Raw genomic sequence first — 72,089 nt, 5'->3', positions numbered from 1 at the left:
TAATGACTTGATGCTGCCAGGACGCTCTTGAAAAATAGATTTAAATCTCAATGAGCCCTTCCTGTTTAAATAAAGGTTAAATAAAATAAAAAATTGTAATGTGAATAGTCTAATACAGTTGCTATATCAGATATGAAAATAATACAGTGGTATAATACATTGGCCTGTCTAAGGAAATGTTATAAAAGTCCACTCTGGCTAGATCTAAAGGTACAGGTGTAAAATTAGGCCTCCACATTACACCTTTCCATACACTGCTCTTCTGCTGCAACTCAATACATTTGTAGTTCAGTTAGAATTCTGGAATGCTAGTAGCTATATCAGTCTATCAACCCTCGATGGGTGAATCAAATCATATTTTATTGATCGTATACATATATTTACCAGATGTTAGTGCAGGTGTAGCAAAATGCTTGTGTTCCTAGCTCCAACAGTGCAGTAATATACAACAATACACAACAATACACACAAATCTAAAGGTAAAATAATGGAATTAAGAAATATCGAAATATTAGGACGAGCAATGTCAGAGTCCGGAGTATAAATAAATAAATCTATATATTTTTATGTCCTGGAGGGCAGGCAGTGTGCCCTCTGTGATGCATTGTGCAGACCGCACCACCCTCTGGAGAGCCCTGCGATTATGGACGGTGCAGTTGCCGTACCAGGCAGTGATATTCAATGCTCTCAATGGTGAATCTGTAAACATCTGTGAGGGTCTTAGGGGCGAAGCTGAATTTCTTCAGCCCCTTGAGGTTGAAAAGGCACTGTTGCGCCTTCTTCACCACACTGTCTGTGTGGGTGCACCATTTCAGATTGTCAGTGATGCGTAAGGCGAGGAACATAAAGCTTTTCACCTTTTCCATTGTGGCCCCGTCGATGTGGATGGGGGTGTGCTCCCTCTACTGTCTCCTGAAGTCCTCGATCAGCACCTTCATCTTGTTGACATTGAGGGACAGTTTACTTTCCTGGCACCACTACACCAGGGCCCTCATCTCCTCCCTGTAGGCTGTCTCGTCGTTGTTGGTAATCAGGCCTACCAGTGTTGTGTTGTCTGGAAAACTTAATGATTAAGTTGGAGGCGTGAGTGGCCACGCAGTCATGGGTAAACGAGTGCAAGAAGGGGATGAAGACGCACTCTTGTGGGGCCCCTGTGTTGAGGATCAGCAATGTGGAGGTGTTGTTGCCTACCTTCACCAACTGGGAGCAGCTCATCAGGAACTACAGGACCCAGTTGCACAGGGTTGGATTCAGACTCAGGGCTTAATGTTGAGTTACTACGTTGTTGAAGACTGAGATGTGGTCAATGAACAGCATTCTTACGTATTCCTCTTGTCCAGATGGGATAGGGCAGTGTGCAGTGCGTTTGGGGATTGCATCATCTGTGGATCTATTGGGGCGCTATACAAATTGCAATGGGTCTAGGGTGTTGGGTAAGGTGGAGGCGATATGATCCATAACTAGCCTCTCAAAGCACTTCATGATGACAGTGAGTGCTACGGGATAATAGCCAGTTAGTTCAGTTACCTTCGCTTTCTTCAGTACAGAAACAATGTTGGACATCTTTAAGCAAGTGGGGACAGCAAACTGGGATAAGGAGAGATTGAATATGTCCGTAAACACTCTACTCTAACACTCGCATGTCACATTTGTTTATTTTGTTAAAACTGTTTAAGCCTTTACTTAATAAGAATCTGACCCCTGTAATATAATTAAATCCTCTTTGAATGTATTATGTTATATTATATTTTGTGAATCTTTGAGCATTTCCCAGACAAATCGCTAGCAATAAAGTGCAGAAGATGTCCAAACTGATATGTAATGGGTAGTTTTCTGTTAGCATGAACGAGGCCACTGTCCAATATAATGTACAATACTTTTATGTGGCATCTGACCACACCCACATGAAAAAATAAAACCTTTTACTATAGATTACTACAGTACTTCATATAGAATTCTGTAGTAAATTGTAGTATACTGTAGAATACTATACTGTAGTATCCCTCGATCATGTGTAGTATTTACTATAGAATGTTGTATTATACTGTAGAATACTATAGTAAATATTAGAATATTATTCACAAAAAACACTAGTAAATACTACAGTAATGTCCGCAAAAACACTACAGTCTGCAAAAACACTACACTTTTTAACTATAGTAAATACTACAATATTTAATGTGCTTATTATCTGCCCATTTCCCGCCCCCATATCCAGATTTGTTCCAGCCATAAGTGAGAAACGTACATGCCAAATATAGACCATATATTGTGTTCCATACAGGTTATATCCATTCAGACACCAATCCTACCTACAGGTTATGGAAAATGAGCTATTTTAGTATTTCAGTAGGTTCCCTTAAGGAGAAGGCCTCCACTTCTACATCAAAGATAATCAAATAAAAACACTATAGTAAATACTACAGTTATGTCAGCAAACTGACACACTACAGTATACTACAATCCACAAAAACATAACATTAATTACTCTAGTATATACTACAGTTTTAATTTACTACAGTACAGTATTTATACTATAGTTAACTGTAAATTGCCACAGTATACAGTGAATACTACAGTAAAGTCTGCAAAGACACTACAGTGAATACTATAGTATTTATACCATAGTATACTATAGTATTTTTTTTAAATGTGGGCAGTGCTAGTAGACCCTTGGTTTCTAATCAAGACCATGAGGAATTGTAAAGGTATTGTTGTTTTTTGAATGGGCTGGACATTGGCCAAATGTATACGCTTTCGTTGTCAGGATTCATTTACACTTCAAGGATATGCTTGTAACATGCGTCTTCGACTCCCTCCAGAAGTGGTCAGGAAGATCTAATCACAATCATTTCACAATGCATAGACAAATATGGGTACAATCAGAATGTGGACAAGATCAGGACAACAGACGCATGTTTGAACCAGGTATGAACAGGGCTTTAGGTCTAAGCCAGTATGTAGGGAGAGACCAGTCGGGGGTGAGATACTGAGACACAGACAGAGGGGGAGAAAGAAAGGAAGACGTTCAAACCAAGTTATCCATATTCACTATTTAGCACTATTCAGCAAAGGCTCCATAATTGACAATCTCCAGACATCTAGTTATCAGATGTCAAGGGCCATTATTCTGTGTGAGTGCCCATTTCCTAAAAAGAAAAGTTAAAGCTGCACACTCTTGGTGCTCCGATGCAATAACACATTTTTCACCTACGTTTCAACAGCCAAGGTATCTTCATCAGTGTCCCATTCTCTGTCATTAGAGTCAACTACATTACAGTGCAATCATAATATAAAAATGCTTTTCATAGACAGTTAGGAAGTAATGACTTCCTATCTTTTTGTTAAGGTATCTATGACCAACATATGCATATCTGTATTCCCAGTCATGTGAAATCCATCAATTAGGGCCTAATTAATTAATTTAATATGCCTGATTTCCCTATATGAACTGTAACTCGGAAAAATCTTAGAAATTGTTGCATGTTGCATTTATATTTTTGTTCAGAGTAGATCCTTCAACCGAAGTCGCGAAAGTGCAACTCCCATAATATGTTGTACCTCGTTTCCCTGCTTCAGGGAACAGTAGTTATAGTCACAATGTTATGGTCTGTTTCTTAATTATTTTGGACTTTTCAAGTCAGTTTTCTGTAGTCTTTGAAACAGCCTGAGTCATTTCTCTGGTGGTTTGTATATTGTAGCTGTGTGGTTTTGCAGGTATGTTAGGTATTTACTTTGCCCAATAGAGCTGTCTGGAACACAATTCAATAGAACTGCTCTATTGTTTGTGTTTGTTCTGGATTTAATTACAATCATGTGGTCCGCAGTGGAAAACAAAGCTGAACACAACTGTTTAACAGTAAGACATTTCTGACTAGGCCATTATGTTTATGTTTGAAATAAGATATTTTAGAGCACTGAGAAACACACCACAGGAGAATGGCTCTATTTCTGCAAATGTGTGTGTGCATGCATGTTTTTTGTGTGTGGGTGTGTGTGTATATGCAAGAGTATGTGCCTGATTGTGTGTAGGTGCACATGTTTGTGTGTTTAAGTGTGTGCATTTCTGCAACAGTGTGGTCCCCGATTCAGCATATGTCTAACTTCCTTCATACAGAGCTGTGGTGTTACACTCAGGTAGTCTAGACAGTAGTCTGGGTGGCACAATGTGAACAGACCCTGATGGGGGAGGAAATTAGTTCCAAGCAGTTTAGGATTTTGTTTTGAGTAGATGTTGTGGAAAGCTGGCCCCTGGACCTCAAGGAGTTGCCTTGATTTCCTGTTGAGTACACAAGACTAAGGGCAGAACAGGGTTAGGGGCAGGGGTGAGAGGTTCACAGGACCAGGCATAAATAGGAGAAGTTTCGGGGAATGAGAAATAAGGGTGGTGGGGAGTTCAGGGTCAAGTCCAAAGCAAAACACTCTCTCTTCCTCCCACGCTGTGACATGTATGGGTCTGAAGCTAAGTGGGAAAGGTCATCATTTCTTCAGTCAAAAATTGACAAACTACTCATTGCTCTTTTTATTTCAGAACCATTGTTCAGTCCGCAGGTCGAACCCTTTACTACAGTAGGTTACAGTAGGTTGTTGTTGTACAGGCCATTTTGTCCCCATGTCGGCAATACGTCTTCGGGACAGCATTGAAAACATGTTCCTGTCAGTGGAATGTGCTTTACAGGAAAGCAATTATCAGAGGAGTTTCTTTGTCCTTCTGGATATAGAGTCCTTCATAAATGTAGGAGCGTGGATCAGAAAACCAGTCAGTATCTGGTGTGACCTCCATTTGCCTCATGCAACACAACACTCCTTCACCACGTTGACATCAGCAAAATGCTGAGGAACGCTACTTGCCCCCAGCCCGTTGACTGTAATAGCCAGCTGCTTGTGAGCATTCTGAATTCATAGACTGAAGTGCTTGCTGAGGACACATAAATCTAGAACGGGGCGTAAATTCCCGACCCCTTTTTGGAACCAGGAAATACCGTATGTATCAGCTGTCCTGAATCCAACATAGAACCACTCGGATTACCTGCTTCTGGAGACGGGAGAATGTTCACCCCCTCAAAAGGGGCACTGAGGCCTCGGGAATAGTCAACTTAATGACGCCGCAGAAACGTGGGGGACGTGCAACAAATTATAGCCTGTGTCCTGAGATCACTGTTATTTCATCCAGAGCAACACTGAGCATACTTCTCATTGGTTGGAGCAGACAGCGAGCCTCCCGTCAAGTGCAATCTCAAGGGGCGGGACGCCACCTTGTAGACTAGGAAATATGAGTTATTTTTCCCTTTCCACTACTCTCAATCACCATGTGTATGAATGTGTGGAAGGAACCCTTTTCATTGTACCCAATATTTTTGACACTCGTGAACACTGTGGACCTTTGGGTTGACACAACTGTGCGACAAGGTTTGCCTGAAGCGGGGTCCACTCTAGGTTCGGGGGCTCTGACGATCAGTGACGTACCCCAATTGGCAGTGCCCCTTGGGGGTACTCTATCACAACGAGCCTCACTCAGTTTAGGCGGTAAGATGCATCCCAGTAATCTGCTGGCACCCAGCGCAGGCCCACACACATAAAAAATTGACCCAGGTGGAAAAAAACGCTATCATGAAAATGATCATACACACCAGTCATAGGTACCGGTGCCACAGCACCTTGTAATCCAGCTGAAAAAGGGACCGACAGGGGCAATTCATAATTTAATCTAATTCCCAGGAATTAAACTAATTGCCTATAGAACCCATTACCTGCATACCTAAGCACTTCCTAGGGACTAGTGAGCTACAGGCTGGAATCAGTCATGAATCCCAGTAATGAGCCACCCACATATGGTAGATGAGTGCCCCCTTGTGGACAGAAGGCGAATTGCTCAATTTATTACTCACCCTGGGGAGATTGATAAACACCTTGAACCCCATAAACAGAATGCAATGCAGGGTAACAGGGGGGGCACTAAACATGGATAAGCCTCCAAACTAAGTTGGTCTTCTATGAGGCTGTATAGCCTGAATGAAGCCCTGCCCCTTGTGGAGACAGGGGGCTCTGGCAATGGCTGACATAGCACATTGTTAGGCCATAACCAAACTTAGGGGCACGGATGTCACAGTAATGGTTTTGTGGAGGGGCGCACCGGTCGCTCGGACCCGTGCTAAGGCCCCCTAGCTCCGGGTTTACCTGAGCCATGTGCTCGGATACCCACAAAACCTGGTCGCCCTCTCTCTTCTAGTAGCCTCCCATAACTGGTGACAGAGAGCACCTAAAGAATGCTACACGATTGTCAAGAGAACCTGCGCCACCGACTAGTAGAGGAGCAGTGCCCACCATCCCCTAGTCTCGCACACAAACTGCTTCGAGCGAGGGCAGCCTGAGCATGCACTGAGCCAAAACATATTACACAACGAACATGAGTATCTTTTACAGTGCCTTCTGAAAGTATTCACACCCATTGACTTTTTCCACATTTTGTTGTGCCTGAATTTAAAATTGATTACATTTAGATTTGGTGTCACTGGCCTAAACACAATATCCCATAATGTCAAAATAGAATGATGTTTTTAGACCTGTGTATAAATTATTTAAAAATAAAAAGTGGAAATAAGTGGAAATGAGTGTAAGACAGCCTTTAACATGGCTAGCGAGCACTACGATTTCCTGGTGATGCCGTTCGGACTGACCAACGTTCCAGGCCCTGGTCAATGATGTGCTCCGTAACATGTTGAACCAATTTGTGTTTGTCTATCTCGACGACATCCTCATTTATTCCCGGTCAGCTCCAGAGCACATCCTCCATGTCCGACAGGTCCTCCAGCATCTTCTGGAAAACTAGCTTTTCGTGAAGGCAGAGAAATGGGAGTTCCATCGCTCCACCATTTCTGTACAGCCACGCTACTACATCATTGGACCCCGAGACCATCCTCCCTACTTCCTGTCTAGCGGCTGCTATCATCTGGGGTATAGAGAGTCTGGTCTGCAAGGTGCAGTGTTCCCAGGAGGGCCGGCTAACCGGATGTTTGTCCCGGACTCTGCCCATGTTCCAGTCCTGGAATGGGGACATTCCTCGAGACTCACCTGTCATCCTGGCTCCCTTCGGACATTGGCTTTTGTCTAAATACGCTTTTGGTGTCCCACCATGGTTCATGGCGTCTCCGCATTCGTTCCGACTGGTCTCCTTCAACCACGGCCTGTTCCTCCCCGCCCCTGGTCCCATATATCCTTGGACTTCGTCACGGCTCTCCCTCCCTCAGATGGCAACCACCACTTTCTTACGGTGGTGGATAGATTTTAAAAAGCCGCCCATTTTATCCACCTTCCTAAGTTGCCCTCTGCTAAGAAGATGGCATAGCTCATGGTGCAGCACGTCTTCCGGATCCATGGTCTCTGGTCGATATGGTTTCCGATCACAGCCCTCAGGTCTCATCCCGGTTCTCAGGTCTCATCAGGTGTTCTGCACCCTCATTGGGTCATTGGCCAGCCTGTCCTCTGGTTTTCCTCCCCAGTCTAATGGCCGATCGGAGCAAGCCAATCAGGAGACTACTCTTCATTGCCTCATCTCCACAAATCCACCATCTGGAGCCAGCAACTCGTGTGGGTGGAATATGCCCGCAACACTCTTCCCTGTTCTGCTACTGGTCTCTCACCGCTATCATCTTGGGAAGAGGGTATGGCTTTCCACTCGGGTTCTGCCCCTCTGGGTGGAGTCCCACAAACTTTCCCCCCATTTTATCGTCCCTTTCCCCATCTCTAAGGTCCCTAGCCCCTCTGTTGTTTGGACTTTGTTGCCCCGCACCCTCCATGTACATTTCACTTTCCATGTATCTACAAATTAAACCCCTGTCTCACAGCCCTATGTCTCCTCTTTCCAGAGAAACTGTCTGTTGCCAGTTTGCCTTGTCCCTTACAGCGTGTTCCTGTGTTTCTTGTGCTGTAGTTTTTGCTTTTTTTTAAGTCTTCCCAGTTCTGACCTTTCTGCCTGTCCTGATCCTGCCTGCATTCCTGTACCTACCTGACTTTGATTTGGATTAAGACCATGATACACAAAGTATGACTGAGAAAATACAATGTTTTGAAAATGCTGATATATATCTTTAAAGTAAATAAAAGTATTGAAATTGTTATTACACTGTGCAGTGTTAATACACCACAAGGAAATGTCTCCTTACTAAACTCTGTCTCTTGAGAGCAGATCAAAATATTGTTTTCAAATTCTCACAAACTTGCACAACATCCACAAGCACATGTAAAATTCAACATATCCAGTAAACTAAAATCGCATAACCTTCTTACAAGCTCACAATATGTTTGTCACGTGTGCTTCCTCTGCGGCCTCTAGATCACCAGGCTGCTGATTATTGCGCACACCTGTCACCATTGTCACCCGCAATCGCGCCTCATGACACTCACCTGGACTCAATCACCTGCTTGATTACTTGCCCTATTTATGTCACTCCCTTTGGTTCCTTCCCCAGGCATTATTGTTTCTGTTTCAGCTTCATGTCTGTGTGCTGTTTGTGTTTCTTGTTATGTATTACATTTCGTTTACTGATTAAATTATTCACTCCCTGAACTTGCTTCCCGACTACCAGGGCACATCATTATTGAATAACGCCTCATCAAAGGGAAGCATCAGGGAGTGTTTTTTTGTTTTTGTGTTGGTGATGTCGGGTCTGTGTTCCGCTGCCAGAGCAACCGAGGATGCCTCAGCCGGCTCTTCAGGCTTTCATGCCTCAGCCGATACATTGGGGTGTCAAGACTTGGTTGGCGGGTCAAGCGTTTGTTGCCGAGTCTACCGAGGATGCCTCAGCTAGCTCGTCAGGCTTCCACGCCTTAGCTAGCTCGTCAGGTTTTCAAGACTCAGTAGGCTCGGCAGGCTCCCATGCCACAGCTGGCTCGCCAGGCTCCTGAGCTTCAAGCTGCTCGTTAGGTTCCTGTGCCTCGTTAGGTTCTAGTCCGCCCCTGATCTCCAGGAAACATCCCTCTTCCAGGTAGAACCCTTTTGGGTTCATTGTTGAACCCTTTGAAGGGTTCTACAAAGGGTTCTTCTATGGGAACAGCCAAAGAACCTTTTCAGGTTCGATATAGCACTTGATTTTTCTAAGGGTGTAAGTAGACATATTTCCGTTTGAAAATCACCATAGCAGCATCACAAATGGCACCCTATTCCCTTTAAAATGCAATACTTTTGACCAGGGCCAATAGGGCTCAAAAGTAGTGCACTATATAGGGAATAGGGTGCCTTTTGGGACAGATGATGTCTTTAATGTCTGACCAACGTGTCAGGTACTGTAATAATGGCTGTACTAAAGGTTGACATGTGTGAAGTATAATCATATACAGTACAGAGGCTTTATACCTCCTCTTGCTAAATGCTCCATATGGATCTGTGTGAGATCATCTCATGGTATTATTCTGTTACATCACTGAGAGGTTATCCTGTACAGCAGCTTTTAGGTTGAGAAGCTCTTAAAATGTTGTTGTCTAAGATCATCCTGGTGTCTAGGTATGTTCCTGTTCTCATTCTCATATTCATTATCAGATCCTCTATCAGAGAAATGAGGACAGTGAGTTATTCATTTTAGATTTGTGGAAACTTCATATTTATCTTGACAGAAATAATTGAATAGTCTGCTGGGTCAGAGACTGCAGCTCTCCAGGCAGTTCTGTCTCTCTGTGAACACAGCAAAGCAAAGGGAGAAGGGTCATGTAGGATATATAGTTGTTACACACAGTTGGATATGATTATAGTTATAGTACAGCAATGCCCCTGTAAGGTCAAAGGGGTTTGATGTTGAAACAGTGTGCATATGTGCCCGGTCTTTGTTAAACTGCTTCTAGAGCAGCAGACCAACCCCCACATCCCCCTCTTTTTCTCTCTCTATCCCTCCCTCCCCCTTTCTCTTTCTGTCTGCCAGATATACCCTCTGCCAGCTTCTCAAGGACAACTTGAGGACAACTCAAGGACAACAATTCCTTCGACCTTATGGCTTGGTTTTTGCTTTCACATACACTGTCAACTGTGGGACCTTGTGTGTGTGTGTATATATAAATATATGGGTGTGTGCCTTTCCAAATCATGTCCAATCAATTTAACACAGGTGGACTCAATGTGTTGTAGAAACATCTCAAGGATGATCAATGGAAACACCTGCACCTGATCTCAATTTCGAGTTTCATAGCAAATGGTCTGAATACTTATGTAAATAAGGTATTTCTGTTTATAATGTTGTATAAATTAGCAAACTTTTCTAAAAACCTGTTTTTGCTTTGTTTTTATGTGGTATTTTGTGTAGATTGCTGAGGATTTTTGATTTTAAATCCATTTTAGAATTAGGCTGTAACGTTACAAATTGTGTTACGTGTGGAAAAAGTTGAGGGCTCTGAATACTTTTCAAAGGCACTCTATAGCTGCGAGCAGCAATGAACAGGGTTCACAGGATGATAGAAAGGACACAAGATCAGTTGGATAACAAAGCAAGCACTATCTTCCTTTATGTGCAATCAGTGCAAGCATTACCATGTTTCTCTCTCAATACCACAAGATGACACAACTGAAGTTTAGTTTAGTGCTGTAGGTTGGAATGCAGCAGGAAATCATTCTTAAAGTCATGACTTCATGTATTGAGTTTATATACCAATTCTGGGGTCAATTTGACTAATGGTTTATGTTAAGATTTGTGATATATTTTCAACTTTTGTGTATTTGTATATTGCGGTCATCTTTGAATTCTGGGACAGTATTTTGTCAATCTGTTTATGTAAATTATTTCAATCTCACCTGGTACATTCCACAACAGCGTTCCAAGCAACAGATAAACTGACTGCCCAAAAGGCAGGAATTCCTGGATTAAATATCCACTTTTCACTGTTCAGACCACATAATAGAGCAACAATATGTGATTATATTAATCACGATATTTCACATTGTTCATCTGCATAATTTAAATCTAACAATAATTTGCATGAGACAAAGTCCACTTGATCAATAGTTATATTACTAGTATCCTATGCAGATATACTAATCACGATAATTCACATTGATCGTCTGCATACTTGTCAATCTCAGGTTGCAGTGATTTTTATATTCACACTACTTCTAAGGACATAATAAGGTTTACATGCAAAGTTTTACGGCCCCATGTCCATCGGTACAGTTCTTATAGCCCTGATGTGATATGGTGCCATCTAGTGGTGTAGCATGGCTGACATTTAATGCAGCAACTAATCATCCTCAAATTCATTAGAGGTTAATTAATTGAGTCTCTGACTACAGATTTGGTATTATCTGATTTATGGTTCATGAGAAGATGATGATCGCATTTTAGCAAAATCTTTTTTTGACAATAGCGGCCATATTTGAATGCAGCAACAATATTTTCTCAAAACAATCAAAGATTGATGTAATGAGTCTAAATACAAAACATGTAGTGAAGCATTAGTGTTACATATGCAAAGAATTAGTTAATAGTTTCCTTGTTTTTTTATATGAATACCAAATTCAGTGTGGTCCATCTTAGGGACGGCCATAATAACAATGACAAGATTCAAGTTGATAGGCCACTGTAGAGTGGATTTACAAAGAAATGAAATTGACACGTAAAATCTGATTTCCTGATTTAATCTCTTAACCAATCATTTCGCTTTTCTCAAACTAAGTTAAGAAATGTACCAATTTGAGTATGAAGGCCTGATTCACGCTCTCTCTCTGAACAGTTGATCTTAAGATGTGTCTGTTACTTGAACTCTGTGAAGCATTTATTTGGGCTGCAATTTCTGAGCCTGGTAACTCTAATGATCTTATCCTCTGCAGCAAAGGGAACTCTGGGTATTCCTTTCCTGTGGCGGTCCTCATGAGATCTAGTTTCATCATAGCGCTTGATGGTTTTTGCAACTGCACTTGAAAGAAACTTTCAAAATTCTTGACATTTTCCTCATTGACCGACCTTCATGTCTTAAATTGATGACTGTTGTTTGCTTATTTGAGCTGTTCTTGACATAATATTTTTTATTTAACCTTTATTTAACTAAGTCAGTAAAGAACAAATTCTTATTTACAATTGGTTTTTTTTTCAGTATTTTGGAGCATGGATTGTATGCCATATATTAGGCATTTATACTGTTGTATAAGTGAATTCCACTCTGTATGTAAGCTTGTTATAGCCATTTGCGTTGCACAACCCGATCACGCAGAAGCTATATCCATATCAATAAATAAGACAAAAACAATTATTGATTAAATCTTGGCTATAACCTGTCCTGAGTGAAATAACCAAGGGGTCCCAAATGGTCAAGACGATCTATAGCCTATTCTTATTGCCAGATCTGTTTTCCCAGCCACTGCATGTGCATCTTCAACTCTTTGGTTGAACATTTATTCATAGGCTACATTTAGAGGCCTGTGAGCTAGGGTATCTTTTTAAGGGAGCCCTATAATAAAAACAGTTACAAAACACACAGAGTTCGAAAATTATTCCGCAAGATCCCAGTACCCAAAATGACAGCCTAAATTAATGGCTACAAGTTGAAGGCCTATTTTGTATTTGGATAGGTCTAAATGGAATTATTAAAGGGATAGGTTGAAGAACTTGAGAATTTAGGTAATTTTGAATACATGTGGATTTCAATGAACAAATTGATTAGACTGTACTATTCTCTTTAATTTAGTTGCTATTGTAACTCAGACAAATGACTGAATGGATGACATACTGACTAAACTGAATGAAGGTCATGTGAAATCAATAGATCAGGGCCTAATGAATTTATTTCAATTTACTGATATCATTATATGAACTGTAACTCAGCAAAATCTTTGACATTGTTGAATGACTAGCTTATATTTTTGTTCAGTAACATGACTCAGGATATGACCCAGATGCAGACACAGGAAGCTAGGATAGTACAGTTCTCAGATTATTTATTGTAAACACGGGGCAGGCGAAGGGCAGATCGAGGACAGGCAGGGGTCCAGTAGTTAGGTCAGTCAAGCATGTACAGGACGGCAGGCAGGCTCGGGTCACGGCAGGCAGAATAGTCTGGACTGGGAAAACTAGGAAACACAACTTGAGAAAAAGGAAGGCAGGAGAGCGCGCTGGTAAGACTTGACAAGACGAACTGGCAACAGACAAACAGAGAACACAGGGGATAATGGGAAGATGGGCAACACCTGGAGGATGATGGAAACAAGCACAAAGACAGGTGAAACAGATCCGGGTGTGACAGTTCAGTATATTTCAATTGACCGATTTCCTTATATGAACCGCAATTCAGTAAAATCGTAGACATTTTTGCATGTTGCGTTTGTTTTTTGTTCAGTGTAGTTAACATCTGCTCTGATTTGTTCACAGAACAGTAATTTAAGAAAATCTAAAACGCATATTCCATGAAAGTAATTGAGATCAAATGATTGGCATGCAGATGCACTTTGGACATCTCACAAATAAAATGTGAATAATTATCATTCACGATTGACATTGATGATGCCATGGCTTATTTAGAAATTAGGTATGCCTATCTTGCGGTTTGAGGGTATTAAAAATAGAGAAATATAGAGACTGTGTGGGCATAGGCAGACATTGCAATTGGAGGATACATATTGTATGATGATACTTAGTAGGCTACATCTGTAGATACAAACTTTGAGAAATTATGTAATTTACATTTGTATTGTTCTCCAGCACCTAAAACATGTTCACTACACCATAGGCTGGTGGGAGGAGCTATAGGAGGACGGGCTCATTGTAATGGCTGGAATGGTATAAATGGAATGGAATTAAACATTGTTTCCATGTGTGTGATATTGTTGAGTCTGTGCCATTCCAGTCATTACAATGACCCATCCTCCTATATCTCATCCCACCAGCCAAATGTTTTTATTCATGTAGGCCACAAAAATCATCCTGTTGTCCCTCATTTGGGCATTTTAAAGGTGGTCGCCCTATTCCAGGTGTGGGAAATTTCAGTCCTCGAGGGCCTGATTGATGTCAGTTTTGCCCACACACCGGCAGCGTAGCCTAGTGGTTAGAGCGTTGGACTAGTAACCGAAAGGCTGCAAGTTCAAATCCCTGAGCTGACACGGTACAAATCTGGTGTTCTGCCCCTGAACAGGCAGTTAACCCACTGTTCCTAGGCCATCATTGAAAATAAGAATATGTTCTTAACTGACTTTCAGTTAAGTTAAGACTTTCAGTTAAGAACAAGGTTAAAGGTTAAAAAAAAATACAAAAAATAAACATGTTCAGTTTAGAATGCAATTTGATGAATCAGCTTTGTTTGCTAGGCATGGAGAAAAAGTGTGACACCAATCAGTCTCTTGAGAACCAGTCAAAAGTCTTGACAACTACTCATTCAAGGGTTTCTTTATAGTGATATGGAATCATGTAGCAACCAAAAAAACAAACAAAAAAAAAGATTTTAAATTTGACATTTTTCAAAGTAGTGTCTACACAATTACACATGAGGATCCAAGGGCTCACATCAGCTTGGCAATGATAGACAAATAACCAGGCCCTCTCCTCACCCACAGAAAATGGGAGGGGGGGCTGGGAAGCTTTTTGACACCTTACACCTAGTCATACATTTTATGCGAACAGCCCCCGTGATATGCAACTTTTCAGGGAAGCTAGAAACCAATATACACAGGCAGTTAGAAAAGCCAAGGATAGCTTTTTCGAGCAGAAATTTGCATCCTGCAACACAAACTCAAAAAAGTTCTGGGACACTGTAAAGTCCATGGAGAATAAGAACACCTCCCAGCTGCCCACTGCACTGAGGATAGGCAACACTGTCACCACCAATTAACACTATAATTGAGAATTTCAATAAGCATTGTTCTACGACTGGCCATGCTTTCCACCTGGCTACCCCTACCCCGGTCAACAGCACTGCACCCCCGCCAAAGCAACTCACCCAAGCCTTCCCCATTTCTCCCAAATCCAGTCAGCCGATGTTCTGAAAGAGCTGCAAAATCTGGACCCCTAAAAATCAGCCGGGCTAGACAATCTGGACCCTCTCTAAAATGATCTGCTGAAACTGTTGCAACCCCTATTATTAGCCTGTTCAACCTCTCGTGTCGTCTGAGATTCCCAAATATTGGAAAGCAGCTGCGGTCATCCCCCTCTTCAAAGGGAGGGGTCCCTCTTGACCCAAACTGCTACAGACCTATATCTATCCTACCCTGCTTTTCTAAGGCCAAGTCAAACAGATTACTGACCATTTTGAATCCCACCATACCTTCTCCGCTAAGCAATCTGGTTTCAGAGCTGGTCATGGGTGCACCTCAGCCACGCTCAAGGACCTAAATGATAGCTTAACCGCCATCGATAAGAAACAATACTGTGCAGCCGTATTCAATGACCTGGCCAAGGCTTTCGACTCTGTCAATCACCAAATCATCGGCAGACTCAAATGCCTCGCCTGGTTCACCAACTACTTCTCTGATAGAGTCAAATCGGAGGGCCTGTTGTCCGGGCCTCTGGCAGTCTATGGGGGTGACACATTGTTCAATTCTTGGACCGATTCTCTTCTCTGTATACATCAATGATGTCGCTCTTGCTGCTGGTGAGTCTCTGATCTATCTTTACACAGATGACACCATTCTGTATACTTCTGGCCCTTCTTTGGACACAGTTAACAACCCTCCAGACGAGCTTCAATGCCATACAACTCTCCTTCTGTGGCTTCCAATTGCTCTTAAATACAAATACAACTAAATGCATGCTCTTCAACGGATCGCTGCCTGCACCTGCCCGCCCGTCCAACATCACTACTCTGGACGGTTCCGACTTAGGTATTTGTAGTTGCCCACATATTCTAGGTGTCTGGTTAGACTGTAAACTCTCCTTCCAGACTCACATCAAACATCTCCAATCGAAAGTTAAATCTAGAATTGGCTTCCTATTTCGCAACAAAGCATCCTTCACTCATGCTGCCAAACATACCCTTGTAAAACTGACCATCCTACCAATCCTCGACTTCGGCGATGTCATTTACAAAATAGCCTCCAATACCCTACTCAATACATTTTTGTCACCAAAGCCCCATATACTACCCACCACTGCGACCTGTACGCTCGTTGGCTGGCCCTCGATTCATACTCGTTGCTAAACCCACTGGCTCCAGGTCATCTATAAGACCCTGCTAGGTAAAGTCTCCCCTTATCTCAGCTCACTGGCCACCATAGTAGCACCCACCTGTAGCACGCTCTCCAGCAGGTATATCTCTCTGGTCACCCCCAAAACCAATTCTTTCTTTGGCCGCCTCTCCTTCAAGTTCTCTGCTGCCAATGACTGGAACGAACTACAAAAATCTCTGAAACTGGAAACACTTATTTCCCTCACTAGCTTTAAGCACCAGCTGTCAGAGCAGCTCACAGATTACTGCACATAGCCCATCTATAATTTAGCCCAAACTACCTCTCCCCTTACTGTATTTAGCTCATTTGCACCCCATTATTTCTATCTCTACTTTGCACATTCTTCCACTGCAAATCTACCATTCCAGTGTTTTACTTCGCCACCATGTTTTTGCCTTTACCTCCCATCTCAACTAATTTTCTCACATTGTATATAGACTTATTTTTCTACTGCATGTTTGTTTTACTCCATGTGTAAATTGTTGTAGGTGTCGAACTGCTTTGCTTTATCTTGGCCACGTCGCAATTGTAAATGAGAACTTGTTCAAGTTGCCTACCTGGTTAAATAAAGGTAAAATAAAATAAATAAATGCAGCAGAACTCTACTTTTTAGTATCAACCAAAGGAATGCCTTTGACTGGAGAGACTTGCCCAACCAAAAACGAACACTGGAACAATATTTCTAATATCTATTTTGTGATGTCATTAAAAATGGTATAACATACTGTAACTTGAAAAGAATACACACTGTATTTGATTTTTTTTTACCTTTATTTAACTAGGCAAGTCAGTTAAGAACAAATTCTCAATGACGGCCTAGGAACAGTGGGTTAACTGCCTGTTCAGGGGCAGAATGACAGATTTGTACCTTGTCAGCTCGGGGATTTGAACTTGTAACCTTTCGGTTACTAGTCCAATGCTCTAACCACTAGGCTAGCCTGCCAGGTCAGGTTCTTGTGTTGTGCGTGAGAAATAAAAATGATGAAAGTATCGGTTAACTAAAATTACATTCCCATTTTTTCTAATGAGATCATAGTTTATATTTTGTTCAAGGAAGTAGACCGTGGTCCACACATTTGAAATAGTGGTTGAACCTCAACACAAGGTGAAAAAAACTCACCAGACCTGAACATTGTCAGGCTGCAGCTGTGCGTGTAAAGTGGTTCAAACTCTGACTATCCACACGAGCTAAGAACAAGTTCTGAACAAAGCCACCACTGGTGACCGGACAACTAAGGACATTTACCTCTGGAGGACAATCAGAGCCTTACGCGTGAGCTGAGTGAAGAGCCAAAAAACCCTTTCAAGAAGGCTTGGTTTCAGAGAGACGAACGACGGCATTCACACGTAAATACATAAATAACTTTTGCTCCAAATGTCCGGTGGTTTGTGGGCAAGGTATTATGATTACTTTGAGGGTAGTTTCCAAACGTAGGTGTCCCTTTCCCTTTGTCTCTCTCCCCCATCAATCTATGTTGTAACAAGCCATACTATCTTGTCAATCCACTAGGGACCTTTGTCTCATGTAAGTGTGTATGTTATTCTGCAATATTCATTTACTAGCTGACTAAATAATTACACCAATGTGTGGTACAGAATGATCAGTAAAGCTGAGGCTCTTGCGGATCCAAGAATGTTGCGACCGTTCAGATTATGAGACTAATAAGGTAATGATTAATAAGTGACTTATCGCTATATAAACATCTAGAGTTTAATTCAGGAGATGGTAACTAGTTAAACTTATTCCATAGTACCCCAAATCCTATTGAGCTAATTATTACATGATCAATTTAATCAACAATTAAATATAGTTTAAGGGATTAAATAAATCAGATTAACCTCTGGGATATGTGAGACGCTAGCGTCCCACCTGGCCAAAAGCCAGGGAAAATGCAGAGGGCCAAATTCAAATAAATTACTATAAAAATAAAAACATGCAAGATAGCAAATTAAAGCTACACTCGTTGTGAATCCAGCCAACATGTCAGATTTCAAAAAGGCTTTTTGGCAAAACCAAACGATGCTATTATCTGAGGATCGCACCTCCGTAAACAAAGAGAAAAGCATATTTCAACCCTGCAGGCGCGACACAAAACGCAGAAATAAAAATATAATTCATGCCTTACCTTTGACGAGCTTCTTTTGTTGGCACTCCAATATGTCCCATAAACATCACAAATAGTCCTTTTGTTTGATTAATTCTGTCGATATATACACAAAATGTTGATTTATTTGACTCGTTTGAGACAGAAAAACACAGGGTTCCAACTTGCGCAACGTGACTACAAAATATCTCAAAAGTTACCTGTAAACTTTGCCAAAGCATTTCAAACTACTTTTGTAATACAACTTTAGGTATTTAACGTAAAGAATCGATAAAATTGAAGACAGGATGATCTGTGTTCAATACAGGAGGAAAACAAACTGTAGCTAGCTTTCTGGTCACGTGCCTCTATCTAACAGTACACTTCAAGTGACCCTCGTTCAAGATGGCCGCACTTCATTACACAAAGGAAAAACCTCAACCAATCTCTGAAGACATCCAGTGGAAGTGATGGGAACTGCAAGAAGGTCCCTTAGAAATCTGGATTCCCAATGAAAACCCATTGAAACGAATGACATCAAAAAATAAAAATTGAGATGGTTTGTCCTTATTTCGCCTGCTAAATAAGTTCTGTTATACTCATACTCATGATTCAAACAGTTTTAGAAACTTCAGTGTTTTCTATCCAAATCTAGTAATAATATGCATATCTTATCTTCTGGGGATGAGTAGCAGGCAGTTGAATTTGGGCATGCATTTCATCCGGACGTGAAAATACTGCCCCGTCACCAAGAAGTTAATGAAAGTAAAGTCACAACAGTAGCCACCCTTTGCCTTGATGACAGCTTTGCACACTCTTGGCATTCTCTGAACCAGCTTCACCTATAATGCTTTTCCAACAGCCTTGAAGGAGTTACCACATATGCTGAGCACTTGTTGGCTGCTTTTCCTTCACTCTGCAGTCCAACACATCCCAAACCATCTCAATTGCGTTGAGGTAGGGTGATTGTGGAGGCCAGATCTAATGCAGCACTTCACTCCTTGGTCAAATAGCCCTTACACAGCCTGGAGGTGTGTTAGGTCATTGTCCTGTTGAAAAACAAATGATAGTCCCACTAAGCGCAAACCAGATGGGATGGCGTATCGCTGTAGAATGCTGTGGTAGTCATGCTGGTTAAGTGTGCCTTGAATTCTAAATAAATCCTTGACAGTGTCACCAGCAAAGCACCCCCACACCATCACACCTCGTCCTCCATGCTTCATGGTGGGAACCACACACGCGGAGATTATCCGTTCACCTACACTGGGAGACAAATTCACCTTTCAGCAGGACAATAATTTAAACAAAATGTCAAATACACAAGTTGCTTACCAATATTGACATTGAATGTTCCTGAGTGGCCTAATTACAGTTTTGACTTAAAATCAGCTATGGCAAGACTTGAACATGGCTGTCTAGCAATGATAAACAAACTTGAAGCATTCTTAAAAGAATGTACAATATTTGCACAATCTAGTTGTGCAAAGCGATTACAGACTTACCCAGAAATACTCACAGCTGTAGTTGCTGCCATAGTTGACTAACATGTATTGATAAGGTGTGTGAAAAGTTGTAAATGAGAATTGTTAATTTAAAATTTAAAAAATAAAAAAAAGTTATCCATGTTGAATACCAGCTGTAACAACAAAACATGTGGAATAAGTCAAGGGGGATTAATATTTTGAAGGCACTGTAGCTAAAATGGTCCATATTGTGATTTGAACACACAACCAAATGCTTTAGACTTCATCATTACATTCACAAGTTTAAGGACCAGACATTGAAATGGGTTTATCATATGCATTGTGGAAATGGGATGAATGTGAGAATGAGAATTCAAAAAAGGGAGTGTGACTGAACCAGAGGGCTGCAGATGAAGGATCTGTGGGGTGGACTCTAAAGTTTGGCTCGTAGTCTCAGGGAGAAGTCATCACCTGGCCATGGTAGTTAGGCTGTTGTGGTGAGATCCTTGGAAGAATATTGGATAGAAAGGGGCTAAGGGGATGCAGGCTGCAAAAACTTGATGAGGCTAGCAACATGACATGCACTGCAGAACAATGAGGAGGACTGTTAGTTTGGTCAGATTTAAGTAGGGTGTGAGTGTTGTTTAAGGAGAGCGAGGACAGGTGTGGAGGCTGATTGCAATGAGTAGCAGCTGGTGCTTGTTGAGTTGCTACGGAGCAGCATTCAAGGCAACTAGTTAAAGTGGCCACATTTAAGTCTTGTTCTCTCTAGTTACCTTTTTAAAATTCTTAACACCATTATCTGTTGTTGTGGAGGTAAAGTGTGGCTTTCATTTGTGCCATGTATAATAGATTGTTTGTGGTGAGGTTATTTTGTTTTCTCCTGCATGTTGTGATAGATCAAGGCTCTCCAACCCTGTTCCTGGAGAGATAACATCCCGTCGGTTTTCGCTCCAACTGTAATCTAGCACACCTGATTCTAATAATTAGCTGTTTGATAAGCTGAATCAAGTTAGTTACAACTGGGGTTGGAGCGAAAACCTACAGGAGGGTTGCTCTCCAGGAACAGGGTTGGAGAGACCTGTGATAGATGTTATTCCAGAATAAACAGAGATCCAGTCAGGTCAGCCAGGAGAATATAACTAAAATATGTTACAACTAACAGGCTTGGCTGCAGGCTACCGGGTGGAAATACATTTCAGGTTTTCTTTTGACTTTTACATGTGTTACTATTAAGAGAGTGTTATGAGAAGACTATGACTGTTATGGGTAATTTTGGGAAAAGCAGTAACCATGGGGCAATGGATGCTGGAGGGCTAGAGATAGAAGGATGTGTAGCAGGCTGCTGAGAGACGTGGGATGGTGTTTGGTTTGGACCGGGATGTGCCATATTTGTTGCCTTGGCTCACGGTTGGCTAAGTGTTCCCAGAGTTTCTGATTGATACTGGAATGTTGTCTATGAACTGGCTATGTGAAGTATCATGTTGGACAGAGCAGGTTTGGATCTGATTTTGACTAATACCCAGGCCTCTGTTTGACACAGGAAACTTGAAATGTCTAAACGTTGATTTGTACACAGGACAAATGTGACCAAATGTTATTACAGCAATGTGCTGCATAGTGTGAATCACGAGTGGAGGAATGTAGGTAACTTTCATCTAGACATGCAGTGGTTAAAGAACATATGAGGGTGAATGACGCTGGAAGTCAAAACGTTGTCAAACATGTGAATCATATGAATGAATGTGTTGGTTTCTTACCACGCAAGGTTTAAGAACACAAATCTAAGGAGAGGAGTAAAGATTTATCAGAGACCTCCCTGTCAGTCTCTGGACCATGTGTCCGTGTATGCGTCCGTCTGTATGTACGTGTGTGCATATGTGCGTGAATCACCAGGGGTCTCAGACAGGGGCCAAAACTCCATGGGAAAGGGGTTCATTAAAACTATGGCTTCAATACGTCACATTATAAAGCCCCATCTCCAGATGTACTTATGGTCATTTTCAGGGACCAGAGACATGGAATGAGACGGTGGTACTTTAATTTCAGTGGGCCCCACAGATAGAGCCCTCCCCCTGGACACTGAGTCACCTCAAACAGCCATTGTCCCCGCTTCATCTTAAACTACATATCTACACTGCTCCCAGTCAGTGAATGGAGCTGTAGGTTTGGATAAGCCGTCTGAATCACACCAAAGGAATCTGGGCCTCCACGCCGCCTTTGTACTGAGACCAGGCCCCATGGTGTCACGAATGTGTGTGTGCTGAGGCCGTGGAGTCTGTACTGTGTGTGTGTGTCTGTCTTAATATCCGTATCTTTCTGTGTTTAGTTGGATGGCGTGAGGTCTCATAACCCCATAGCTCATACTATACTTACTCTGAAGGGTTATTAACACATGAAAAGTAGACCGTCTGCAGGGGGGCTATTTTCTCCTGTTTAGGAGGCCCCTCTATTAGATCCCCATTCACTTTCAAAAACAAACTCACACACACACACACACACTCGGACTCTGCTCACTCTTCACATCCGTCTCTGTAACAAACTCTAGAGGCACTCAGCTGAATTATTTTGTCATGAATGTGATTAATGTCCTAGTGGGTCACTGGCTGTGCAATTAACGCTACGCACACACACATGCAGTCTCAATTCTGTACAGTCAGTGTGGGTCAATAAAGGTTGAAATTTAGAAACTGCACAAGCACACATACTTACAGACTGAAACTTACAGACACACATGCACACACACACACAGACGTAAATTTGATATCTCATAATAAAAAAAACTCTGGTAATGAATTCCCCTGTGTGCTTCTACACATCTGGGAACCTTTTAGAGCCTGTGAATAATGTAGTAAGCCAGCTAACTGAGTATGTATGCTTTATTTGTCCTCCATTTCTGTCATTCCACACATTTTATATGACAAATCTATCCTTTGTCCATGTGCCACTAATCATAAGTCCTAATCATTACAATATGAAAAGTACCTGTTACTTTCCCAATTCATGTTTGCAATACATAAGATATAGAAAGCCTCAGTCAGATAAATGTATAAAATTTTTAGAGTAGAACATTGAGATTAATGTTCATAAAAACTTGCTTATCAAACATCTGTACGTCATGTACTGTACCTCTGCCTAGCTGCTCTCTGGTTTCAGGCCATGGCTTTGAAAAGGCATAATTTTTGTTGGTTGATTTTAACAGTGATTTCAGCAAGATTATCACATGGGCCAAGGAATACAAACATACACATTCTGCCAAGATGAATCCAGGTCACTTGGTCCTGTTCAAATATACTTGCCTCTTCTTTTTTTTGTAAGTTTTTTTTTTTACAATACAAAATAAAAGACAGCATATAAACACACACAAACATCAACGACATCACCCTGCCCAGACCCACCTGCTCACCCCCCCCCCAACCATAGCTCCTCCCACCAGCCTCCACTAACCGGTTTCATCAAAAGGATGTCTCTGATCAAAGAGACTATAGTTCTGACTCAGTTCCCCCACTCAGCATTCCAAGGAAAAACCTGTTTACTTTAATGTGTTCGTAATGACCAGCGGTTCAGTTAAATTTCCAGTGCATTCACAAATGTGATTATCCTATGTTTTATACAGTGCCTTCAGAAAGTATTCACACCCCTTGACTTTTTCCACATTTTGTTGTGTTGCAGCCCGAATTTAAAATGTATTACATTTAGATTTTGTGCCACACAATACTCCATAATGTCAAAGGGGAATTATGTTTTAGGACATTTTTACAAATTAATAGTATTCAACTCCTGTGTTATGTCAAGCCTAAATAAATTCAGGAGTAAAATGTGCTTAACAAGTCAGATAATAAGCTGGATGGACTAACTGTGTGCAATAAGCATGACTTAGCCACAAAGGATCATTAGCTTCTTTTAAAGCTGTTGTTTCACATCACAAGCGTGTAGGCCTATATGCCTAGTTGGGAACCCTGTAATTTGGGCAGCGCACGTGGCAATAGGCCTAGCAAATTAATAAGATGCGGCTGTCAGTGAAAAGCAATGCATCTAAAATATGTGTGAAGATAATGTGTCTTCAGTATAATTTGAAATTCAAAAGTAAAAATTTGCTTAAAACCTCACTAGGGTACGTGGGACTAGCGTCCCACCTGGCCAACATCCAGTGAAATTGCAGAGCGCCAAATTCATAAACAGAAATACTCATTATAAAAATTCATAAAACATACAAGTGTTATACGTCGGTTTAAAGATTAACTTCTTGTTAATCCAACCACGGTGTCAGTTTTCAAAAAGGCTTTACGGCGAAAGCTTACCATGCGATTATCTGAGAACAGCGCCCAGCAGACAAATCATTACAAACAGTTACCAGCCAAGTAGAGGAGTTACACAAGTCAGAAATAGCGATAAAATTAATCACTTACCTTTGATGATCTTCATATGGTTGCACTCACAAGATTCCCATTTACTCAATAAATGTTAGTTTTGTTCGATAAAGTCCCTGTTTATATCCAAAATCTTCCGTTTTGTTCACACAATTTTTTCAGTAATCCACAGGCTCAAACACAGTCACAACAGGCAGACAAAAAATCTAAATAGTATCCGTAAAGTTCGTAGAAACATGTCAAACGATGTTTATAATCAATCCTCAGGTTGTTTTTAGCCTAAATAATCTATAATATTTCAACCGGACAATAACGTCGTCAATATAAAAGGTAAACAAGAAAGGCTCACTCTCGGTCGTGCGCATGAAAAACCTCTGGGACACTGTAGGGTCAACTCATTCAGAGTGGTCTTACTCTCTCATTTTTCAGAATACAAGTCTGAAACAATTTCTAAAGACTGTTGACATCTAGTGGAAGCCATAAGAAGTGGAATTTGAGTCCTAAGTCAACGGATACTGTAATGGCATTCAATAGAAAACAACAAACATAAAAAAATCCCACTTTCTGGATGGATTTTTCCCTGGTTTTTGCCTGCCATATCAGTTATGTTATACTCACAGACATTATTTTAACAGTTGTGGAAACTTTAGAGTGTTTTCTATCCAAATCTACCAATATATGCACATCCTAGCTTCTGGGCCTGAGTAGCAGGCAGTTTACTTTGGGCACGCTTTTCATCCGGAGGTGAAAATAGTGCCCCCTACCCTAGTGAAGTTTTAACAAGTCACATAAATTGCATGGACTCACTCTGTGTGCAATAATATTGTTTAACATGATTTTTGAATGACTACCTCATCTCTGTACCCCCCCACATACAAATATCTGTAAGGTCCCTCAGTCGAGCAGTGAATTCCAAACACCGATTCAACCACAAAGACCAGAGGGGTTTTTCAATGACTCGCAAAGAAGGGCACCTATTGGTAGATGGGTAAACATAAAAAAGAAGACATTAAATATCCCTTTGAGAATCGTGAAGTTATTATTTCCACTTTGGATGGTGTATCAATACACCCAGTCACTACAAAGATACAGCCATCCTTCCTAACTCAGACGGAGAAGAACGAAACCGCTCAAGGATTTCACCATGAGGCCAATGGTAATAGGAGATCTCAGGATGGATCAAAAACATTTTAGTTACAGCTGTAATGACTGCCAAACGTGATTCTAACATGATTTGACTGAATACTTATATGATCAAAATGTACATTTTTTTTCCACTGAGATAGTGTTTTTTTATGTACATCGTTAACAAAACATGACAATTTTAATCCAACTTTATAACACAACAAAATGTGGAAAAAGTCAGGGGGCGTGAATACTTTCTGAAGGCACTGTGCATTCGGAAAGTATTTACACCCCTTGACTTTTCCACATTTTGTTACAATTCAGCCTTATTCTAAAATTGATTAAATTGCCTCCCCCCCTCAATCTACACACAATAATCCATAATGACAAAGCAAAAACAGGTTTTTCAAGCATTTTTGCAAATGTACCAAAACATTTTTTGTTGAAATATCACATTAACATAAGTATTCAGACGCTTTACTCAGTATATTATTGAAGCAGCTTTGACAGCAATTACATCCTAGAGTCTTCTTGGGTATTGGCACACCCGTATTTGGAGAGTTTCTCCCATTTTTCTCTGCAGATCCTCTCAAGCTCTGTCAGGTTGGATGGGGAGCGTCGCTGCACAGCTATTTTCCGGTCTTTCAGGTCAAAACCAGATTCTGAATCCAAGAGGTAAAGAGTGGCAGACAGGCTCGATGACAGGGCAGGCAGAAGGGGCAGGCAGGCAGGTACGGAGTCCAGAAAAAACAGGCAAAGGTCAAAACCGGGAAGACTAGAAAAAAGAGAATAGAAAACAGGAGCAGGGGAAAAACAAGCTAGTTGATTTGAAAACATACAAGACGAACTGGCACAGAGAGACTGGAAACACAGGGATAAATACACTGGGGAAAATAAGCGACGCCTGGAGGAGGTTTAGACAATCACAATAACAGGTGAAACAGATCAGGGCGTGGCAGTTGTCAGTCAATAGCTGGCTACCAACTAGCTAGCTAAGTAGAATTAGCATTGGTTTAGTGTAGCATCAATATTGATAGTAGCTATCACTGCGTGTGGTGCAGCTCATGAGAACGCCGCAATCAATACACACTATCAGTGATGGCCTACATTTTACGGGTCATCCCAGTCGACCTCCTCCGGCAGTCACACTTTAAATATTGTACAAGTTAATCTGACTTTGGTTATTCTTTGGAACCGTATTCCCTTACACAGTTTAAGCTAGAATGCATTCAACATAACTTGCAGACTGGTCTGTATTAATGTGGTGAATGCTAGCTCATTAGTGCATACTGTTCCACGAGTCACACTATTAGCATACCTTTTACGGTATCATTTCAGTGTGCTTATGCTAGCTCATTAGTGCATATAATTGCATGAGTTACACGCATTTTAAATAGGTGGTCCTGCCTGTCATTCCATCTTTGCGTTATAGTAGTATTATTCTAGCGACTGTTTTTATTCTATCATATGGTATTGTAGCAATGACTTCATTCTAGTCTTCACGAATTAGTACTGTCATTAATTAATCTTTTGCTTGCATTTTGTTATCTTCACGTCTTAGTTCTATCATGTATTTTAGGCTGCAACTCTTGTGTGGTGAATGCTCGCACAATGATATTCTTTGCTTAATTTTCTATACACAGTATGCCTAATGGCATGGCTGCACGTGTATGGTTAGGTTCTGTATCCATCACCTTGCAGAGGTGAATGTTTGTGCTAATTCATGCATTGATTGTTATGTTCTGTATCATCTGCACATACTCGTTATGGCATGGTTGCTATTATTGCTATTGCCAATAGAACACAGTGAGGTCGTGGTGACAGAGGCCAACACTAGCTATCCCTTCCACAGCATCTACTTGGAGCATTGCAGTACGACGGGACACCATTTTTAAGGTGGTAGTAAGCAAGTTTATGCGCACCTGGTTAAAAAAGGTGAAATAAAAAAATGAAAAATTGGCAAGATGGGCAGATAGTATAACACATTTTTTTTTTTTTACCTTTATTTAACTAGGCAAGTCAGTTAAGAACAAATTCTTATTCGTTCTGCCTGTTCAGGGGCAGAACGACAGATTTGTACCTTGTCAGCTCAGGGATTTGAACTTGCAACCTTCCGGTTACTAGTCCACCGCTCTAACCACTAGGCTACCCTGCCGCCTGGGGCAGCACGCTCACTGTTTATATTCAGGCTTTGCTTGGGCAGTGAGTTGCCCTGAAGGAGCAGAACCTATTTCATCAAGATTTGCATGAAAAGAGCAGGTGTTCAGGTGTTCAGATTAGCAATGGCATGAAAGCAACTTAATTTGAATACCTTTTATTCATGGTTAAAAGACTACGTTTAACTCAACAATATACAGTTTAACATTGAAACAATGTTACATCTAGCTCCTTCATAAGAACGGTGTGTTTTTGACATATAAAAGAGTACATCCTTAACCTATGGAAAGATAAAGGTTCAAAATGAAAATGTGATGTATCTCATGCTTAAGATTATTTATATGAAAAAGTACATTAACAACAGTTGACTAATGTGGATCCTATTCTTGTTCTCATTATCACATTCTAAAGTTATGTATTGTTGCTAACTACTTTATTGAGGGATTTTTTGTTGTTGTTGCTATGGCTGTGATATGTGGTTGTGTCACCCAGCTATCTTATAGGTCGACTTTGGGCACAAAAAACGTTCCAACTCCACCCCTTTCTCCATTTTAAAACAGAAATGGGGTGTGCCTTTGGTGGATCATTCTGGTCATGCGCGACGACCAACATAGCTAGTTTGTTAGCTAAGCTAACCTCTGTAGCTAGCCAGTAACTTCTCCAGTATGTGTTGACGCAATTTCACAGGATTTGTTTTTGGATGGAAGCTGTAGAGGTCGGTAAGAAATAGCACTTCTGTAGCCAAATATCTTATTATCAAGTTGTTTCAAGCATTAAATGACCTGGTATGATGGTGCATTGGTCAATGAATTGTTTAAGGATGTTTTTTATTTTATTTTGCCCAAAGTCGACTCTGGGTAAGAGAGGAATTAACAGATTTACAGCTAATTTCCTGCAAAAGGGTTTGCCGTTTTTAGTATGATAACTGATGATCAATGGGCCCCACCCCGGTCTGTAATACGACCGTGCTTACTACAAGTTTAGATAGCTGGCTGACATACTAACTTAGCAATAATAATTTTAAAAAATCGCTGACATGGGCTAAATGAGTGACTATTAATGCACAAATTTCGAAATATACAGTGAGTTGAGACCCCAACTGAGTCCCCCCCAATTAAAAAGAGTCCCCCCCTGCTTCTACTATTACTATACTGCTACTAATACTATCACACAACAACTGTTGATGAGATTATGACTTGTTCTATATTACTATAACATTGATTTTCATAGTGTGTGGTTTGCTAAATATGATACTTTCTAAATTCCATAATGTTTCATGAAACATTTACATGGTAGTCTGGCTGACAACAAAGATGATTTGGTTAACCCACTGCATGTGTTTGAGATTTTCATACAGTAATGTACTCTGGTCAATGTCAGAATTAAAGGGAAACCTGAACTACAAAGTTATTAGTCATCTGAGTGAACTATCCCTTTTAAGTAATCTGGGTGAACTATCCCTTTAATAAAATATGTCAGTACTGTTATTTTAAAAATCTGGGTTAACTGTTCCTTTAATAACATCTGGTCATACTGTTCCCTTAATGTTTCCAGAACTGTGACGGAGCTACGGAACGCTACCCTCTCATTGGTCGCTCAATTAGCAGAGTTCTGACTCCAGATGTTCTAGAATTTTCAGAGAGACCGGAAATGCAAAAGCAGCATATCATTCCACATTATCGCTCATTGACCGTGTTCCCCTGACAGCTAAAACAGCCCACACGTTCACATACATACACCCACACACAAACAAACACACACATGCAGTGACGGGGTCATACATGGTCTCACTACCAGTCACAGTTATCAACCTAACTGATGGCACCAAAAAATGTACAGTTCAGAGAAATATGTTAGTTAATCTAGAGACAAGTGATTATGCATATTTTAAGTCAAAGTTAATTCACGAAAACCTACTTATTAACAAGCTAACATTATCCAACTAGCTAAACATTTAGTTTGCTATATGGGCATTTGACATTTGTATGAATTGTAATTTGTGTTGTTTAATGTTTTAGGGAATCCTGAACAATCCAGCCAGTCATCTTGAGAAATCCAGCTGATGTAAAGAATCTAACTTGCTAACTAACTACCTGGCTAACTTGCTGCAAATTGAATGTAGAATTTTTGTAATTTTGCCTTTATTAAAAAATATTTTAAAGCCAGTTACTTTATTTTAGTAACGTAACGTTAACGTTAGAGATTGGAGATATTTGCCAATGCAGGTAACGTAGCAGCAGGGCTTGGAACCGGTTCAGGGAACTGAAAAGTGGAAAAAAATCATCAAGATTCATAAACGAAACCTGGAACGAAAGTGATCCATATGTTTCCGAAACAGAAACATTATTTTAAAAGCATTGGAACTGGTTAATAACTTTATTTACGTTCCAAGCATTTTTTCTAGTCCCACAACAAAGTGCTTATGCAAAGCCCTCTCTTTTTCACTTATTTCAGTGTCTGCCAGCAAGCCAAAAATATTTGATTGTGTGTGCTTGGGCTACCTGCCACTCACCCCACCCAAGCATAGGCTACTGCACTGACATTACAAGCTTGATTCAGAAGATAGGGAGAGAGATTTTTAATTAGCTAGAGAATTGGTAAACTTTTTCAATGCTAGTTAAGGATACTATATGCCTGGTTAGAGATAATGCATGTCATAGCAAGATTCCCAGCGCTTCAAGCCTCAACCCTCTCTCCCCACCTGCAAAATTTCAGTCGCATTTAGCGCCTTAGGCGACACTTGTCTGTCCATCATGCATGTAAACAACTAGCTTACCTGCTCTATCCGCACTGATTGGTGATTATTTGACCCTGCTGGTCATCTATGAACATTTGAACATCTTGAAGAACCATCTGGCCTTAATGACCATGTACTGTGCTGTACTCATATAATCTCCACCCGACACAGCCAGAAGAGGACTGGCCACCCTTCAGAGCCTGGTTCCTCTCTAGGTTTCTTCCTAGGTTCCTGCCTTTCTAGGGAGTTTTTCCTGGCCACCGTGCTTCAACATCTGCATTGCTTGCTGTTTGGGGTTTTAGGCTGGATTTCTGTATAAGCACTTTGTGACATCTGCTGATGTAAAAAGGGCTTTATAAATACATTTGATTGATTGATTAAATGTTTTGTTTTTTTAAATGTTGATTTCACAGGTTATAAAACAAACAGAAAGGAACAATATAAATCGGTCCTTTATTTTGGTTCAAATGTCACGCCCTGACCTGAGATATCTCTGTTTTCTTTATATTTTGGTTGGGTCAGGGTGTGACTAGGGTGGGTACGCTAGTTTTGTATTGTCTCGGGTTTTTTGTATGTCTAGGGTTTTTGTAGGTCTAGGTGATGGTGGCCTGATATGGTTCCCAATCAGAGGCAGCTGTTTATCGTTGTCTCTGATTGGGGATCATATTTAGTTAGCCATTTCCCTTTGGTGTTTTTGGGATCTTGTCTATGTGTAGTTGCCTGTCAGCACTTGTTTGTATAGCATCACGGTTCATTTTGTTATTTTGTTTGTTTGTTCCGTGTTCATTCTTTTAAATAAATAAGAATGTTTGCATACCACGCTGTGCCTTTGTCCGATAACGAACGTGACAGAAGATCCCACCAAAAATAGACCAAGCAGCGTGGTCAGGAGGAATGGACCTGGGAGGAGATTCTGGGTGGAGCAGGACCCTGGACGTAGGCTGGGGAGTATCGCCGTCCTAAGGAGGAGATAGAGGCAGCGAAAGCGGAACGGCGATATTATGAGGAGTTGAACCAACGAGACAAGCACGAGGGGCAGCCCATAACATTTTTTGGGGGGGCACACAGGGAGGTTGGCTGAGTCAGGTTGGAGACCCGAGCCAACTCCTCATGCTTACCATGGGGAGCGTGTGACTGGTCAGAGACCGTGTTACGCAGTTATGCGCACGGTGTCTCCAGTTCGCATTCATAGCCCGGTGCGCTCTATTCCAGCTCCTCGCATTTGCCGGGCTAGAATGGGCATCCAGTCAGGACGGATGGTGCCGGCCCAGTGCTCCTGGTCTCCAGTACACCTCCTTGGACCAGGATATCCTGCGCCGGCTCTGCGTACTGTGTCTCCGGTGCGTCTGCACAGCCCAGTGCGTCCTGTGCTGCATTGTGCCAGCTCTTCGCTCCAGATCTCCAGTGCACCTCCTATGCCTGCTCCCCGCACTCGCCCTGAGATGTGTGTCTTCAGCCCGGTACCACAAGTGCCAGCACCACGCATCAGGTCTCCAGTGTGCCTCCACAGTCCAGAACTTCCGGCGACAGTTCCCAGTCCAGAGCTTCCGGCGACAGTTCCCAGTCCACAGCTTCCGGCGACAGTTCCCAGTCCACAGCTTGCGGCGACAGTTCCCAGTCCAGAGCTTCCGGCGACAATTCCCAGTCCAGAGCTTCCGGCGACAATTCCCAGTCCAGAGCTTCCGGCGACAGTTCCCAGTCCAGAGCTTCCGGCGACGTTTCACAGTCCGGAACCTCCAACGCCGTTTCACAGTCCGGAACCTCCAACGCCGTTTCACAGTCCGGAACCTCCAACGCCGTTTCACAGTCCGGAACCTCCAATGACGGGCCACAGTCCGGAACCTCCAATGACGGTCCCCAGTCCGGGGTCTCCGGCGACGGTCCCCAGTCCGGGGCCTCTGGCGATGATCTGCAGTCCAGAGCCTCCGGCGATGATCCATGGTCCGGTTCTACAGAGGCGGAGGAATCAGCGTAAAGAGGGGGGGGGCTGCGTCCAGAACCAGAGCCGCCACCGAGGGTAGATTCCCACCCGGACCCTACCTATAGGTTCAGGTTTGCGGCCGGGAGTCCGCACCTTTGGCGGGGGTCCTGTCACGCCCTGACCTGAGATATCTGTTTTCTTTATATTTTGGTTAGGTCCGGGTGTGATTGGGGTGGGTACACTCGTTTTTGTCTTGTCTAGGGGGTTTTGTATGACTAGGGTTTTTCTTGGTCTAGGTGATTTGTATGTCTATGGTATTATTGTTGTCTCTGATTGGGGATCATATTTAGGTAGCCATTTCCCTTTGGTGTTTTTGGGATCTTCTCTATGTGTAGTTGCCTGTCAGCACTCGTTTGTATAGCTTCACGTTTCGTTTTGTTATTTTGTTCAGTGTTCATTATTTTTAATAAATAAGAATGCATGCATACCACCCTGCGCCTTTGTACGATTCTTATAACGAACGTGACATCAAACCGGTTCAGAACTTTGTTTTTCCAATCGGAACAGTGGAAAGAAACAAAAAAGAATGGTGGTTCAGAACGAAGAGATTGGAAAATAATTTGTTCCAACCCCTGCTACCCCTAGCTAACGATTTTCTTCCTTATTGTGTAGTGGAGGATAAAAATACCTGTATGCTATGGATGTGTAGCTATATAGCCGATCTGTGTACTGACCCTGAAAACGTTTGGTATAAATATTAGTTCAGAACAGTAGTTTTAATTGTTCTAGCTAAAGTGACTTCACTGGTAATGATTGAAGGAAATGTGACTGTTAAACCGCTATGGAATATAAGTCCTGCTTCTGTACTACTCCACATTGAACCGCAGCCAGAGGATGGGTACAATACGGAACATTGTTGTTCTGCTGTTCTCATTTGATGTTCATATGGTACATATTTGTTGCATGAGAAATATAAGGAAAGTTATTACTGCAGCCGGTATAGGCATTCTGAAAAACACAAGGTTCATCGTCAATTAATTGCGTGGTGTCAGTGGCTGTTTCTGATGTGCGCAAGTGATGTAGCGATGTCCCATTCCCAAGTGTTATTATAGCTCTCCCTACCACTAGTTGCTCCATTTTTGAGTGCCACTCCCCCACAGAGGGACACTCGAAAACGAGGGGGAGGGCTAAGGGATTGAGCCATTGTATGTTCTAGTGGCTCTGCCATGCATGTGTGAACACCTCCATGCCCCTTAGATCTTTCCCAGAATGTACTATTGAACCTTGTACACTCCCCAGGACAAGCTAATAGAGTTGGATTGTGAGGCTTGAATCCTGTTATGAATCCTCTCTCTCTCTCCAGCTCAGCCCCATCAATGCGTACTTTAAGCCCAGTCCTTACTCCTGAATGACAGAGAAGCCGGTGGCCAAAACAGCAACAAAAAATTGCTCTTTACTGATGAAATAGGATAATAAAAAATGGTATATACATAATTTATAAAAACATACACTCACACAGATATAATTGCACTTGGCGCTAGCAGGGGTGGAGTCTATAAGGGGTGCCAGTGGTGATGGTAACAGAGGTGGTGGTTTTGGAAAGCCGTGGGTTGGATGGTTCCGCGATGGACAGGATAAGTGCTGTTCAGCGTGCGTGATGGGAGAGTACATGTTACATATTACAACCTACACGTCTCATGTTACATGTCTGTTGGTAGGTCTTCCTGCAGGCTCTCTAGTTGGTCTGCTTGGATGTCTTCATCCTGAAAGAACAAAACAGAGTATTAATATAAGACAGTTAACAGAGCCATCAATTTTTTTCCTGTTTCCCCACTGTGAGTTCAGGTCAACCACTTGACTGTTGCGCGACTGTATTTAGATGAATGACTATGTGTTTTAGTTATAGTCCGCCTCCCAGAGTTATACTTGTAACATCTGCTCCTGCTACGCCCTCTGGTGGTCATCCGGTGTTCTCTTGACCTGCAGCGTGCACGCAACCACACACACACACACACACACACACACACACACACACGTGCTGGAGTCGGAGCAGATCCCTACCAGCTGCAAATTGTTCCATAAATCAAGATCTCTACAAATGCTCATTCCTGCGACTTCAAATCAAATCTATTTGTCACATACTCATGGTTAGCAGATGTTAATGCAACTGTAGCGAAATGCTTGTGCTTCTAGTTCTGACAATGCAGTAATAACCAACGAGTAATCTAACCTAACAATTTCACAACTACCTTATACACACAAGTGTAAAGGGATGAATACGAATATGTACATAAAAATATATAAATGAGCGATGGCCGAACGGCAAAGGCAAGATGCAGTAGATAGTATAGAGTACAGTATATACATATGAGATGAGTAATGTAGGGTATGAAAACATAACGCGGCATTGTTTTAAGTGGCTAGTGATACAGTACATCAAGATGGCAAGATGCAGTAGATGGTATAGAGTACAGTATATACATATGAGATGAGAAATGTAGGGTATGAAAACATATAAAGCGGCATTGTTTTAAGTGGCTAGTGATGCAGTACATCAAGATGGCCCTCTGGAGAGCCTTCCGGTTATGGGGGGGAGCAGCTGCCGTACCAGGTGGTGAAATTCTCGATTGTGCATCTGTAAAAGTTTGAGTGTTTTTGGTGGCAATCAGAATTTCTTCAGCCTCCTGAGGGTGAAGAGGAGCCGTCTTCACCACGCTGTCTGTGTGGGTGGACCATTTCAGTTTGTCCGTGATGTGTAAGCCGAGGAACTTAAAACTTTCCATCCTCTCCACTACTGTCCCGTCAATGTAGATAGGGGGCTGCTCCCTCTGTTTCCTGAAGTCCACAATCATCTCCTTTGTTTTATTGACATTGAGTGTGAGGTTATTTTCCTGACACCACACTCCGAGGGCCCTCCCACCACCTCCTCCCTGTAGGCCGTCTCGTCGTTGTTGGTAATCAAGCCTACCACTGTAGTGTCGTCTGCAAACTTGATGATTGAGTTGGAGGCGTGCATGGCCACGCAGTCGTGGGTGAACAGGGAGTACAGGAGAGGGCTGAGAACGCACCCTTGTGGGGACCCAGTGTTGAGGATCAGCGGGGTGGAGATGTTGTTACCTACCCTCACCACCTGGGGGCGGCCCGCCAGGAAGTCCAGGACCCAGTTGCACAGGGCGGGGTCGAGACCTAGGGTCTCGAGCTTAATGACGAGTTTGGAGGGTACTATGGTGTTAAATGCTGAGCTGTAATAGATGAACAGCATTCTTACATAGCTATTCCTCTTGTCCAGATGGGTTAGGGCAGTGTGCAGTGTGATAGCGATTGCGTCATCTGTGGACCTATTGAGGCGGTAAGCAAATTGGAGTGGGTCTAGGGTGTCAGGTAGGGTGGAGGTGATATGGTCCTTGACTAGTCTCTCAAAGCACTTCATGATGACGGAAGTGAGTGCTACAGGGCGGTAGTCGTTTAGCTCAGTTACCTTAGCTTTCTTGGGAACAGGAACAATGGTGGCCCTCTTGAAGCATGTGGGGACAGCAGACAGGGATAAGGTTTGATTGAATAGGTCTGTAAACACACCAGCCAGCTGGTCTGTGCATGCTCTGAGGACACGGCCGGGGATGCCGTCTGGGAGGGTTGCGATGGTTAACACGTTTAAATGTTTTACTCACGTTGACTACAGTGAAGGAGAGCCTGCAGGTTTTGGTAGCGGGCTGTGTCAGTGGCACTGTATTGTCCTCAAAGTCTGTCTGGGAGCAGGGCATCGTGATCCACGACAGGGCTGGTTTTTATTTTGTAGTCTATGATTGACTATAGACCCTGCCACATACCACTCGTGTCTGAGCCGTTGAATTGCGACTCCACTTTGTCTCTGTACTGGAGCTTAGCCTGCTTGATTGTCTTGCGGAGGGAATAGCTACACTGTTTGTATTCGGTCATGCTTCCGGTCACCTTGCCCCGATTAAAAGCAGTGGTTCGTGCGTTCAGTTTTGCGCGAATGCTGCCATCAATCCACGGTTTCTGGTTGGGGAATGTTTTAATAGACGCTGTGGGTACAACATCACCGATGCACTTGTTAATAAACGTGTACACCGAATCAGCGTATTCGTCAATGTTGTTGTTCACCGCAATGTGGAACATATCCCAGTCCACGTGATCGAAGCAATCTTGAAGCGTGGACCCTGATTGGTCGGACCAGCGTTGAACAGACCTGAGCGTGGGTGCTTCCTGTTTTAGTTTCTGTCTATAGGCTGGGAGCAACAAAATGGAGTCGTTGTCAGCTTTTCCGAAGGGAGGGCAGGGGAGGGAGGGCCTTATATGTGTCGCGGAAATTAGAGAATAACAGTGGTCTAGAGTTTTGCCAGCCCTGGTAGCACAATCGATATGCTGATAGAATTTGGGGAGCCTTGTTTTCAGATTAGCCTTGTTAAAATCCCCGACTACAATAAATGCAGCCTCAGGATATGTGGTTTCCAGTTTACATAGTCCAATGATGTTCTTTCAGGGCCGTCAGTGTGTCTGCTTTGGGGGGAATATACACGACTGTGATTATGATCAAAGGGAATTCTCTTGGTAGATAATACGGTCGGTGATGTGCCCGTCTACTGAGACTAACCAGAAGACTGCTCCGTCTGCCCCTTCTACGGCGCCATTGTTTTGGTTCGCTGGCTGGGATCCGATCCATTGTCCTGGGTGGTAGGCCAAACAGAGGATCCGCTTCGGAAAAGTCGCATTCCTGGTCGTAATTTTGGTGAGTTGACGTTGCTCTTATATCCAATAGTTCCTCCCGACTGTATGTAATAAAACCTAAGATTACCTGGGGTAACAATGTAATACTTTATAGTTTCCTAGGAAGGCGAAGCGAGGAGGGCCATCTCTGTCGGTTCCGGAAGTGATAGCAACTTCCACCCTGCCAGATCGTAATCTCTGCTCAGTCAGTCATTAGCCTGACTGAGTCAGTCATCAGTCCTAGCCTTTGTTAGTTCTGAAGATCCTGTTGCTCTGCTGTGCTTTTCCCTTCCTTACACCGTTTTGTCCTCTCTTGCAGTTACCACTCTGTCCCTGTCTCCTGTTCCACAACTCACCACCCAACCACCTTGCCCTGGATATCATTCACCACCACTACCTTGGATTCCCCTCAGGACCTGTTTCCCTGTTCAACTCAGCCAACTCCAACCTCACATTTCTACAATTCATCTGAGCTACCCCGGTTCTGCACTCCATATTTCTCTGTTTCTCTTTTCTCTACCCACAGAACAGAGAAACAGTTTTTACTGATCCAATTCTTCTTGAACGAAGGCATTCTCAAGGTTTTGAAAATATCACTTAAGCATAGGGCAAGAAAAGGGGTAACATTTGCTAAAATTATATAATTACTCCAGTCTATACAGAAACAAATGAAATGCTTAATCGGCGAGCATGACTTACCCACAAAGGCTCATTAGCTTCTTTTAAAGCTGTGGATTGTTTCAAATCACATGTGTGTAGGTCTATATGCCTAGTTGGGAAGCCCGTAATTTGAGTAGCGTGCGTGGCAATAGGTCTAGCCGATTAATAAAATGTGGCTGTCGGTGAAAGCAATGCATTTAAAATGTGTGAAATTCACACACGTAAAGATTTGCTTATTAAGTCACATAAGTTGCATGGACTCACACTGTGTGCAATATAATTGTTTAACATTATTTTTTGAATGACTACCTCATCTCTGGACCCAGCACATACAATAATCTGTAAGGTCCCTCAGTTGAGCAGTGAATTTCAAACACTCATTTAACCACAAAGACCAGAGAGGTTTTCCATTGCCTCGCAAAGAAGGGCACCTATTGATAGATGGGTAAAGATAAAAAAGCAGACATTGAATATCCCTTTGAGCACGGTGAATCAATACCGCCAGTCGCTACAAAGACACTTGTTGCCGGAGAGAAAGAAATCCTCAGGAATTTCACCATGAGGCCAATGGTGACTTTTAATCAGTTAATCAGTTTAATGGCTGTGATAGGAAAAAACTGAGGATGGATCAACAACAATGTAGTCACTCCACAATACTAACCTAATTGACTGAGTGAAACGAAGGAAGCCTTTACAGAATAAAAAATATTCCAAAACATGCATCCTGTTTGCAATAAGGCACTAAAGTAAATCTGCAAATAAATTTTAGCAATTTGTTTTACTTTATGTCCTTGAATACAAAGCATTATGTTTGGGGCAAGTCATCACTGGGTAGCATTCAAAATATTTTCCAACATGGTGGTGGCTGCATTATGTTATGTGTATGCTTTACATTGGCAAGGACTAGGGAGTTTTTTGGGGGGATAAAAAATAAACGAAATAGAGCTGGGAGACATTCACCTGAAACCCAAGGCCTAATATACACTGTAGTTGCTTAAGAAGTTGACATTGAATGTTCCTGAGTGGCCTTAAAATGTAGACTTAAATCGGGTTGAAAACCTATGGCAAGACTTGAAAATGGCTGTCTAACAATGATCAACAACAAACTTGACAGAGCTTGAATAATTTTTAAAAGAATGATGTGGAAATGTTGTACAATCCTGTTGTGCAAAACTTTTATATTTACCCAAAAAGACTCACAGCTGTAATCGTTGCCGAATGTGATTCTAACATGTATTGACTCAGGGGTGTGAAAATGTATGTAAATTATATATTTCTGTATTTCATTTTCAATACATTTGCAAAAAATTCTAAAAACCTGTTTTCACTTTGTCATTATGGGGTATCGTGTGTAGATGGGTGAGAGGTTTTGTATTTATTTAATATATTTTGAATTCAGGCTGTATCATAAAAAATTTGGAATATAGTCTTGCAAAACTATTCATCCCCTTTGGCGTTTTCCCTATTTTGTTGCATTATAACCTGTAATTTAAATATATTTTTTGGATTTCATATAATGGACAAACACAAAATAGTCCAAATTGGTGAAGTGAAATGAAAAAAATTACTTGTTTCAATACAATAAAAAGCAGAAAAGTGGTGCGTTCATATGTTTTGTTATGAAGCACCTAAATAAGATCTGGTGCAACCAATTACCTTCAGAAGTCACATCATTAGTTAAAATAAAGTCCACCTGTGTGCAATCTAAGTGTCACGTGATCTCAGTATATATTACACCTGTTCTGAAAGGCATGCAATACCACAAAGTAAGGGGCACCACCAATCAAGGGGTACTATGAAGACCAAGGAGCACGCCAAACAGGTCAGGGACAAAGTTGTGGAGAAGTACAGATCGGAGTTGAGTTATAAAAAAATACCAGAAACTTTGAACATCCCACGGATAACCATTAAATCTATTATTCAATTGCTTTAAGAATATGGCACCACAACAAACCTACCAAGAGAGGGCCGCCCACCAAAACTCACAGACCAGGCAAGGAGGGCATTAATCAGAGAGGCAACAAAGAGACCAAAGATAACCCTGAAGGAACTGCAAAGCTCCAAATCAAATAAAATCAGCAGAAATTGGAGTATCTGTCCATAGGACCACTTTAAGCCATACACTGCACAGAGCTGGGCTTCATGGAAGAGTGTCCAGAAAAAATAAGAATACGTATTCCCGATGATAGTCAACCGAGTTCAAAGTAAAGGAAGGCAAAGTCGAGAACACATATACATAACATAGATGGCAGGTAGCTATATTTATAACATAGATGGTAATTGAATAACTGCAAACATGTCACGTTCTGACCTTAGTTATTTTGTTATGTCTTTGTTTTAGTATAGTCAGGGCGTGAGTTGGGTGGGTTGTCTATGTTCCTTTTTCTATGTTTTGGGATTTCTGTGTTTGGCCTGGTATGGTTCTCAATCAGAGGCAGCTGTCAATCGTTGTCCCTGATTGAGAACCACTTAGGTAGCCTGGTTTCACTTTTGACTTGTGGGTGATTATGTTTCCGTTTCAGTGTTTGCACCATTCGGGACTGTTTTCGGGTTTTCATTTTTGATTATCTTGTTTTTTTGTATTTTCGTATTCATTCCTATTAAAATACATGGATACATACCACGCATACCGCGCATTGGTCTTACGATCCTTCCTACTCCTCCTCCTCGTCAGAAGACAACCGTTACAAAACATGCGTGATGAACTTAAATAAATAAATCATGCACTGATGTCAGAGCAAGATTTGTGCTCATGTTTGAGGAAGTTTGAATTATGGGTGCGTCTCTAATTAGTATTCCTGTCTTAACCCTTACACAGGAAGAAAACAGGAAGAAAACATATACAGTGGGGTCCAAAATTATTGACACTCTTGTACTGACACCCTTGATAAAGAGCAAAAATGAATGTATAAAACAAATAATTAAAATACTGAGCTTTATACTATGGCATCGTTGAATATTAATTTCTGTGTGTGCATTATTTCCCTCTAACACATGGCATATAAGCACAGTCAAATTCAATAGCTATAGTTCATTCTTACTTGTTTTGTTTAAGCTGCTTTTGAAAGCAAATGTAGATTTTTTTTTTTATTTTTTTTTTTGTATTTATTTATTTTAATTTTATTTTGTTATCAAAATACATGTTCATAATAGCAAGCTAGGACTGATGGTTTGGTTACCACGGCAACTACTGTAGCTATCTAGTAAACTTGCTATCTACTTCAGTAGATGTTGAATCAATCAATCAATCAAATTGATTTATGAAGCCCTTTTCAGCCGATGTCACAAAGTGCTATACAGAAACCCAGCCTAAAAGCCCAAACAGAAAGCAATGCAGATGTAGAAGCACGGCGGCTAAGAAAAACTCCCTATAACATATTTATACCGGCAAATGAAGACATTTCTAAAGGCAAATGTATTAAATTATAGCCATGGTATAAAAGGGACAATCAACTCAGGGTTCTATGCGATCTCTGGAAACTAATGCAACTACGTGGAAGGTCAGTGCCACTCTGCTAGCGTGTCGTTGGAAACACCTTCCACGTCGTTCATTATTTTCCATAGAACGCATAGCTCCTCGTTGATTATCCCTTGCATAATGTGAACTTTCTGAACTGTCTGTGAAAGTTCCCAGAACATTCGTTAGTTTACAGCAACTGTTTTCATAACACAAAACTGTGCAGGTGTGCTGGTGATTGTACAATGTTTGTATAAAACATTCGCCTGACGTTGCAAGAACATTCTCAGAACACATTTAGTCTGTTCTATAAATGGTTCCCAGAATGCTTCATTAGGTTGTGGGAACAGTCTGGTGGGAACATTTAGGGGACCAGTCTATGTGACCAGTCTATCTGATTTAGTTAAATGTTAAATGTATTACTGTTTTTGTAGAGCAGTCTGTGGCTGAGAGCCCAATCCTAATCATTTCATATTTGCACACATAACTCTGACTTTCTCCTGAATCATGTAGCCTAGGCCTATGAATGTCAGTGGCAGACGTCCGTAAAAATTGGGATTTACACACGTATGCAGATCAAATCCAGATTTGGCCATGAGCGTGTACTACTTTACTACTGTATGAATTGGAGAATTGGGTGAATTACATTTTCAGGAAGACTGTAATTTTCCGTTACTCTCAGATACCGTGTCTCTGTGTAGACATGCAGAGAATCATTTTTAGGTTATAGGTTCTCTCAAGGGGTTTCTTACTTGTTGAGGGCATTCTTCAGGTACTGCTGCAGCCACTTGGTCTCGGGATTGATACAAACCTCCTTGTGGTTCTTCAGCTTGGCACTAAAGAAGAAAGAAAAGAAAGAGGGGTAAGATTAGTTGAGAAAGAGGAGAGGGATGAGATTAATAGTTTCTGGTGCACTGTTCCATTCCAGCACAGACTGCCTTTCACCTCCATTCAATCCACATTTATGTGCAGTAACATGGAAAGCTGTGTATATGCACTGTTGAGGAGAGCTGGTAAGTAAGAATTTTACTGCACCGTTTTACTGCACCTGTATCCTGTGCACGTGACCAATAAACAGTGATTTGATTTTATATCTAACATCTACATGTGCTTATCTCTTAAACCAACCCTTGAGCAACTGAGCTGCATTCAGACTTGGATTTCTAAATGGGGGAGATATCTCTCTACATTTTAGCCATGGTTCTTGATATCTATATACAGTAATTGACTTAGTCAATTAACATTAGTGTTACATAAATTGGCTGAACTCCACATTGCCTCCATATGTTTACCGGGTAAAGCTATGCTGGTCTGTCATCACCCCAGGTGCATTCCATTGTTCTTATGTGTGTTCCCCAACCCCTATCCTCACACACCATTATCATGGTATCACCTATCTGCCCTAGGCTAGAAGATTGAATTTTCACTACCTTCTAAGTTTTAAAAAGTGACAACTGTGCATTTGGCGGTTTAGATAAAGAGATCCAGTCAACCTGTCACTCATAAAGCTATCAACTAGTTAATTCCTCATCCCTATCCCTGTTTCCAGTGTTAAATAGTTCCCTGGGAGGAGACATGTTTCAGATGTAGCCAGGTATTCTACAGATAAACACATTAGAGAAGTGGATATTTAAAGGTGTCACAGATTGTATTTACAGGAGACGTTTAAGCATTATGTTGTATTGGTTTTAATGATAGACAGTTCAAGATTGGTATTTAAAGGGATCCATGATCCATCCCCTCTTGCCCTTTGATGAAATAACCCTAACCATGTGCCTATTGGCTATATCCAGAAAAACCTGTGGCAATTGGCTTAGACCAGAATAACCCTAATCTATTTGCAGATGGGTCATGGGTTAGATCATGTGTCTCTATGTGGGGGGTCAGTGCTTGAAGTGTGTAGTACACATGTTATGAACACATGTTTTTATTTTCCAAGATGGCATAGCAGTGGGGATGTCTGTTTCGATTGTCTTGTCCAGTCCCTTGTATATATCGTTTTTTCTATCATATATTTGATTATTTATTTTTTTATCTAATTTTCCATCTACGGACTGAACATACTCTCCTGCAACCCGCCTCACCCAATGTGGTATGGATCTGATATTTTTACACTTTTGAACTGGAAACCCCCTTCTGAAGCTAGCCAGCTAACTAGCTACTAGCTAGGACTCAGTTAGCCACTGCTAGCGGTCATCACCGTTAATTAACTCAGACTGCCAGCCTCAGCCCGGGCAACTCTGCACAGTGCGAAATCTACCCAGAGCATATCGGACTACTTTTCTCTACCACATCTCCGGATTCCTACCGCAAGCTCTGAACCTTTACTCCGGATCATCACAGCTAGCTAGCTGCTATCCGAGTCGCTACTCCTGTCTAACGTCTCTGTCCCGAAGCAAGCACCAGTTAGCCTGGAGATAGCCTCGAACTAGGCCCATCTCCCGCCTAGCAGAAGAGACTATCAAGCAATCCCTGGGCTAAAATGGCCTCTTTCGGCAATTAGCCTGGACCCTTTTCTGCCGACACGGAGCCCCGCTGATCCATCACGACTAGTCTACCAAGGTAACCGCCCGAGGGGGTTTCTGTCCCGAAGCAAGCATCAGTTAGCCTGGAGCTAGGCCCTTCTCCTGGCTAGCCAAAGAATTCCATCAGATAATTCCTGGGCTTCAATACCTCTTCTGCCAATTGGCCTGGACTTTTTGCTGCCGAAACGGAGACCCGTCGATCCATCACGACTGATCTGCCGACATAACAGTCCGAGGGGGTTTCAACAGACTCTCCCGTTGCGAAGTTCCCCTGATGACCATCTGCAAGCATCCCCGGCCTGCTAGCTGTCTGAATCGCCGTGCCTCCAGCTCGCCTAGCTACTCACTGGACCCTATGATCACTCGGCTACACATGCCTCTCCCTAATGTCAATATGCCTTGTCTATTGCTGTTTTGGTTAGTAATGTTGTCTTATTTCACTGTAGATTCTCCAGCCCTGCTCAATATGTCTTAAGACACTAACAGCTTAGACAATTAAGGTCACAGTTATGAAAATTTAGGACACTAAAGAGGGCTTTCTACTGACGCAGATATTCCAAATATTTTTGTTAGCTCTATGTGTGAAATATCTCCATCAGTACTATTTATTATATAATTTACAAAAATCGTACTTTAAAAACAATAATAAATCAAAAAATATTGTTTGTTTAATCAATTAGTATATTTGAGTTTAACCACAAAATTTGTTGTATGATATATTCTGTCTTTTCAGGTGCATTAAACTGAAATTGCAATGTACTCTCTTTGGCTTGTTAAAAAAAACAGTGAACTTTCGGAGATTATTTTATTTTCAATTAGACAGGTATTTTACTTTACATGGTAGCAAGCTATTTTGCTAACTTTCTATTAAAATTAGATCATTTCTTTCAATCGGGATATGAATACAGAATAAATCCACTTTACCATCTGACCATGTTATCGATAAACGACACGGTAATGTAAAAGTTTTTTTTTTTGTGATCCAATATGTCATAATTTGGTTTTAATCCAGAGAGGTTAGAAAACGTATGGAGGGATCCAAATTGTGGGTTTAAAAGAAAACATGAATCATCAGCATACAAAGACACCTTTTTTTAAGCCCTGGATTTCTAGACCCTTGATTTATTGTTAGATCTGATTTTAAAAGCTAACATTTCAATGACCATAATAAATGTATATATGCCGATAGTGGACAACCTTATTTTACTCCTCTTGACAGTTTAATACGTTCTGAGAAGTAACCATCATTTACTCTTTTAGACCTAGGGTAACTATACATAACTTTAACCCATTGTATAAAGATTCCCCAAAATTGTTATATTTCAGGAATTTATACAGTGGGGCAAAAAAGTATTTAGTCAGCCACCAATTTTGCAAGTTCTCCCACTTAAAAAGAAGAGAGAGGCCTGTAAAAAATCCAGAAAATCACATTGTAGGATTTTTTATGAATTTATTTGCAAATTATGGTGGAAAATAAGTATTTGGTCACCTAAAAACAAGCAAGATTTCTGGCTCTCACAGACCTGTAACTTCTTTAAGAGGCTCCTTTGTCCTCCACTCGTTACCTGTATTAATGGCACCTGTTTGAACTTGTTATCAGTATAAAAGACACCTGTCCACAACCTCAAACAGTCACACTCCAAACTCCACTATGGCCAAGACCAAAGAGCTGTTAAAGGACACCAGAAACAAAATTGTAGACCTGCACCAGGCTGGGAAGACTGAATCTGCAATAGGTAAGCAGTTTGGTTTGAAGAAATCAACTGTGGGAGCAATTATTAGGAAATGGAAGACATACAAGACCACTGATCTGATCTAAGATCTCACCCCGTGGGGTCAAAATGATCACAAGAACGGTGAGCAAAAATCCCAGAACCACACGGGGGGACCTAGTGAATGACCTGCAGAGAGCTGGGACCAAAGTAACAAAGCCTACCATCAGTAACACACTACGCCGCCAGGGACTCAAATCCTGCAGTGCCAGACGTGTCCCCCTGCTTAAGCCAGTACATGTCTAGGCCCATCTGAAGTTTGCTAGAGAGCATTTGGATGATCCAGAAGAAGATTGGGAGAATGTCATATGGTCAGATGAAACCAAAATATAACTTTTTGGTAAAAACTCAACTCGTCGTGTTTGGAGGACAAAGAATGCTGAGTTGCGTCCAAAGAACACCATACCTACTGTGAAGCATGGGGGTGGAAACATCATGCTTTGAGGCTGTTTTTCTGAAAAGGGACCAGGACGACTGATCCGTGTAAAGGAAAGAATGAATGGGGCCGTGTATCGTAAAATTTTGAGTGAAAACCTCCTTCCATCAGCAAGGGCATTGAAGATGAAACGTGGCTGGGTCTTTCAGCATGACAATGATCCCAAACACACTGCCCGGGCAATGAAGGAGTGGCTTCGTAAGAAGCATTTCAAGGTCCTGGAGTGGCCTAGCCAGTCTCCAGATCTCAACCCCATAGAAAATCTTTGGAGGGAGTTGAAAGTCCGTGTTGCCCAGCAACAGCCCCAAAACATCACTGCTCTAGAGGAGATCTGCATAGAGGAATGGGCCAAAATACCAGCAACCGTGTGTAAAAACCTTGTGAAGACTTACAGAAAACGTTTGACCTCTGTCATTGCCAACAAAGGGTATATAACAAAGTATTGAGATAAACTTTTGTTATTGACCAAATACTTATTTTCCACCATTTTTTTGCTAATAAATTCATAAAAAATCCTACAATGTGATTTTCTGGAAAGAAAAAAATTCTAATTTTTTCTGTCATAGTTGAAGTGTACCTACGATGAAAATTACAGACCTCTCTCATCTTTTTAAGTGGGAGAACTTGCACAATCGGTGGCTGACTAAATACTTTTTTGCCACACTGTATATGAATTCCAGTTGTACTTTAACAAAAGCATTTTCAATGTCAGCTATTAAATCCCAGATTTGTAATAGTGTTCTATTGTTTACAGTACTTGTCTTATATTATCTCCAATGTATCATCCATGTAGAAAACCTGTATACTTGTTGAGTATCTAATTATCTAAAATGTTATAGGAGTGGTTAAAACATGCTAATAACTGTCCTCTGAGTATATCAAAAAATGTTTGGAATACAGTGGCTTGCGAAAGTATTCACCACCCTTGGAATTTTTCCTATTTTGTTGCCTTACAATCTGGAATTAAAATTGATTTTTTGGGGGGGTTGTATCACTTGACTTACACAACATGCCTACCACTTTGAAGATGCAAAATAAAGTCAATACTTTGTAGAGCCACCTTTCACAGCAATTACAGCTGCTAGCCTCTTGGGGCACATAAGCTTGGCACATCTAGCCACTGGGATTTTTGCACCTTCTTCAAGGCAAAACTGCTCCAACTTCTTCAAGTTGAATGGGTTCTGCTGGTGTACAGCAATATTTAAGTCATACTACAGATTCTCAATTGAACTGAGGTCTGGGGCTTTGACTAGGCCATTCCAAGACATTTAAATGATTCCCATTAAACCACTTGAGTGTTGCTTTAGCAGTATGCTTAGGGTCATTGTCCTGCTTGAAGGTCAACCTCTGTCCCAGTCTCACATTTCTGGAAGACTGAAACAGGTTTCCCTCAAGAATTTCCCTGTATTTAGCGCCATCCATCATTACTTCAATTTTGATCAGTTTCCCAGTCTTCTATGTTGAAGATTAAAAAATGATTTGCTGCATTTCCCCCATATTCCATCCAGTTCGGTTTATTTTATAATAAATGTGTTACCTTTATTAACTCTAGAGGCAAGTTAAATAAAGTCACAAATTTTTATTTTCAATGACAGCCTAGGAACAGTGGGATAACTGCCTGTTCAGGGGCAGAACGACAGATTTGTCAGCTCAGGGATTTGAACTTGCAACCTTTCGGTTACTAATCCAACACTCTAACCACTAGGCTACCCTGCCGCCCCATTAGACCTGATCATATTGGATAAGTTCCCATTTATTTTAGTTTTTTCCATAACTTATTCTGTGCCTCTATATTTAAAGATGAGTAATGAATTGAATGGCCTGTAATGCACATTTAAAAGTGTCCTATACATTAATGGGATCTGCTGTTCCTATGTTATGTCGGAAAATGTCAGTAATTAATTATTCTGTCCTAGTTAAAAACAAGTTATCATCCAATAAGCTTTGATTACATTTCCAATATCCTCACCGACATGGAAATTCTGTAAGAGTAATGTATATGCCAATTATTTGATGGTCCGACCGCATTCTGTCCCCTATAAACACTTTCTAAACTTTGGTGCCAGCAAGAATGACATAAGAAAGTAGTCAAGACGACTAGCTTGATTGAGCTTCCACCATGTATATCTCAATAGGTCAGGATTTTTAAGCCTCCATATATCCACTATCACCCAGTGCATGTGGGTGATAGTTTGTTTACGGTCCAATAACATATTTAAAATAATCCATCTACCTTGCGGATCTGTTTGGACAATTTGCAAATTCGGATTAAAATTACTGTTAATTAATAGCATCACCACTTTGGAGTTTCTTTGCCCATGGGAGAAGTACAGTGCATTGCGAAAGTATTCGGGCCCCTTGAACTTTGCGACCTTTTGCCACATTTCAGGCTTCAAACATAAAGATATAAAACTGTATTTTTTTGTGAAGAATCAACAACAAGTGGGACACAATCATGAAGTGGAACGACATTTATTGGATATTTCAAACTTTTTTAACAAGTCAAAAACTGAAAAATTGGGCGTGCAAAATTATTCAGCCCCTTTACTTTCAGTGCAGCAAACTCTCTCCAGAAGTTCAGTGAGGATCTCTGAATGATCCAATGTTGACCTAAATGACTAATGATGATAAATACAATCCACCTGTGTGTAATCAAGTCTCCGTATAAATGCACCTGCACTGTGATAGTCTCAGAGGTCCGTTAAAAGCGCAGAGGGCATCATGAAGAACAAGGAACACACCAGGCAGGTCCGAGATGCTGTTGTGAAGAAGTTTAAAGCCGGATTTGGATACAAAAAGATTTCCCAAGCTTTAAACATCCCAAAGAGCACTGTGCAAGCGATAATATTGAAATGGAAGGAGTATCAGACCACTGCAAATCTACCAAGACCTGGCCGTCTCTCTAAACTTTCAGCTCATACAAGGAGAAGACTGATCAGAGATGCAGCCAAGAGGCCCATGATCACTCTGGATGAACTGCAGAGATCTACAGCTGAGGTGGGAGACTCTGTCCATAGGACAACAATCAGTCGTATATTGCACAAATCTGGCCTTTATGGAAGAGTGGCAAGAAGAAAGCCATTTCTTAAAGATATCCATAAAAAGTGTTGTTTAAAGTTTGCCACAAGCCACCTGGGAGACACACCAAACATGTGGAAGAAGGTGCTCTGGTCAGATGAAACCAAAATTTAACTTTTTGGCAACAATGCAAAACGTTATGTTTGGCGTAAAAGCAACACAGCTCATCAACCTAACACACCATCCCCACTGTCAAACATGGTGGTGGCAGCATCATGGTTTGGGCCTGCTTTTTTCAGCAGAGACAGGGAAGATGGTTAAAATTGATGGGAAGATGGATGGAGCCAAATACAGGACCATTCTGGAAGAAAACCTGATGGAGTCTGCAAAAGACCTGAGACTGGGACGGAGATTTGTCTTCCAACAAGACAATGATCCAAAACATAAAGCAAAATCTACAATGGAATGGTTAAAAAATAAACATATCCAGGTGTTAGAATGGCCAAGTCAAAGTCCAGACCTGAATCCAATCGAGAATCTGTGGAAAGAACTGAAAACTGCTGTTCACAAATGCTCTCCACCCAACCTCACTGAGCTCGAGCTGTTTTGCAAGGAGGAATGGGAAAAAAAATTCAGTCTCTCGATGTGCAAAACTGATAGACATACCCCAAGCGATTTACAGCTGTAATCGCAGCAAAAGGTGGCACTACAAAGTATTAACTTAAGGGGGCTGAATAATTTTGCACGCCCAATTTTTCAGTTTTTGATTTGTTAAAAAAGTTTGAAATATCCAATAAATGTCGTTCCACTTCATGATTGTGTCCCACTTGTTGTTGATTCTTCACAAAAAAATACAGTTTTATATCTTTATGTTTGAAGCCTGAAATGTGGCAAAAGGTCGCAAAGTTCAAGGGGGGCGAATACTTTCGCAATGCACTGTATATGTAGTAATGAATTGTAGTAACCAAGAAAGTGTTCTATTATATTTGAGATTCTTCAAAGTAGCCACCCTTTGTCTTGATGACAGCTTTGCACATTCTTGGCATTTTCTCAACCAGCTTCACCTGGTATGCTTATCCAACCATCTTGAAGGAGTTCCCACATATGCTGAGCACTTGTTGGCTGCTTTTCCTTCACTCTGCAGTGCAACTCAACCCAAACCATCTCAATTGGGTTGGAGGTGTGTTGGGTCATTGTCCTGTTGAAAAACAAATGGTAGTCCCTCTAAGCGCAAACCAGATGGGATGGCGTATCGCTGCAGAATGCTGTGGTAGCCATGCTGTTTATGTGTGCCTTTGGTTGGAACCACAAATCTCAAATTTGGACTCATCAGACCAATGGACATTTTTCCACCGGTCTTATGTACATTGCTCGTGTTTCATAGCCAAAGCAAGTCTCTTCTTATTATTAGTGTCCCTTAATATTGTTTTTTTGCAGCAATTCAACCATGAAGGCCTGATTCACGCAGTCTCCTCTGAACAGTTGATGTCGAGATGTGTCTGTTACTTGAACTCTGTGAAGCATTTATTTAGACTGCGATTTCTGAGACTGGTAACTCTAACTTCCCTCTCTTCCTTTACTGTGGCGGTCCTCATGAGAGCCAGTTTCATCATTGCGCTTGATTGTTTTTGAAATTTTCCAGATTGACTGACCTTTAAAGTAATGATGGACTGTCGTTTCTCTTTGCTTATTTGAGCTGTTCTTGCCATAATATGGATTTGGTATTTTACCAAATAAGACTATCTTGTGTATATCACCTCTACCTTGTCACAACACAACTGATTGGCTCAAACACATTAAGAAGGAAAGAAATTCCACAAATTACCTTTTAACAAGGCACACCTGTTAATTGAAATGTATTCCAGGTGACTACCTCATGAAGCTGGTTGAGGGAATGCCAAGAGTGTGCAAAGCTGTCATCAAGAATCTCAAATATAAAATATATTTTGATTTGTTTAAAAAAAAAAAGATTTCTACATGATTTTATCTGTGTTATTTCATAATGTTGATGTCTTCACTATTATTCTACAATGTAGAAAATAGTAGAAATAAAGAAAAACCCTTAAATGATTAGGTGTGTCCAAACTTTTAACTGGTACTGTATATACAGAGCCTTGCGAAAGTATTCGGCCCCCTTGAACTTTGCGACCATCCAACCTCACTGAGCTTGAGCTGTTTTGCAAGGAGGAATGGGAAAAAAATTCAGTCTCTCAATGTGCAAAACTGATAGAGACATACCCCAAGCGACTTACAGCTGTAATCGCAGCAAAAGGTGGCGCTACAAAGTATTAACTTAAGGGGGCTGAATAATTTTGCACGCCCAATTTTTCAGTTTTTGATTTGTTAAAAAAGTTTGAAATATCCAATAAATGTCGTTCCACTTCATGATTGTGTCCCACTTGTTGTTGATTCTTCACAAAAAAATACAGTTTTATATCTTTATGTTTGAAGCCTGAAATGTGGCAAAAGGTCGCAAAGTTCAAGGGGGCCGAATACTTTCGCAAGGCACTGTATATTAAAAGATGTTTCATATCTTAATTTACTTCCACAATTAACTAATAACATGTGTAATAATGTAGGCAGTTAATGTGAAGGATTTGTTACCAAGATTGCAATTATTATTTTGGCAAACAATTATTGTGATTCATCCTATATTGTCCCTAACATCATTACCTTATAGCAACAGATGTGGGATACATACACACACACACACACACACTCATACACACTCTCCACCCTTCCCCCATAAACAACCACAAGCTCAACAAGTTCAACAGTTGTTCCATGCCCATGCCCACCTCAAGAAAATACTTGATGTGCGAATGCATATACGCTTGTAGCTGATTGAGACGGCATGCAACATTTAGCATGTATGGGAAGATTTGATTAAACAATGCCAAGTCCTAGCTGATGGAGCTCAGATACACCCCATTCCCTTGAAACACACACACGCTGGTCCCCCATTTTGACCATTTCCCCAAGCATCTCTGTGCAGACAGAACTTTGATACATTTTTTCCACCAGGGCCACAATAATTTGCCCCCTCTCTGATTATCTGAGTGTGACCCCATGGGTTACTGCAGTTACTGTTGCCAGCACTGCTATGTTGTCCCCTTGATCTCGGCACTTAACCCCCCACAACAAAAGTTCCCTGGGCACCCAGTGTGGCAGACCACAGCACCTCTCCAAAAACCTGTATATGTATGTGTGACTTTCAGATGGTTGGGTTAGAAGCAGAAGTCAATTTCAGTTGGACCTTGTGTGCAAATGACCAATAAAGAGATCTTAATCTTATAATGTTGAGCAGTACCAGACCCTGTGAGTTAGGAGCTAGAGAAAAGCCAGTGCGTGAGAACACAGACCAAATATTTAGAGAAAAACAAAACTGCATCCAATTCCCAACCCCCCTCACTCACACTCACTCTTTTTCACAATAACGCTTCCTGTGGATGTGTCTAATTATGTGTGTATGGCGTACAGAATGGACAATGAGATGGGCATCAGCAGTGTGTGTGGTGTGTGTGTGTGCGCGCGCGTCTCCTTTCACTGGCTGTCAGCTCCATGAGATTGATGGTATGAAATGTTTCAGAGCCAGATGGTCTTGGGTGTGTGCATGATTTTTCAAAATGTCGAGTTTTTGTAAGACCCCAGGACATCGGGAGATGACATCAAATCTGTACACTACGGCCAACATTTAAAAAGTGTTGTGGTGAACCCGGGTCTATAAAAGAGCAGTCAGCTGCTTAGACCACCGGTACATCCATCCATACGAACTTTGCAAGGCCAGTCTTAATTAATGGCTAAACTAAACAATGGAGTTGTTTTTCTGAACATAAACAATCAGAATGAATGCCTGAATAAAATTAACCCTATCCCAAACCTTAACCCTAACCAAATGGAATTAATGCCTGACTGTTAACCAATCGGAATTAATGCCTTTCTGTTTTACTTAAAGCTGCAATATGGCGACCAGACCAAATTCACATAGAAATGTGAGTTATAGATCTGTCATTGAAAGCAAGTCTAAGAAGCGGTAGATCTGGTCTATGAGCACAATTTCTATGCTGCCCGTGCTTAAGTTTAATTTTTGCGTCTTTTACTTTCGGTCGGTTTTGTACACCCACTTCAAACAGCTGAAAATACAATATTTTTGGTTATGGAAAATGTATTTCACAGCTGTTAAGATGGTACAATGATTCTCCACACAATGATTGCTTTTTTTGTCACATAAACTGAAAGGAGGCTTACTGTTAGAATTTTAGCAACCAGGAAATGGCTTAGCAATTTCTGCATGTTTCATCTTTAACCAAGTCAGAATCAATGCCTAAATCAAGACATTGGTCACAATGGGACTCCCCTGTTGAAATAAATGTAAAACCAAATAAGTCAAAACCGGCCACTAGGGGCAACGGTGAGCACTACTATCATGAAGTAGGCTTGGCTTTTGCTAGGGTGTTGTGGTTGGCAGATGGGCGGATGCTGGATTCAAAGGTCATGTGTTCAATCCCAGTGATAGGCACTGCGGTATCAATAAACACCTCAAATGTTGATGTTTGGTGCAATTTCGAAATGTGACGTTTGGAGAAATGTCTATTTTGCAGTGAGGCTCTGAAAGCTTGTTGTTCTGTGATCTTGTCCGTCCGTACATGTGTGTGTTGGGGAGGTACTCACATCACTTGGAAGGGGCAGTTGGGTGTGTGCAGGAACTTCAGTTCTCGGATGTTGCGCTGGGGGACGGTGTTAACTGTAGAACGACACCAACACCTCTCCACCAGACTGATTGGTTTAGCTGAGGAGGGGGTTGAACAGAGAACATGAATGTAATGTACAGTAACATGAATATAATATCCTTCAACTACACATTTTGCCATGGCGAGTTTAGAAATTGTTGCAGTTTTAAAGCAAACTTTCTGCAATTCTACACATTTTTGTCACAGGACGGAGAGAAGTTAATTAGTTTTAAAGCGAATTTCTTGCAATTCTACACGTTTTGTCAAGACTTATGCCATGTTAATGATATCTGGGTGAGAACAATTAACCAAATCAAGGGGGGCCTCCTGGAGGTCAGGGCCCCTGGGCACATGCCCAGCATGCTCGTTTAGATAACTGGCTAGACTAATTTACCAATCCCAAAAATTATAGCTGGCATGGCTAATTGAGTGACGGTCAGTGACTGACATAACAAGAGACAAACTGCTAATGCCGAACCAAATTTGAAACTTGCACCTTGCGTATTCTACTATTCTAACACGCAACCTCGACTCATTTGAGATTGGTTTGGGATGAGTTGGACTGCAGAGTAAAGGAAAAGCAGCCAACAAGTGCTCAGCACATGTGAGAACTCCTTCAAGACGGTTGGAAAAGCATTCCATGTGAAGCTGGTTGAGAGAATTCCAAGAGTGTGCAAAGCTGTCATCAAGGTAAAGGGTGGCTACTTTAACAAATCTCAAATATGAAATATATTTTGATTTGTTTAACACTTTTTAATTACTACATGATTCCACATATGTTATTTCATAGTTTTAATGTCTTCACTATTATTCTACAATGTAGAAAATAGTAAAAATAAATAAATACCCTGGAAAAAGTAGGTGTCTCCAAACTTTTGACTGGTACTATATATGATGCATGGAACTCGCAGATGAACACTCAAGGGCATCCAAAATCTAATTTGCATTTAATCTAAAATAGCGTTCGTAGGAAGCAGATGACCAACGCCCTATGATCTTCAGTGTGGATGCAGGTACAGATAAAGAAGCTGTTGAAGCAGCGCCGATGCGAAATGAATGGGTTGCATAGCTTTATTACCATAACCACCAAAGCAATGCTATTGACTTTGGCCTGAACACCGACATATATATAATGCAAGGAAGTCGCAAATTAACTCACTTTTGGGCATCCAAAATCTCCTTTGCATGTGTTATTTCATAGTTTTGATGTCTTCAATATTATTCTACAATGTAGAACATAGTAAAAATAAAGAAAAACCCTGGAATGAGCAGGTGTGTCCAAACTGTTGACTGGTACTGTACAAATATATATATATTTGTCAGGGGGTCCCTAGCAGCTGGGGCCCTAAGCAACTGCTTAAGTCAATGAGAAACATCTACAGTAAGAGATACGTGGAGAATATGAATACAACCACTCATTGTCTCAGACAACAGGAGAGAACCCAAGGCCTAGTCAAATAATACTGTCAGAGATGAGCAAGGCAACATGAGTACCCCCACTGTCAAGTTGAACATGGAGAATATTAATATTATACTACTAAACCCCTCACTTTCTTACTTTCTCTCTCACACATGTATATTATGTATATTAGTGTGTTTGTTTAGTAAATCATGTTGTTTGGTAAGCTTTGTATTTTCTTTAACTTGGTGATGCGGTGGATGTTTGAAATCATTTAACAGAATGTCCCAATATCAGACCGACAGTAGGCTACTGTTCTGTGGTTAATCATACCATTTTCAAGACAAGGACATTTAGATTTGTGATTAGAAATACAAAGTCGGTAATTTACTAAACAACAAATAAACATTTTGTGATAAATAGGCTTAAATAGCCCATTATTTGTTGAACATTTCTGAAGTTAAAAGGTAATTTAATGAGAGTAGGTCTAGTCCTAATTCAATTTCATACCACATTAAGCTCAGTGTTTAGGGCGTTCACTGCTCTAGAATGTAGAGAAAAACGGGGTAATTCAATAAGGGATATTATGAAAGTAATGTCAAAACATTGTTTTATTTTGCCCTATGTCATTAGAAATCACATTGAATGAATCATTAGATTGTTCTCTACAATATTATAACCATAATATACATGTACTTGACAGTTGTTGATGAAATAAGAACGTTAATTTGCTTTCCATGGCATTGTTGAATACTAATTCCTGATTGGCTTGAAGTGTATTCTAGAGCGTGCATTATTTCCCTGTAATGAACAGTACATCAGCATGGTAGCAATCAATGGCTGTAGTTAATTCTTACATGGTTTGTCTCATTTATAATGGTATCTATTCCTTTCTTTAATATTTTGGCATAAACCAGAGCAATCCATTTGTAATCAACATTTAATAAAGTAATTAGTCTCCAATTGTCAATGAGAGAAGGGTCTTTATCGGGCTTCGGAATCAATGAAATAAGGTCCTGTTTCATAGTGGAGACCATTTCCCCATTTTTAATGCAATCTTGAATCATATTGAAAATCGAGTCTTCTAGTAACTCCCAAAACTGTCTATAGAATTCAACTGACAGGCCATCAGGGCCAGGTGATTTCCCTTTTTTCATTGAATTCAGAGGCTCTCTAATTTCTTCAATTGACACAGGTGAATCGCAAACTGAGTGGAAATCATCCTCAATTACAGGGACATAATTCAGAATGTGGCAAATGTAGCTTTCACAACCATCTTCCTGAAATTGAGAGCTGTAAAGGTTTTCATTAAAGGAATTGACAAATTATGATATTGTAATGAAACAGCAGGGAGCAAGTCTCGAACCCTCGACCCCGAGGTCCGGCGCGCTATCGACTGTGCCGCAAAAGCATGCTCATGCGGCAGGGACGATTTCCGCGCTTATAAACCCAGGGTCGTTACACTATTACCATGATGATATATGACGTCTGATGAATGTACACTTACAGGGCAAGGGAATGAGAGAGGAAGGAATTAATTTTAAATGGACCGCCCTTGGCAGGAAATTTGTCACACGTTCATCCTGCAACGATTGTGTTTTCAGCCACTAGTAGCATGTGGGTTCTTTATTTGCGCTACAGTCAATTATGATGTCAAATTAAATTAACTATATAATTATTAATATATGCCTACTGGATGATAGCTAGCAAATTAGTTAGCTAACTAACATTAGCCTGCCTAACTGGAACTTCTGAAGAAGGAAAATGTTTTATTTTTACAATTTGCAAAAGTTAACCGAACAAAAACAGCATTACTTTAATGAAGGGTTTGAGCCATCATGTGTATGAGTAGCACAATTCTAAACTTACTTAAAAAAAATTATATACACTTGTATGTTGACTTCTCCATATTAATGTTGGTTTTAAGTTTTGACTGACTTTTCTTAGCGGATGTACTATCATCCCGAATTGAAATATGGGGCATTTCAGGTCTGAAGTGAACATAATTGTATACTCCATTAAAAACGAGGGCTGGGGGGCTTACGTTGCAAACTTCTCTTGCTTGGCTAATCATTTGGACCAACGACAAATATGGCCGCGGGGATTCCCCCAATGGCATAAGGCAAGGTTAAGTGGTTGAGGGTATGTCTTTCATGAATTTGAACGGGCTAAACTAGCATGTCTGTTTGGTTACCATGGCAACTACTGTAGCTATCTACTAAACTTGCTAGCTACTTCAGTGGATGTTCAACACATTTCTACCAGCAAATGAACACATTTCCAGTGTTAAATGTTTTCAATTATAACCATTGTATAAAAGAGAATCAACTCGGGGCTCTATGCATTCTCTGGAAAATAATGCAACTCCGTGGAAGATCAGTTCCACTCTGCTAGTGAGTCGTGGAACACAACCTCCACGTCGTTCATTATTTTCCATAGAACGCATAGCCCCTTGTTGATTATCCCTTACGTGACCAATGCTAGTTTAGACAGGGCCGCTATTTGTTTGATCTCTTCTATATTTGTGGTTGGGAGATGGTACCATTTGGAGGTATTTCCGCAGGATGGACAAATCAAAATGAACTTAATAACCTCATCATTTTGTTCTCCAGATCATTGTCTTTCATTGGCTATATTGGCAATCAATATACGCCGAGAGGGGCCATTTCTATGGCGATTTAAAGGGAAAGACTCAGAAATACACAATGAAAACAGGAACATATCGTCTTTGCGGAGGTTGGATATTGAAATTCACAGAGTTCTATAGAGAAGTGGCCACTTTTTGATCATGTCCGTGATGGACATCCCATTCACTCCAAACATGCTAAATTCTCAGAGTATATCGTCTGAAACTTTTGAACCATTCACTGAGTATACCACACATTAGGAACACCTTCCTAATATTAACAAGCACCCCCCTCCACGGAGGACCAAACCTGCCTTAATTAGAATTAAATGAAGAAATCCACACATAAATAGATAACTAAAACAATGCTTCTTTGCAATATCTAATTATTCAAACTTTAATTAATTTAATCTTATTTGCTCCAATATGATAATGAGGGGGTGTCAATCAAACGTCTGTGGGTGGTATCTAACTCACCATTGGTTGAACAATGTAATGGCACGTTGCTTCGATCGCTTTTGCACCCGCTATGTGAAGCTAGCCACAATAACGAATAGCCACGATAGTATAATTTGTGGTTCGCCTTCAAAATAAAAGTCCCTCATTGACACTGATACAAATAGTGGAATCATGCTACATTTGGACTAGATAGTGGGGGTGAATTGCATGCATTGTACAACCTTGCCAATAGATCTTGGATCCATTAAATATTCACAACTGTGAAGAGTTTACACAAATATTAGCATCGTAGTGCTTATTTTAGGACTTTAACTGTGGGAAATCACCTCACTATTCAGCCTATTTACCTATGGATCCATGAAAAGGGTTATCAGCCTACTCAGTGACACCCAGAGAACACAACTGTGAAGAGTTTACAAATATTACGTTGTAGCTCATATTGCAGGACTTTGACTATGGGAAATCGCCTCACCTGTCTTTTGTGCGTATTGGACATTGCAATATGAATGTACAGCCTTACCTATTTCATCTTGGGTCCAAGAAATGGGGTATCAGCCAACTCAATTACGCACACAGAACACAACTGTTAAGATTACAAAATATTAAGTTCATAACTCTTATTGCAGGACTTTGTTGAGTGCATTTGCTGTTTGTGTCGGTTGTGTTTCAGATTATTTTGTGCGTAATATAAATTAATGGTAAATAATGTATTGTCATGAGTCAATTTTATTGTAAATAAGAATATAATATGTTTCTAATGTAGATGCTACCATAATTGTGGATAATCCTGACTGCATCGTGAATAATGACTAGTGAGAATGCGTTGTTGGCTAGAGAGCACATGCCAATTCCAGAGTGGTCACACTCATTATGTAACGCAACATTTTTTGTGAGAAAACTATCAGTAGAGTTGAAAATGTGATGGAAACTCATTTAACTAGTGTTTTTTTTTCGGCATATGGGAATTTAAACACAATGTATTTTTATGTGCACTACATCATCATGCACAGCCATTTATCTGCAACAAGTCAATTTGATGGAAACACATCTCTGGTGGGAAAATGCACATATTGTTTTTATGCAGATTTTAGAATATTTGGATGAAAATGTGTCACCAATTGGATGGAAACCAAGCAAATTACACTAACAAAATTGTTCAGCAACATGTGCAGTAAATTCTAAAATGACTTTTGTGTTGAAAGGTATATAATACACTTATTGTCATCTCCATATCACTACATGCTGTGACGTGGGCCTGGAAGGTGACAAATCTACAAGCTGCCTGACTGTGGCCTAAGGGCCTTACTGGGATGTACAGCATCAGTCTCTCTGTCTCGCTGCCATTCTGTCAACATGAAACTCAGCAAAAAAAGAAATATCCCTTTTTCAGGAACCTGTCTTTCAAAGATAATTTGTAAAAATCCAAATAACTTCACAGATCTTCATTGTAAAAGGGTTTAAACACTGTTTCCCATGCTTGTTCAATAAACAATTAATGAACATGCACCTGTGGAACGGTCCTTAAGACACTAACAGCTCACAGATGGTAGGCAATTAAGGTCACAGTTATGAAAACGTAGGACACTAAAGAGGCCTTTCTACTGACTCTGAAAAACACAAAGAAAGTTGCCCAGGGTCCCTGCTCATCTGCGTGAATGTGCCTTAGGCATGTTGCAAGGAGGCATGAGGACTGCAGATGTGGCCAGGGCAATAAATTGTAATGTCTGTACTGTGAGAAGCCTAAGACAGCGCTACAGGGAGACAGGACGGACAGCTGATCGTCCTCGCAGTGGCAGACCACGTGTAACAACACCTGCACAGGATTGGTACATCCAAACATCACATCTGCAGGACAGGTACAGGTTGGCAACAACAACTGCCCGAGTTACATCAGGAACACACAATCCCTCCATCAGTGCTCAGACAGAGAGGCTAGACTGAGGGCTTGTAGGCCTGTTGTAAGGCAGGTCCTCACCAGACATCACCGGCAACAACATCGCCTATGGGCACAAACCCACCGTCGCTGGACCAGACAGGACTGGCAAAAAGTGCTCTTCACTGACGAGTCGCGGTTTTGTCTCATCAGGGGTGATGGTTGGATTCGCGTTTATCGTTGAAGGAATGAACGTTACACTGAGGCCTGTACTCTGGAGCGAGATTGGAGGTGGCGGATCCGTCATGGTCTGGGGCGGTGTGTCACAGCATCATCGGACTGAGCTTGTTGTCATTGCAGGCAATCTCAACACTGTGTGTTACAGGGAAGACATCCCACTCCCTCATGTGGTACCCTTCCTGCAGGCTCATCCTGACATGACCCTCCAGCATGACAATGCCACCAGCCATACTGCTCATTCTGTGCGTGACTTCCTGCAAGACAGGAATTTCAGTGTTCTGCCTTAGCCAACAAAGAGCCTGGATCTCAATCCCATTGAGCACGTCGGGGACCTGTTGGATCGGAGGGTGGGGGCTAGGGCCATTCCCCCCAGAAATGTCTGGAACTTGCAGGTGCCTTGGTAGAAGAGTGGGGTAACATCTCACAGCAAGAACTGGCAAATCTGGTGCAGTGCATGAGGAGGTGCACTGCAGTACTCAATTCAGCTGGAGGCCACACCAGATTCTGACTTACTTTTGATTTTGATCCCCCTTTGTTCAGGGACACACTCCATTTCTGTTCATCACATGTCTGTGGTACTTGTTCAGTTTCTCTCAGTTGTTGACTCTTATGTTCATACAAATATTTACACATGTTAAGTTTTCTGAAAATAAACGCAATTGACAGCGAGAGGACGTTTTCTTTTTTGCTGAGTTTATTATATGTAGCCACTCAAATTCATACGGACACAATCACTGACTTCTATTCACTTTGTCTACCTTCCCCATTCTTCAATCTGGGACATATATATTTTAGTTGACACACCTGTGTGATGTATCTGATATACAGTGAATTTTGAAAGTATTCAGACTGCTTGAATTTATTCACCTTTTGTTACGATAGTCTTATTCTAAAATTGATTAGATATTTTTGTCCCTTATCAATCAACACAGTACCAAATAATGGCAAAATGAAAACAGGTTTTTAGAAATTTTTGCAAATGTATTAAAAAATAAAAAATAAAATACCTTATATACATAGATATTCGAACCCTTTGCTATGAGACTCGAAATTGAGCTCGGGTGCATCCTGTTTCCATTGATCAACCTTGAGATGTTTCTACATCTTGATTGGAGTCCACCTGTGGTAAATTCAATTGATTGGACATGATTTGGAAAGGCACACACATGTCCAACAGTTGACAGTGCATGTCATAGCAAAAACAAAGCCATGTGGTCAAAGGAATTGTCAGAGCTCGAAGACAGGATTGTATTGAAGTATAGATCTGGGGAAGGGTACCAAAAAATGTCTGTAGAATTGAAGGTCCCCCAGAACACAGTCCATCATATTTAAATGGAAGAAGTTTGGAACCACCAATACTCTTCCTAAAGCTGGCCAAACTGTGCAACCGAGGGAAAGGGTCTTGGTCAGGGAAATTCCTCTGTGGAGATGGAAGAACCTTCCAGAAGGACAACCAGCACTCCACCTGCAGCACTCCACCAATCAGACGTTTATGGTAGAGCGGCCAGACGTAAGCCACTCCTCAGTAAAAGGCACGACTGTCCACTTGGAGTTTGCCAAAAGGCACCTAAAGGACTGAGAAACAAGATTCTCTGGTCTGATGAAACCAATATTGAATGCTTTGGCCTGAATGCCAAGCGTCATGTCTGGATGAAACCTTGCACCATCCTTACAGTGAAGCATGGTGGTGGCAGCATCATGCTGTGGGTATGTTTTTCAGCAGCAGGGACTGGGAGACTAGTCAGGATCGAGGGAAAGATGAACGGCGCAAAGTACAGAGAGATCCTTGATGAAAACCTGCCCCAGAGCGTTCAGGACCTCAGACTGGGGTGAAGGTTTTACCTTCCAACAGGACAAGGACCCTAAACACACAGCCAAGACAACACAGAAGTGGCTTCGGGAGTTTCTGTATGCCCTTGAGAGGCCCAGACTTGAACCTGATTGAACATATCTGGAGATTCCTGAAAATAGCTGTGCAGCGACAGTCACCATCCAACCTGACAGAGCTTGAAAGAATCTGCAGAGAAGAATGGGAGAAAGTCCCCAAATACAGGTTTACCAAGGTCGTTGTGTCATACCCAAGAAGACAAGACGGTAATCTCTGCCAAAAACACAGTACTGAGTAAAGGGTCTGAATGCTTATGTAAACGTGATATTTAAGTTTGTTAGAAATTTGCTTTGTCATTATGGGGTGTTGTTTTGATGATTAAAAAAAATGTAATCAATTTTAGAATAAGGCTGTAACGTAACAAAATGTGGAAAAATCTTTTTGAATCACAAGCTCCAAGTGTCTTTGTGTTTAAGTTACAACAGAAGTTAGTCAAAGGTAGTGTGAAGACCCAACATTACAAACAACAAAAGTAGTATTGTAATCTAACAACAATAAAATGAGTTTATACAAAACTCATCCCCAAAATGTATCCTTTGAAAGCCTTGATATTGTAGATAGCTGACAACAGGGTGACAGGTCTTTTGATGTGCTGCTCTAAAGTTCCATAGCCTAGCAGACTCATCTGGGGATAGGGGGATGGACACATGTTAGTTTTGACAAATGTTTGGGAGCTTTTTACAGAGAGGGGAGAGCAAGAGTTTGGGCGTGAGTACAGTCAATCCAATCCCTTGATAATATGCTATGTTATCACACAGGCAGAACTACCATAGTGAAGTAGGTTTACATAGTGCATCGAGTATACTAATATGAATGTAGACTACTTCTCTGTACTCTGGAGAGATCGCAGTTAGTTGGTCAGAAGACTTTGAAGGTCCTTGGACCATTCTGTCTCTGTAGCACCTGGAGAGAGATGGATAAGGGTGAGTGCTAGAAAGGTGAGTGCTAGAAAGAGAGACAGCCCTCAACCCTGACCTCCCACTGGCCCAGGGCCTCCTCCCTAGTTTAATGCAATGTAAAGGAAAACAATATCATGACTCACTGACACAGAGTGCTCCATGTTCCTGCTGGTAGCAAGCCTAAACCTGGATGCAGAGGAATGTCCTGCTGGTAGGTTTGCATCTATCTCCACCAGGCTCCAATAAATCAGTTGACAACCCTGCCATGATTAACAAAATACAATTGTATCTGTATTTAGGATTCATTCATCAGTTTGCCTACTTGACATTCATGTCTCTAAATGACAACATTAGATCTGATTAAAAGTATACATGCCATTTGTGATAACAGCTATGACAAATTACATGGCGTACATGTGAATTTATAGCTAACGCAAACTCACTCACTTTTGTACATCGCCTTGGTCTGTACAATTGACCTTATTTTAGCGCCCCAAAAACGTAATACTTCCAGATCAACTGTAATGTCAAATACCATTGTAAAGCACAATTTCTTCCCTTTCCAACAGAATCAATTACATGACCCCCATGCTGCCCGTTTCTGCATAATTCAAGAAGTCGGGTCTTTTTAAAAATGGCGGGTGGGGAAGCGAAAAAAAAAAAATTTCACTCGATCTGTCCAACTTATCACCTTATTGCCTCTAAAATGTAAATAAAACACTATAAAGAGTTTATATAATGTGTCATTACATACCTATTTGAAGGTTTGTGTTGAATATGAATCGGGTTTTTAGGGCGGTGCTAAAGTAGAAGTAAACGGTGGCTTTGAGAATGATGATCGCATGCAATGATGACGCAAAATAATTACTAGGTATCCCCCCTTACCCCCTGTCAATGTCCATTTCTTGTTTTTAAACGATGAGAGAAGTGCTATACCTGGTGGAGAGAGATTGTAAGACAGAAATAGTTGCTTTTGCGTGCTGTACGTTACGACATCACACGTCACGATGTAACGGAGGGTCAGTTTTTTTTAACTTTTCTCCAATACTATAGAGCCATTACCATGTCGATCAAAGCTTGAATAGAAACCTAGTTCACACCCCCGATTTTGAAGTCAACACAGTCGCTACAGTCCCATTAGTTTTCTTTGTAGCCTCGTTTGAATGTTGCGGTTGCGCACATTTGTATGGAATGGGGTGAGTTTACGTTAGCTAAGATATTATTTATATTATGGCACCGCGCCTATTCTCACTAACAATTGCTAAGGCGAACAGCAAATGTCACTATTGTGGCTAATCCTTATTGTGGCTAGCTTCACATAGGTGACTTATTCCATCATGACAACATGCTCCTCCTTATTTGACTGTAGTTAGCTAGCTGCTAGCTTAGATGTTGGTCATTGTTGGCACTGAATTTTGCAGCAAAACTGCTTCAAAGATGGATGATGTCAAGAATGATCAAATGTAGCTAGCTAACTAAATTATAACTTATTTAGTAATAGAGTGGATACTTAACATGGTTATCTAGCTAATGTGAGCTAGCCAACATGCATTGCCTCTTACACATGCCACAATTCTGCTTGCTTTACATTTGACATATTTATCTACCGTAGCTAGCTAGATAATAATGATTTATGACTCTTGCAGTTTAGTTCCTTATCTAGCTAACTGTAAAACTGAGAGTCTGGCTGTAAAACTAAGCTAGCTAGCCACCTCGACTTTATCAGTTGTAACCAAGGTAGCTTGATAATCACTCAGTAACGTTAGCTTACCATGCTTTTCTGGCCAGCTGGACATTCCTTTAGCACATCCCGGTCGACTACTTCTTGCATACTCCCATTTCTTCCTCTTCTTCTGTGGGTTTTATGGCGGACTACAACCCAAAAAGGTGTATTGCTGACACCAACGGGAGAGGTTGAAAAACCAAAACAAGGTAAAAGAAAATCCATATGTGATAGGGAAACTAATTTAATCCAACTAAATAAAAAGAGTACATTGGCAAAACCAAAACAAAACTCTCACTTCTTCCTTCTTTCAAATCTCCATATCTCCCTTCTCAGGCTTTACTGACAATATTCCATGTAACTCCTCCGCCGATAAATCTTTCAGTCCCAGGAACCGCTCTGCCGCATCCACAATGATGTCTATCTTCCTGGACCTTCTCTAGCTTGATAGTGCCATTAATCACCATAGCTATAAAGGACACAAAGCCCACCGTCTTAACCTTTAAAATGTCAGGGTACTGCGGGTGAAAGGCAGCCCCTGCAGCCTGCAGTGAAGGCCTATCCACCACCATGGACTCTTCAGGAGCCATTCAAATCCTCAACCCTTTCAAAAGCTGCTGCATGTGAAATGCTCTGGACAGCCCTGACTTTGGCCACCTAATTCTCTTTTACCCTTGTCGGGCAATTGAAAGATGTAGCTTCATGGTTCCCACCACAATTGCAACATTTTCCTCACTTTTAAAACACATGATATTATCTTTTCCACAAGTAGGACATATCGGCTTCTCGCTTCTGCAAACACTTTACAATGATCACACTGCATTGGTCTTGGTATAAATGTTCTGACTCTGTATTTTATATAATCCAATTGCACTTGAGTAGGGAGAGACTCCATATCAAAAAACTAAAGAACAGATAAGACTACTACTCTTCACTTTTTCACCATTCACCACACAATTCATCCAGCGTGCATCAATCACTCCAGGAATATTTTTCATCTCTTCAAAATCAACTTCCCTCGAAACGCCAGATATAAGGGGTGCTTTGTTCCGAAGAGACACATGACACTTATCAAATTGGGCGAGACGCAACGTACGTTCCTTCTGATCAGCAGAAGCACCAAAAATCTAAACAAGCCTGATCCTGAAACCCTTGACTCTCACCCAGCACTCTCTCCACCAGTTTGGATATCTCAAACGGTTTCTTCAAGATTGGTAATCTGCTCAGCTGCTCCTCATTAACAAACCCTAACTCCCTCTAGATACAAAGGGACATTCTCATCACTGTACACTAATTTGCTCCGTCATCCATTCTTTTGGACAATATTCCAATTCTCCTTGATTCTACCGCCATTGGATTCAGAATCCACTTCATTGTCCGCTTCCGCCATCTATTTTTGCCTCCACACGAGTAGCCCACTCGTAACACAGCCACCTAGTGCAGGCAGGCAGTCAATGGCTCAGTGTTCCAAAACTGTTGATCTGTTTCTACATCATGCAAGGACAATGTTCCATTTGTTGTTTTTGTGTGTTTTTATTGTGCACGTGCAGCACGGCAACATATAGATTTTATCTGCTATCCCCCCCAAAATATATCATATTAAGACATAGCTATACGCTACACATTATTGTTTGGGGGGATGGAGAGGGGGTGCTAATGTGAAACATGGCCTTTAAACTTTGAACACCATTCTGTAATACTGAACGCAGCCCAGGCAAAGGCAATCCAGTAACGTGCCGTGGCAGTGGCAAGATTCCATCCACATACATTTGCTTGACACCCCCTCGTTATCATATTGGAGGAAGAAATACAGAAATAATTACCCCTTTCAAAGGCACTTAAATATTTTGTCTTCCCCATTTACCCTCTGAATGGTACATAAACTCAATCCATATCTCAATTGTCTCAAGGCTTAAAAAATGCATCTACACTGATTGAAGTGGATTTTAAGAGGTGACATCTGGATTCACCTGGTCAGTCTGTATCATGGAAAGAGCAGGTGTTGTTAATGTGTTGTATTCTCAGTGTATATGGTAGAGACATGGGGTTTGGACCATTGTTTTTCTGACGCAATTCTCTATTGAATTGACATTTGTATAAACCATTAATTAAAAAATTATTTTATGGGTGATCACCTTTCGCAACCCTGGCAAATAACAGCCATCAGACATTTTTTGAAAAGGGGTTAGTAGTCTATATCCTGTCCCTAAATCTCACACATATTTTCCGTGAAATTGTGCAAAACGTAGGCCTATTGCAGCATTTCGTGCATGTTGGTTGTTCGAGGCGCATGTGTCTTCTCGTTTCATTTGTATCTTTGCCATGAATGAGATCTCACAAAAATGCACAATATTTTGCAATAGTTCTTGCATGATTTTACTCAAAATCGGTGAGATCACGTAGCCTGTCCAGATACAATCTCGGGTTATTTGCATATTTGCAGCCTGTTTAATAGATTATCTTTATTAAAAGAGACGCAACGAATTTTATAGAGCAGCTCCAGGGAAAGATAGCCAAATGCAATTAAATAATGTTTTATGTAGTTCTGCTATTGCACAATTTAAAAACGTTTCAAGTTTCAGTTTCAACCCTCTTCATCGACAAATTCTCACTATAGCCCCGGTGCTTAACGGTCATCAAGTGAGGTGATAACAACCTGGATTAACCCTCTCCTTCCACAAAAGAAGTACCCTGAGGTCATTGTAATGACGCGACACCTGAACCAGCCGCATTACCAAGAGAAAGAGGCCGCAGTAGAGAGCCATCTACCTGGCTGAGTGATGTCGCCAGCACCGCTATCGCACTGGCTTTGTGTTGGAGGCTAATTTGAGGGTAATTAAATGGTAACAAAAGGGAGGACAAATACACATATTAATCAGCAATCCGACTGAGGTCTGCTGCGCTACAGACAGCCTATATGCACACACTGCTAGAGTTCTAGTGCCCGGGTGGGGTTGCTTTACGCACGGCGGGTAGGCTATACATGCGCTATGCCACTTGTTATTGCTGCTCATGGGGAATATAGCTGGAAATATATGATATTCCGAGGGGAAATTCAAAGTGCCATTCATCGAAGGGTTTAGTTGAAAATACAATTATGTGCATAGGCTATAGCAAAGTGAACATAGGAACTAGACTTTCAATAATCAAATAAAGCAGGTTGGTTGTTGGTGATCCCACTCTTTCAATTATTCAAAACAGAAGTAATAAATTCTATAAAATAGTTTACACTATATTTAATTGCACCACGATCAGACAATTGTTTAGGCTAGGGCCAATACAAATAAAACAGCCTAGATTATTTTAATTACGAGTGACTAATGTATATCTGATAGTGGCATAAACAGTAGAATGACAAAAATGATCAGGTGCATCGCACTAGAACAACCTTTTAACATGCAGCGCCTCGGGCACACACCGAACCACCCCACGGGGGCATAAAACATATCCAGACAATTACATGAATGCTTTATGTTAATAACGAATAACAAATAATAGCTAAACTCATCCACCGTAACCTACCTTGTGAGAAAGGAGCGTATGTCGCCACAGCGAGCACAGCCATAACCGCCAAGTATTTCAAATCCATGATTAACGATACCGGTCCGATAATCTGTTCAATGTAGAGTCCAGATCGCACTGTGAAAGTGTGGGTCGGAGTGTTGAAGTTATGCACGCTGCAGAGGAGGAAAGGGAAAGTGGGAGTGTCTGAGGGTGAACAAATTACCCCTCCCCCACACACGCGCGAACGCACACACGCACGCGGACTCATACACACACGTTCTCAAAAGATGGAAGTGTGTGTGTGTGGATTTCATTTATGACTCCCGGGCAAGGCGAGTTTCCTCTATCAGAAATCTCTGGACCTGAATCAAAGTGTTACGAAAATCTTTGCAAACTTCCCATGCTTTACCTCAAATAAAATGTTATTGGTCACATACACGTGATTAGCAGATGTTATTGTGGATGTAGCGAAAAGCTTGTGCTTCTAGCTCTGACCTTGCATGGGGAATATAACTGGAAGTATATAAAAATATAAACAATAATAAGACTCACAGTTGAATTCGGAAGTTTACATACACTTAGGTTGGAGTCATTTAAAACGCTCCACAAATGTCTTGTTAACAATCTATAGTTTTGGCAAGTCAGTTAGGACATCTACTATGTGTATGACACAAGTAATCTTTCCAACAATTGTTTACAGACAGATTATTTCACTTATAATTCACTGTATCACAATTCCAGTGGGTCAGAAGTTTACATACACTAAGTTGACTGTGCCTTTAAACAGCTTGGTAAATTCCAGAAAATGATGTCATGGCTTTAGAAGCTTCTGATAGGCTAATTGACATAATTTGAGTCAATTGGAGGTGTACCTGTGGATGTATTTCAAGGCCTACCTTCAAACTGAGTGCCTATTTGCTTGACATCATGGGAAAATCAAAAGAAATAAGCCAAAATTGTAGACCTCCACAAGTCTGCATCATCCTTGGGAGCAATTTCCAAACGCCTGAAGGTACCACGTTCATCTATACAAACAATAGTACACAAATATAAACACCATGGGACCACGCAGCCGTCATACCACTCAGGAAGGAGACGCGTTCTGTCTCCTAGAGATGAAAGTACTTTAGTGCAAAAAGTGCAACTCAATCCCAGAACAACAGAAAATGACCTTGTGAAGATGCTGGAGGAAACCGGAACAAAGTATCTATATCCACAGTAAAACGAGTCCTATATCGACATAAACTGAAAGGTCGCTCAGCAAGGAAGAAGCCACTGCTCCAAAAATATGAAATAAATAATTCCCTCTACTATTATTCTGACATGTTACATTCTTAAAATAAAGTGGTGATCCTAACTGACCTAAAACAGGGAATGTTTACCAGGATTAAATGTCAGGAATTGTGAAAAACTGAGTTTAAATGTATTTGGCTAAGGTGTATGTAAACTTCCGAATTCAACTGTAAATATTAAAAAGAAGTAACAAAGATAAATAGAAACAAATTGTAGTATATAAATACAAATAAAAAAAGATCATCAAATTATTACCCTATTGCTAACAAAAACACACAAATAAAACTAATTTGCACAAATCCTATATCACACAAATAAGAATAACACACTTATAAAGAAGAGAACCTGATTTATTACACTATTGCACTTCAAACAAGAAACACACACACTAAATTGCACAACTTTTTTCATTACTAATTGCATTAGTACTGTACAAAGTTAAAGGTGCGCTATCTGATAGATTCCCCTGCTCCCCCACCTCAGGCTTCCAGTGGGTAGACCTGAGGTAAACCTACCCCCGCCCCCTCCCCATCTCGTACTTGTGGGAGACCTTCCCAGGCAGTAGCCTGCTTAGCTCACAAACTAGAATCAGGGCGCCCACTCCACTCCGTCCCATGACATGATATCATTGACGTGACGTGCAAATGAGCGATAGAAAATAGATTGCACATATGTCACCATTCGGAATATTATTATTTTTATTTTTAAAATGTTTTGTGTGTGGCACCCCCGGCAAGATGCCACCCAGGGCGGTTGCCCATGCCGCCTATGCCTAAATCTGCCACTATACCCAATACACACAAACCTAAGTAGGAATGAATTAAGACTATATACATATTTACAAGCGATGTCAGAACGGAATGGACTAAGATACAGTAGAATAGTATAGAAAAACTATGTATACATATGATATGAGTAATGGCAGATATGTAAACATTATTAAAGTGACTAGTGTTCCATTCAGTGATTCCTAGTCTATGCCTATAGGCAGCAGCCTCTAATGTGCTAGTGATGGCTGTTTAACAGTCTATTGGCCTTGATATAGAAGCTGTTTTTCAGTCTCTCTGTCCCAGCTTTGATGCACCTGTACTGACCTCTCCTTCTGGATGATAGTGGGGTGAACAAGCAGTGGCTCTGGTGGTTGACTTCCTTGATCTATTTGGCCTTCCTGTGACATCGGGTCCTGTAGGTGTCCTAGAGGGAAGGTAGTTTTCCCCCGGAGAGCTTTGCAGTTGAGGGCAGTGCAGTTGTCGTACCAGTCGGTGATACAGCCCGACAGGATGCTTTCAATTGTGCATCTGTAAAATGTGTGAGGGTTTTAGGTGACAAGCCAAATTTCTTCAGCCTCCTGAGGTTGAAGAGGCTCTGTTTGCGCCTTCTTCACCACACTGTCTTTGTGGGTGGTCCATTTCAGTTTGTCAGTGAAGTGTACGCCAAGGGACTTGAAGCTTTCCACATTCTCCACTGCGGTCCTGTCGATGTAGATAGTGGTGTGCACCCTCTGCTGTTTCCTGAAGTCCACGATCATCTCATTTGTTTTGTTGACCTTGAGTGTGAGATTGTTTTCCAGGCACCACACTCCCAGAGTTGGTGCCATTATGGTGGCATAATGGCACATTTTGTATATTTGGCTTTGGGGAATGAAATTGCCAGTGTTTAGTGGGGCTGTGCATTTGATACAGTATGATACAGAGAAGAAAGCACATTACTCATAAATTAGCTATGCATTCTGCTCTGTCTTTTACAGTATATGGTCTTCATGCTGCATTCAGAGAAATGGCAGGATACATTTAACACATGTTTATATTAAGTTCTGGTGTGATCATTTTTGCCATAAGCCTGCAACACCCCAACTATCTAACAGCCAAAACATCGAATTTACATTTGAGTAAAAACACACCAAGCTACAGACTTACTTTATATTACAACACGTGTGCTAATGAATATAGGAGAAACAGTAACCACAGGAAGAACATATGGTCCTGTTAGAAAGGAATGATCTGTGCTATTCTCAATTTAAGTGAATCTCTAAACAATTGTCTTTAGCTCAGGCTGGAACTTTCCAGTTTGGGTTGGGGGGAGAATGTGTGTCCAGTGTTGTGTTTGGAGGGGGTTAATAGTGAGTTTAACAGGATGCAGATGTGAAGTCCACTTCCAGACATTTGGCTTTAGCCCACCAGCGCAAATGTGTGTGTGTGTGTGTGTGTGTGTGTGTGTGTGTGCGTGCGTGCGTGTGCGCATGTGTGTGTGCATGTGTGTGAGTGCACATGTTGTGTGTTTGAGTTCCTTGAATGCCAGCACTGTCAGTGGTACCGTAGAGACAACAGTATGTGTGTGTATGATGTGTGTGAGAGAGTGTGTATGATTGTAGAGGTTTGTGGGCAGTGAAATTAATTGAACCAGGGAGGCCGATGAGCACTGTTTACACTGAGATCTGAATACAGAAAGAGGAATATCACACAGACACATGTTGACATATCTCACACAGATGGATACTGGGCGAGAGAGGGAGAGATAGTGTGTTTAATGTGGGCTGTCTGTGAGTTTTTGGTGGAGAAGAAAAGTAAAGAGCTGAGCAAGAGGGACTGTGATATGCGTGTGAAAGCCGAGTGGGTGCAGTGTGTGAGTGAGGTGTATAGTGTGCAATGACACATTCAAAATGCTGTGTGTGCAGTCATTGTGATGTCTGTGAGGTCTTTGTGCCTTGACCGCTTTTTGCTTTTCATGTTTGACTAATGATGAAACAGTCGTTGAAGGAGCAATAGAGAGCTTCTAACTACACCTGAACACTTCTGTGATGTGTCAGATAGGGGCCAGCCATTATCTGTATTGAGTCCATGGGCTGTTGTTGTGTCTCTTTGGGGTGATGGTGGTGTTTT

At 41.2% G+C, this 72,089-nt stretch overlaps 1 protein-coding gene across 1 annotated transcript; it reads right to left on the bottom strand.

Moving 5' to 3' along the window:
- Nucleotides 1–27,465: 27,465 nt before the first annotated feature.
- Nucleotides 27,466–68,068, bottom strand: LOC139381841 (stromal cell-derived factor 1-like). The gene is made up of 4 exons (XM_071125651.1): nt 67,936–68,068; nt 53,248–53,365; nt 41,578–41,661; nt 27,466–33,746 (listed from the first exon to the last, which is right to left on the bottom strand). The coding sequence occupies exons 1-4, from the start codon at nt 68,000–68,002 to the stop codon at nt 33,719–33,721; spliced, it is 297 nt and encodes a 98-aa protein (XP_070981752.1). The 5' UTR covers nt 68,003–68,068; the 3' UTR covers nt 27,466–33,718.
- Between the last annotated feature and the right edge of the window lie 4,021 nt (nt 68,069–72,089).

Source organism: Oncorhynchus clarkii, chromosome 23 (assembly GCF_045791955.1).
Source record: "Oncorhynchus clarkii lewisi isolate Uvic-CL-2024 chromosome 23, UVic_Ocla_1.0, whole genome shotgun sequence".
Lineage (NCBI taxonomy): Eukaryota > Metazoa > Chordata > Actinopteri > Salmoniformes > Salmonidae > Oncorhynchus > Oncorhynchus clarkii.
Note: the sequence above shows the minus strand (reverse complement) of the source record. Positions and strands in the feature narration are given on the sequence as shown.

Excerpts from the sequence above, each read along its gene's own strand:
- LOC139381841 (XM_071125651.1), bottom strand. The coding sequence starts at position 68,002 with ATGGATTTGAAATACTTGGCGGTTATGGCTGTGCTCGCTGTGGCGACA. Across the intron at positions 53,366-67,935 it reads ATACGCTCCTTTCTCACAAG|CTAAACCAATCAGTCTGGTG; the intron begins GTAGGTTACGGT and ends CCCCCTCCTCAG. Across the intron at positions 41,662-53,247 it reads AACTGCCCCTTCCAAGTGAT|TGCCAAGCTGAAGAACCACA; the intron begins GTGAGTACCTCC and ends TTTCTTCTTTAG.